The sequence below is a fragment of the Pteropus medius genome, unplaced genomic scaffold, assembly GCF_902729225.1.
Source record: "Pteropus medius unplaced genomic scaffold, Ma_sr-lr_union100, whole genome shotgun sequence".
In the NCBI taxonomy this organism is placed as follows: Eukaryota; Metazoa; Chordata; class Mammalia; order Chiroptera; family Pteropodidae; genus Pteropus; species Pteropus medius.
Window position 1 is genome coordinate 10,505,471 of NW_024344240.1, and position 72,089 is coordinate 10,577,559.

General features: G+C 31.7%; 1 pseudogene; it reads left to right on the forward strand.

The window, feature by feature from the left end:
- Window positions 1-37,361: 37,361 nt before the first annotated feature.
- Window positions 37,362-37,480, forward strand: LOC120607541 (uncharacterized; annotated as a pseudogene).
- Window positions 37,481-72,089: the final 34,609 nt, after the last annotated feature.

Below are 72,089 nucleotides of genomic sequence, written 5' to 3' on the forward strand. Positions count from 1 at the left end.
CTGTCTTTCATGAATATGTTGCAGTGGACAAACTACTTACATTTCTTTCCTTTCTGAAGGTTTCATTTAAATCTGAAGTTCCACCTCTTTGTCTCTCTAAAGATTTTTACCCAAGTAACCAAATCTCAATTCTTTTTTTCCTAACTCTCTGTCAACTAGGACACACTTTTCTTTCTCAGCCATCTTTGATATTCTCACTTCAATACAATAACATCAACCAAATTAAAAGCATTTTCTTTAAGATGGTAAAAGACTGCTTTAAATATTCTTGTTCAAAAATAAATTCAACTCTCTAAGTAATTTTTTCCAAATTTTACAATTTCTGTCAGAAACATTTTCCATTACTACAACCTCAACACATTGGAATTTATCAGACTTCCTTACTTCTTATTTTAAATGAGTTATCACATTTTGTCAATTTTTTTCTCTACCATGTATATAAGAATTATGCATATGCCTATAGAAATTATAATCTCAATTATGGATACTTATTTTAGCATTTATGTAAATATCATGTATATTATTTAAACATTTAAAATTCCCATATTATAGTTTCCAGTGTATGCTTGAGTAGTAATTGATAAGCAATTGAACTAAATAGTAATCGATGAGTATTGAAAAGCATGATTAAATTTAAAAAAATTTTTTGTATTTTTAGATTAGCAATGACTTTTAAATATTATAATTTTTACAATATCTTTTCAGAAGTGTCAGAGGAGAGAAATAACATTTATGGAGTATTTACTACATGCTTTCATCTATCTCACTTAATCTTCATTAATCCTGATGGTTAGATTTTAGTTTTGTCCTATTTCAGATGAGGACACCAGGCCAAATAAAGTGAAGTAACAGGCCCAGGGACCTAGAAACGTCTTAAAGAGCTAAGGCTTAAATAAGCTTTTTTTGATTTCAAAGTCCATGGCTTTTTCCATGTTGAAACAAAGTTTAAAATACAGGAATCTAATAAGTGTTTGGTTATTACATTACAGATAACCAAAAAAACTCACCCACTTCTCTAAAACAAAACTAAATAAAAACAAAACAAATAAAAAAAATAACTTCCTTGAAGCAGAAAGGATCTAATTTCTAAAATAAAGATATTATCAACATAAAAGTTTTTCTGGAGTCCGCATTTGAAAGTAAATTTTTGACAGTTCAAAAGTTCCAAAATATATCTCTTTAAAAATCAAATTATTTTTTTTCACATATATTACATAAAAGAGTAAAATGTTTTTTTTGCTCATGTTGGACATTTAGAGGGCTACTTGGACTTACAAGCCACCTCTATCTACATCAGGCAAGAGACCCCCAGGTCCCTAAGAAGTGTTCAGAATGCCACCGTCCTTCAGAGTGAAACCCCTTAAATTTTGTGGGGCACTTTAATATGAGAGTTGGTTGACTCTGGCTAATTGATATTTTGTTTGTATTTTTGTGTAAATGTCTACTGGAAAACCCAATCACTCGGTGATGATAGCAGAGTCAATCTTTACTTAAGCAGTATTATTTCTGACTTGACTCACTGATATAATCCTTATAGATTATCGATTACTTCCAGAGCAATGTGCCCTGTTGGCTTACTTTTTGGTCCAGCTCTGCTCCCATGGTAAGTGGCCTACTATTCCCAGGGTTAACAATATTTGCTAAGTAAAACAATAAAATACGATTAAAGATATTAGAATGTAGTAAAATAAACCATAACAGTGCTGGAAATATATTAATTTTTTATAATTAAAAATACTAATATGTGTTCACAATACAAAAATAAAGCATACATGAGAACATACAGTGCTATGTACTAGGTATTATAGATAATTTAAATCTTTCATATCTGAGTGCTTGAGACTTAACTGTTTTAAAATTTAAATTATAACACAGATCAGCTAATTTAGAAAAACTTATTAAATATATAAAAAATAAAAAGTATTCAAAATTTCCACTCTCTGAGAATAAAATACAAATGCTTTTCATGTTTCTAAGGTTTTCTCTTAGAATATAATAGTTTCACTCTTTTTAAACTAAATTAAGAGTACATTTCTAAAGCTGTGATATCATAAGAATATCTATGTAGTAAGACTTCGTATTGTGTATTTGTGTAGGTATTTGATAGTTTTTTATCCTCTATGCCCACCAGTTGAGAACTTCTACATTTTTTAAGTGGCTGATAAAATCAAAAGAAGAATGTTATTTCATGACACATGAAAATTATATGAAATCCAAATCTCAGTGACCACAAATAAAGTTTATTAGAACACAGCTGTGCTCATTTATATATTGTTAATGATTGCCTGTGCACTACAGCAACAGAGATAAGTTGTAACAGAAACTACACAGCCCACGAAACCTAAAATGTTTACTAACTGCTCCATTATAAAAAAAAAAAAAATGTTTGCCAATCCTTGTTCTTACCTCTTAGATTTGAGAAAAATTCTAAGAACTGTGATTCATGCTCTAATAACTCAACTGGCAATCTGACAAGGAAGACCCATTACATGTTAGTAACTTTAGACAGTATTCTTATTTTCAATAAAAAAAAAAAAAACTCACTCATGCACTGAATTTTTCAAACAAGAGCAGCCATCTATGACTACCATACTATTTCCTAGTGATTAAAACTTCTACAGCTGGAAGACAAGATGTTTACCTGTTTTCCAGTTCTTTGCAACCATTCATCTAGAATATTTCTAAACAGTGGAATAAAATATCCACCAGCTGCCATATCTCACCTTTTTTATTAAAATGTAATGGTATGGGTCCCAGGCCAGGCTGGTCACAGGTCTGGCTTTGATCCAGGCTCGCAGCTAGGAATAGGACCCTGGATTTAGAATGTTACATTAGTGTAGTAGGGCGACTGAGCCTAAAATATGTAATCATAATTCAGCTTATTATATCATGTACTTGTGGCTGAATGCCACTATTATACTCTGATGATATATATGGAGCCATGTAGTCCTCTGGAGAGCAGAAGGGGAGCACAAGAAGGGAAGCAAAAGAGCAGAAGCGTGCTCCTGGCGATGGAACTGCACTCCCTGCAATAGAACTGTGCTCCCCACAGTAAAGTTGGTGCCTGCCATTTCATTCTCATGTCAGCCTCTTGTGCATTCTTCCAATAAGGCTTCTCACCACCAAAACCTTCCCTTCTCCATCAGCTCGATACTGAAAAATGGAACACATGAAAAATGGCAGCCTTTAGTAAATAAAATTTTTGTGTTCAATACCTCTAATAGAATCTAGAAAGCTGAGATACAATATTTTTCCCAATCACTGTTATTTTCACAAGTGTTTATAATTAAAATGATGTTGAGAAGGAGTAGTTTGAGAAGATGCAGGACCACATCTCATCTGCCGCAGAACAGACATGTTTAGCTGTCTGCTAGGTATAAACTCTATACTGTCAACCAGAGAAAAAGAGAGTAAGGGATAAAACGTCTTCTCATAAAACTTTCAGTCATTTGTGTATTTTTAATACAGCAAAATATGTCTCAATATCAGGCAATTATATTTACCATGGTATTCACATATGTCTTTCAATTTGTAGAAATTTTGATATGTATTCTAATATTTTTTCTGGAAATTTTAGTTTTCATTCATATGAGATTTTTTAAATTATTATTTTTCAGATATATTTTTATAGGGAGCTGAGAGATCACTTGATACTTTAAAACAGGACAAACATTGATTTCTAATATAAATTAATTTAATAGGTTAGCCTCAGGGTATCCTTCAGACCTTGAATTAAAAAAAAAAATAGAATTAAGGATTTAAAATATAAGATGGGGAAAATAATATTTTTTTAAAGAGGCAAACAGAGCAAGATTGTCTACTTAATTGAAAGTACTGGCATGTTGCCTAGGAAAAATTCGTGGACACTTTGACCTGGGACTTGTTAAAGATGAGAGAAATGGCAGAGGGAGTGATGAGAAATGAGATGTATGAGAAAATGTTGCACAAAGAAGAAGTGCTTATTCACAAAATTCTTCAAAAGTATTTTTAAAATATTGATTCAATTCACATGTAAAAATCATAAAATTATCAAATTACATAGAATTCTCTACTTAAGCACATTCATGCACCACATAATGATATTTCTGTCAATGACGAACTCAGTAGACAATGGAGATATACTCTATAGTCTAGATATGTAATGTGCTGCATCATCTAGATTTGTGTAACCACATTCTATGATTTTGTTATTGTGAAATCATCTAATGATGCATTTTTTAGAATGTATCTACATCATTAAGAAGCATTTGACTATAACTATTTTTACTTTTGAATGGGTTCTAATTTTAGACTCTACTTCTCAATGCCCTTCAGTCATATACAACAGGAACATACTTATATTTGAACAAGTTGGGTTATATCCCACATTTCAGGAAAGGAAAGAAGAAAGCCAAAATTAACTTGAGGTTTGTGTCTTTTCACTTATCTTCTGCAACATAAAATTGGTTGAATTTCTAATTTTATTAGCCTGTATCACAGATTTTGGTTTGACCATCCTGTGTAAAACAGGAATCAAGTGGTTCAGACCCCAATTTCCAGCACATATAAAATACACAATGTTTAGAAAATTGGCGGTACTGGTGAAACTGCAACACACATTCCTTAATGGTTCCTATAGCAGAACAGATCATTAATTCCCTTGAGATCCTAAAGATATAGCTGCAGTTACCAAAACTGGCAAAGATTTGTCAAGTTGACAGACTTGTAATTCAAACTATGATAAGTAATTTGTATAAATTTAGTAGTTTTTTTCCTATCAAAACTATTTAATATTTATTATTAAACATTTTGTTAGGATTCTTCAATCATCTCAAAGTTCATTGATTCTCTAGAAGAGTTCACAGGACTCAGAACATAGCCATATTCATGGCTATGATTTGTTACAGCCAAAGGATACAAAGCAAAATCAGAAAAGGGAAAAGACACCAGAGGAAACCAGGCACAAGCTTCTATGAGTTCTTTCCCAACTGAGTCACACAAGATGTGCTTGATTCCTCCAGTAATGAGCTATGATAAAGATGTGAAATATTCTCTACCATGTAAGCTTATAGAAAAGCAGTGCCCAGGGATTTTCATGGGAGCTGACCGCATAGGCAAACTTTGCTTAGAATGTACCAAATTTCAGACTCTCTGAAGAAAAGCAGGAATTTGGCATAGATCACATTGTACAAACAATGTGGGCTCATTGAGCCAATCTTACTAATTCAGGGAATGGTGAGAACCCTCTCAAAATCTAACATCCTAGATGTCAAGCCAAGAGCCAAACTTGCAAGCAGGACTTTATAAGGGTTGCATTTGGGACTGCTATTTAAACTCTTTTTTGTACAACTATATATTAGGATAAACAAATATAGAAATATCTGTAAGAAAATAACCCAACCTCTGCCAAAGCTGGCTCAGATAGTGTAGTGCTAAGGTGTGAAGTTTGTGAATTGAGCCTCCCTTACCAGAATAGTAGTCACCCAAATCTAGAGATATAAAGTAGCAAATTGATATAAAGAAACATTTGAAAGAAAACAATGAGTTTAGCAAATCAGAGAAGGTGATCTGAAAAATGCCTGAAAATACTATTGTTTTGCATGTTGGAAAAGGGAACATTAGTATTCAAATTTCTCTTGAGAACTTTTTTTGGCTGTAAAGCTAGAGGTACTTTGAAGTCATTTTTAAATATACTAATGTCACATAGATACTCCCAGGGTATCCTCTATTGACATCTTACAGTTAAGTAGTTTTGCTTAAAAAATATTCTCAAGATTATACATACACATACATGCACACTCACACACACATATATCTGTAGAGAATTTAAAAAATGCTGAAGTATACATTTTAAAGCCTAGACCTTTTGGGGTTTTTATAAAACCTCTTAATTATCTTTGTCACAGAATCTACTCCACTATAGTGAAACTGGCTGTTTTTATGTCTGTCTCCCTCTGCTATTAGGGAGGAACCACATCTTTTTCAGTTTTATATCTAGTACCCAGAAAAAATAGGGCATAATATAAAAAATCATATAAAAATTCCAGACTAATATACCAGAGCAGTCAGTAAATTCAATTAATTTGTCTGACAGTATGGAATGGAATTGCTCACTAAAATCACGGAGCCATAATCCAGTCAGTGGTTACAGTTCGATTACCTGTTTTAAGGCTTACTTGGTTTGAGGAAAATTTCTTTATTGATTTCTACAAGAGAGTGATGGGAAAGATCATCTGATGATTATACAGTTCTTTGAAGGTTTTAGAACCATTAATGCCAAGAAAAATACTATTCCATTACTGGTTAAACAAAATCTATAATTACTGATTCATAGGAAATATGCAATGAATCTGGTTCCTCCCAAATAGAAAGAAACTGGTGAAAATGTTAAGCAAAACATTATATTGTCTGCAAATGAAACTGTACTACTTTCAAGTTTTCCGATTGTTTATTTCATCAATAAAATAATTTTAAACATGATTTCACTATTATATGTATGACTTCAATTCACCAGTAGAGAATCATTCAAGATATAGTATAAATTTATTTGTTAGCTTGTTCAACATTAACTGTGTAGAAAATACATTCACATTTTCAGATTTCCATTTCAATAGTTCTCTCATGTGTCAGATATAATTAGATCACCAATATTTTTGTTCCCATGAAATAGTCAAACAATAAAGCTCTTAGAAAACATTAAAATGCCTATAGTTACACTATACTTTATAGTTTAAGTTATGTATTATACTGCTTAATAAAACTTTATATTATACCACTTTATACTAGTGAATATTTTTCTGTAAAATCATAAATAAGCAGTGATGTCCATATTCACAATTTTGATTTAGCATTTTACTTGAGGAATAACCAATATAATAGAGAAAAAGAAATAAAAGTAATCAGAGTGAAAGAAAAAAATAAAATTGTGTCAATTAGAGGATAATCATTTCTGCAGAAAATTTTATGCAATCTACAAAAAAAACTTATTAAACTAATAGTTTACCAGAATAGCAGAATAAAAGTCAATATACAAGAAAACATATATTAGCAATAAACAATAAGATGTTTATATTTAAATATTCAGTTTACAATGCATTCATAACATCAAAATATAAAATACTTAAGTAAAATAAAAAATATACATTGGGCTTAATTAAGTTAACGATTTTTTATATTCAAAAGACAACTGAGAAAAATGGAGTGCTTTGTTTCTCTATGTATTTTGGTTTTCTTTTTATTTCACATTTGGTATATCTCTTCTTATTTTCTCATTCCCACAACTCAGCCATTTCCTTTTAAATACACCTCCCTCACTTTCATCACTTCGTTCCCTGCATTTCCACTAGATCAGAGATTGGCGGACATTTTCTTTAATGATCCACATAGTGAAAGCCTTTTAAGCTTTTGGGCCATAAAGCTTTTATCACTACTATTCAGTTCTGCTACTGTAGCACAAAAATATCCTTAGATAATAGCTAAATGAATTGACGTACTATTTTCCAATAAAACTTAATTTACCAAAGCAAGCAGCAGGTTGGATTTGACCCACAACCGTAGTTTGCTAATTCCTGCTGTAGACTAGTACTGTCCAGTAGAAATATCATGTGAGTCACAAATGTAATCTGCATATGTAATTTTAATTATCTTATTTGCCACAAAAACAGTTTAAAAAGTGAAGTTAATTTTAATATATTTTTATTTGACTTGTCTGCCAATTTTATAATTTTAATATATAATCAACACAAAATATTAAGATATTTTACATTCTTAGTTTCATTCTAAGGCTTTTAAATATCAGTGTATAATTTTCATCACAGCATATCTCAGTTCAACTAGCCACATTTCAAGTATTCAGTAACCACATTCAGCTAATGGCTACCTTATTGGACAGTACAGCTCTCAGTGTTTGAGTTTGATACCACTTAGAAAAGATTCATCTTGAAGGGCCCATAGACATTCCAAACAAGAGTTCTAAATAAAGTAATTATTTTACTTTTGACTCATGCTTTTCTTCTCTTAGATTATTTATTATGCCATATGTGAAGAAGAATGCCATTATTTTCTGGTATACATTTGGGTGACTATTTTATAAACATGTCAAATTCAGTATTAATTTTTCTCAACAGAAGACAGTATTTTTAAAATTAAAATATAGTAGACAATTAGTTGCTCATATGGACAGTGTACAATTCAATGCAGTTTTTTTTCAATTATAGTTGGTATGCAATAATATATTAGTTTCATTTGTTAGTATGGTAATTAGAGATCTATATAATTCACAAAGTGATCCCCCAGTAAGTCTTATACCCATCTGCCTCTTACATATTTATTATATTATCGATTACATTTCTTATACTATATGTTATATCTCTATGACTATTTTGTAACTATCCATTTGTATTTCTTAATCCCTTTGCCCTTTTTCATTGACCTCTCCAATTCTCCTTTCATCTAGTAATCCTGTATTTATGAGCTTGTTTTCATTTTTGTTATTGTTACTGTTTAGTTTGTTCTTTAGATTCCACATGTATGTAAAATCATATGGCATTTGACTTTATCTGACTTGCTCCATTCAGTACAATACCCTAAAGGTCAATCCTGTGATACCTTTTTTATTCCCTTACTTTTAAACTGTGTGTCTCTTAATCTGAAGTGAGTCTTTTATAGGCAGTATATGTAAGGGTCTTGTTTTCTTATCCATTCGGCCACTCTATTGATTGGAGCACTTAATTCTTTTTCATTTGAAGTGTTTGTTAATAGATATGTAGTTATTGCCATTCTTTAATCATATTTTCGATAAATAATTTTTCTTCTTATAAAAGTCTTTCCAACATTTCTTATAATACTGGCTTGGTGATGATGAATTCCTTTAGCTTTTTCTTTTCTAGAAAGCTCTTTATCTGTCTTCGACTCTAAATGATAGCTTTGCTGGTTAAAATAATTTTGGTTGTGGATCCTGAGTTTTCATCACTTTGAATATTTTGTGCCAATCTCTTCTGTTCTGCATAATTTTTTTTTGAGGAATTAACTTCCAGTCTTATGGGAGCTCCCTTGCAGGTAACTAATGGCTTTCTTCTTGTTGCTTTTAAGATTCTTTCATGGCCTTTAACCTTTGGCATTTTAATCATGATGTGTCTTAATGTGGGCCTCTTTGGATTCATCTTGTTTGGGACTCTCCAAGCTCCTGGGATTATATGTCTATTTCCTTCATCAGGTTAGGGAAGTTTTTCCTCATTATTTCCTCAAATAGGTTTTCAGCTTCTTGTTCTTTCTCTTCTCCTTCTGGTATTCTTATGATGTGAATGTTGTTATGTTTGATGTTGCCCCATAGATTCCTTAAATTATGTTCATTTTTTTGGATTCTTTTTTCTTGTTGCTGTTGTGATTGGGTGTCCTCTGCTACTCCCACTCTCTATATCCATGATTTGATCATCCACTTCATCTACTCTGTTGATTCCCTCCCTCTAATATACTCTTCATCTCAGATATTATATTCTTCTTTTCTGACTGGCTCCCTTTTATAATTTCCATTTCTATTTTGTGGGTTTTTTTTAAATCTCTTCATTAAAGTTCTCACTGAGTTCATCTCCTCTTCCTCTAAGTTTATTGAGCATCCTTAGAACCAGTATTTTAAACTCTGCATCTGGCAGACTGCTCAACTCCATTTTTTTCTGGAGCTCCGTTCTGTTTTTTTTCATGTGGGATAGGCTTCTTTGTCTCTCTATTTGGTTGCCTTTCTGTGCCTGTTTCTATGTATTAAGTAAAGCTCCTAAGTCTCCCAGTCTTATTAGTGTGGCTTTTTATAATACATTTCCAGTGGCATAATCCTGAGAGGGATACAGCACCAAGTTTAGCTCCAGCCTAAACTGGAGGGCCACCTGGTAAGATTCAGTAAGCAATTCACAGATGGCTGACACCCATGCCTTGCTTATAGTTGCCTCAAGAGGCCAAGCCAGAAACTGAGGCTGGGTGCCACCAGTGAGGGACTTGGAGCTGCTCAGCAAGGGGCACAGGGCATTCCGAGGACCTCATTGGATGTATCTTGAGTAGAGCCACAAGTTGGGATGGGTGGAGTTTCAGGGAGTCCTCTGGGTGGAAAGGCCTCTGTTATCCAGTTTGATGATGTCTAAGCTGTGGTGGTGCCTGTGTCTACATGCTGGCAGTGGGGAGGGCTCAATAGAGGAACTATGGATATCTCCAGCACTTCTTCCCAGGAGAAAGCCTCACTCCAGCCTTTGCCCAGAAAGCCCTAACTCAGTATTCTCTATACATTCCTGGCAACTCACCCTCCCCACCCCAGAGAAGCCAACTTTGTGCTGGAGCTCAGAGGGAGTGAGTTCATCCCTGTGAAAGTTTCGTTGCAGTCACAACCCTTTTAGGAGGAGTCTGCACCTGCTAGCTGCAGTTACCACAGCCTCTACCTTGCTCAGCTGCATGGGACCAGGCAGCCTTTGAACTCTGCCCCATCCTATCATTTCAGGGTGACTTCTTCTCTTCCTCATTGTAGTGCCTCTGTTCATCCAGATCCCAGGTGACTCAACTTACTGTTTGCTCTGGGTTTTGTTACATTTCTGGTGTGGTCTCAAGAGGAGATGTACAAAGCTTCTATGCTCTACTCCATCTTGCCCCTCCCCCTCATCATTAATCTTTTTACTAAGATCTCTTCTGTCATGGATTTAGAGCTGCAATTTTCTGCTAAAAGTTATTTCTATAGAGGGAAATCTTCTTTACAATTTTTAATGGGAGAAGTTGCACACATAGTCTATTACAATACTGTATTTTGGGAAAGTGCACAGAGGCTTCAGTACTAAAACTAAAAATGAGAAAATAATGGAGTGCTGATTTTTAAAATGCAGCTGTGATGATATATTTCAATAGAGTTATAAATAGATATACAGAGAGTAGCAATACAGAATTAAAATAATTTGAGGTTATGCTTTTTCTAATTAGCATATATGATATCTATTACTTGCAGTTTGGGACCCTTCAATTTCAGATTTTTAAGGGTGAGAAGAAGATGTAGGTAGCTTCTATGGATAAAGGTTAATGAAACAGTTTATATAGGATAGGTGAGACTGAAGGTAAATTAAATTGTGTTCAAGAGCATCATATTTGGTGAAAATTGTACTCTAAATTCACTTAAGGATAGAACTAAAGAAAATTAACTTTAACTGTAATAGAAGCAATATAGTCTAGATATTAAAATAAACTTTTTTCATCATGAAGGTTGCAAAGAAAATGTTGCCATGGAGTCCTTGGAATTTCATTTTCTGAAATATATGTGTTTTAAAGAAAGGAGTAAACAGATAATTTCAGAGTATTACTGGGATATAACTTTCCCCATAAGTACAAAAACATAATTGAGAAACAATAGTAGTTTGTTTAATTTCTTTAATCTTCTGTTCATTTAGAGACACAAACATTAGTCTCAAATGAAAGAAAAAGACTAAGAGATAAGGACATTATTCTGAAGTGTGTGGACCAAAGTGATTATTATCACTTTCAGGCTCTTGTATTTTATTTTAATAACAAATACCAAAACAAAACTTTATTCTTTATAATTTTACCTTGAAAGAATAAAAAGCTTTTTTTCAACTCTAAAGCGAATTTTACTTATCTATCTAGATATTGATTTCTAGTTGTTATTCAAAAATATGAGCCCCTCTATTGATTAATTTTTTTCTTCCTATATGTGATGTCTCATTTTTCTACAAATATATCAGTTTGATCCATTTTAAATAAATTAAACATTATTTCTTTTTTATGACATATAAGTGGTGAAAGCCACACTACAACCCTCAATGATGATTGCAATTGGGAGTAAGTTTGGGTAATATAATAAGACTACGGTGGTGGATTTAAGTTGAACATAGCTTATCACTCCTCTATTCTTGGTTAGTCTGCTCTCTCTTCAATTAACTACTCTTCCTAGCCCCAGAATTATTGTGTGAATGATGTGTTATGATACATTAATGAGATTATACTTCATAATATGTACCTTGTAAAAGTTTAAAAGTAGTGAGAGCCACTGCTCTATATTATCTTACTCTTATTCTTTCAGCATGTAATTTCAGCCAATGTGTTTCTGTCACTAAAAATCTTTTGACAGTGAATTTTTTTAGTCCACTGAAGGTTGTCGTCTCAGATTCAATGTGAACAGGAGTCCCTAATTTGAGGTGTGGTGAGAGGAGAATTTACTCAATGTAACTTGTTCTAATGTGAAACAGCTCCGCTGTGGAACAGCTTGGCTATGGAACAGCTCAATAGTAATACAGTTGAATTATAATACAGCACAGTGGTGGAAAAGTAGAACTGTAAGGTGGCTCAAGCAAGGAAGTCCTGATGTTAAGGCTCAGGTCCCATGAGACAGCTCTGCTCTGGTCTGGTAAGACAGATCTTCTGAGTTGCTGCAGCTCCATCTGATGTTACAGCTCTAGCTGGTGAAATACACTATTCCATGGAAATGGAAAGTGCACTCTACTGAGACAAGAGAGGCTGACTTATACTGATCTAGTCTCATGCAAATGAGAACTCCAAATTCTTACAGTTTCATTGGTCCAAAAAGCACTGTCCTGATGTCAGAATGGAGCTATCTGATTAGTTGATGAATACACAAATGAGTACATAGCTGGTCAGCTCCAATTGAATGGGGGAAATCTTAGTCTTATTGGTCAAATTTTGATCCTAGGAGCTCTCTTATAAGGGCAGCAGGAGCACAGTGCAGAAGGCTTGGCATCTTAGTCTGTGGCTTTTCCCTGAAAGACAGCATGTGCAAGGGACCTCTGTAAACAATGGCTGCTAGACTCTGGTTATGAATTTGAGTTCAATTTACCATGAGAAGTCTTTTTTCGGGCAGGTATATTCTCCTTGGGGTGAACACATTCTACCATTCATTGGTCCCATATCATTCCTTTAAGGTACCACCTGGCTTTACAATTTTAGGTACAATTTCTATATACATATACTACTTAACCCATTCCATTTTCAGTTTGTAACAATCCTCATATTGACTATCTGGCATCTTTTTGCAGGACTTACTCTTTTGGATCTCTAGAAGAATCATTTGCTTCTGGACTACATTATTTTTCTGATTATGCTATTTCATTTATTTTTACAAACCTTTGTCATGCGCATCAAATACTAAGGTCCAGAACACATTTTCTAATATTCTGAACACATTTTCTAGACAATCTTATACATGTCTGCATCTCTGATTACTGTACATTGTTGATGACTTTTATTACCCATTCATATATCTGCATCACACATTTATATATATATATACATTATATATATATGTATGTATATATATATGTGTATACATATATGCGTTATGTGTTTGTTTAAAAGTATATATATATATGTGTATACATATATGCATATACATATATGCGCTATGGGTGTGTGTGTGTGTATGTAAATGCATATATATGTATATATGTATGTATATGCACATATGTATGTATGTGTGTGTGTATATATATAAAACCCACTAATATATATATGTATATATATGGTTCTGACTTCTTAATCCAAATAAGCACTTACCTACAAAATAGCTTTATCTAAATAATCTATCGGCTCCTATAAAATAAATGAATAGAGTATTTTTTCATTAAAGCTTGTCTTCTATTTTTCTCTTTTGTTAAAAGATATACCAGCCAGTCTTTGCTTGCACCAAATATCTGAGACTTATGCTCTGATCTCATGCTCATCTGTCACATCCAAATGATACCAATCACCAAATATTATTCTAACTCCCTGACGTCTCTTAAAGCACCATAAAAATGTGTTTATTTGAAGAAGGATGATATTACTGGGGAAGAAGGGAGAAGTTATATTAGGGAATAGATTTATGTTCAGTTTAGACTAATCTTACTGCTCACAGTGGCTCATGTGTCCATCAAAAGAATAGACTTCTAAAAGAAAAAGTAGTAATCAAAATGTACATACTTTGTACTACTTGAAATGACTTAACTTGTCTTTCCCCATGGATACCACTACCCAATGTACACTTTATAACTTTATAACTTTTCAGTGTTTCCTTGGTTGGCATGTATAAAGAGATATGTTTATAATTATTTTTCTCATTATTCAATCCTCTGCTTGTTTTACCAGATTTCTTACATTAATGTCCATTATACATGGTTAAATGATAATAGAAACAGTTCTTATTCTTTTTCCTCCATATCTTTTTTAAAAATGTTAATGTAGTTTACTCTTTACAACACTTTTAGATTTGCAAAAAACAGGAGCAGTGAATACAGAGAGTTCCCATATTTCAACCTCCTCCCTACAACCCAGTATCCCCCCCTATCCCTGGCACACAGTTTCTCCCGTTGTTAACATTTTGCATTAGTGTGGTACTTTTGTTACAACTGGTAAACTATTGATGATTCATTATTATTAGCAAAAGTCCATAGTTTACAGTAGGGTTCACCCTTTGTGTTGTACAGTTCTATACTTTTTAACAAACACATACCATTATATATCTAACATTAAAGTATAACAGAATAGTTTCTCTGCCTTACAAATTCCCTGTGCCTCACTTATTCATCTCTTTCTCCTTTCTACCACCTCAAAGCCCTAGCCACTGCTAATGTGTTTGCTGCCTCTACAATTTTGCCTTTCCCAGATTTTCATTTAGTTGGAACAATACAGTATATATCCTTTTCCTTTTTAGGCTAGCTTCTTTCACTTAACATAAATGCCTTCTTTAACTTATGGGATTTAGGTTTTCTCTATATCTTTTATTATGACTTGAATACTCATTTTTATTTGTCATTGAATAATATTTCATTCATGGATGTACTAGAGTTTATTTATCTATTTACCTATTTAAGGGCATCTTGGTTGCTTCCACGTTTTGACAACTATAAATAAAGCTGCTATAAACATACATGTGTGAGTTTCTGAGAACATAAGTCTTCAGTTCCTTTGGGTAAATATCTAAGAGTGAAAATTTTAGATCTTATGGTAAGACTAGGTTTAGCATTATAAAACACATGCTAAACTGTTTCTTTAAGTAGCTGTACTATTTTGCACTTCTAACAGCGTTGAGTTCTAATTGTTCCACATCCTTGCCAGTATTGAGTGTTGTCAATGTTTTAAATTGTAGCTATTCTAATATATGTATAGAGCTGTTGAATTGTTGTTTCACTTTGCAATGCTTTAATGACATATGATGTTTAGAATCTTTTCAAATGATTATTTGCTAGCTATATATCTTCTTTCATGAAGTGACTGTTCAGATCTTTTGCTCATTTTTTAATCAAGTTGTCTGTCTTTTTATTGTTGAGTTGTAAGTTTGTTTTATAGCCCAGATACTAGACTCTTGAAAGTTATATGATTTGCATATATTTCTCCCATTTTCCAGGGTTTTTTTTTCAAGCTCTTGATAATGCCTTTTGAAACATTAAAGATTTAAATTTTGATGAGGTCTCATTCACCTATATTTTCTTTTGTTGTTCATGTTTTTGTTTTATTTTTGTCAAATGAAAGGTCTTGAGGATTTACCCACATGATTTCTTCTGAGAAGACTTCCATTTAAGTCTTTAATCCATTGTGATTTAAATTTTGTATATAGTATGAGGTAGGAGTCTGATTTCATTTTTTGAATTTGAATATTCAGTTTTGTAAATACTATTTGTTGAAGAGGCTATTTTGTCCACATAAAATGATCTTGACATGTTTGTCAAAAGTCAATTGGCCATAAATACACAAAAAATTATTTCTAGAATCTCAGTCCTACTCACCTGGTTTATATAGCTATACTTATATCAGTACCACACTATTTTGATTACTATAGCTTTGTAATTTGATTTGAAATTGGAAAGTGTTGGTATTACCAAACACAGGTTTGTCTGCTTGCCACTCATGAGCCAATAATAGAGAGAAAAGGTTTGTAGGGGGAAAATAGGTTATTCAGTAGCCAGCACCCTGAGAAGATGGTGAACTATTGTCACAAAGACCATCTTGCCATTTGAGTGCTGGCAAAGGTTATTACATGGAAAGGGCTGAGTAGGGGATGGGGAGAAATTCTAGAGCTGCATCCTGGAGGAGAGGAGAATGTCTCTAAACCAACTATTTTGTATTTCGCTTTGGCTTGTTAATCATGCCACCTGGAGGAGAGGTAAGTGGAACAAGGAAATTAAAAAGGAGGGGGTGAGAAGTTCCTCTTTTCGAGTGTGAGTCAGCATGATGGACTGTCCTTTGCAGAATGCTCTAATAAACATTGTGGAGCTGATCAATGGAGGTCTGGTGTGCTTCATCCAGGGAAGGATTTTGCCATCAGTTTTCTGGCACCAAAAACTTGGAAACAAAGTCAGTTTCTTCTGAAATCTGTTTCTAGGGTTCTCAAGCAAGCAAGTTGTTTATTTACAAATTGTACATTAGTTAACAAGATATTTTTATTTACATAAAAATAAAAATGAGATTGTAAGGACAAAAAAGGAAAAAACAAGTTACAATTATACAACTACAACAATCCAGTTACAATCCCCACTGTCATTTCCCTATTTCTATTTCTATGGAAGTTTTGTTGACTTACCTGTAGTGACAATAATTTGTCATGAAATGCTTGAACTTGCAATGAGACATGGTGTTCAGTTCCTCTACTTGGAGGAAGAAGCCCAAGGTGCATTTGCTTTCTCAATGTCAAGGCCTGTCTACATAATTTAGTTATACTTATTAAAATTATTTTGAACATTTTGTAAGAGATTATTGTTAACACTAATACAATTAAGCCTGATTTTACAATTCCTCTTAGGACAGATTTTATTCCTGATGGTATCCAAGAAAATAAATTGGAAAACCAATTTCTCATGTCTTGGAACAAGGGAGTAGACATACAAAGGTGGGAGGTAAGGGCGGAAAAAGCAAGTGGGACACAATGTTATTATATTAGGCAAATTCTGCTTGAATCAGAGGGAAAAAAAAACTACATCAAAGAAATAAAGCCTGTGTGCAGTTAGTGTGCAGTTACAAATTCTTCCCCCGCTCTTGTTCATTCCTCAGTCTTGAGGAATCGAGAATTTTGGGCCATTATCTTTTCAAATGTTCTTTCTACCAGTTTCTACTATTATTTCCGTCTTTTTCTGGAACTCTCATCATGTGGATGTTTATATGTTAAATGGTGTCATACAAATCTCTCAGACTGGGTAATTTCAATTGATTTGTCAAAGAGTTTGCTTATTCTTTTCTCTGCTTGCTCAACTCTGGTTTTGAACCCCTCTAGTAAAATTTTTATTTCAGTTATTTTACTTTACAGCTCCAGAATTTGTATTTAGTATCTTTAAATCAATTCTGTCTCATTATTCATATTCTCAGCTTGCAAAAACATCATTCTCTTGGTCTCCTTTTGCTAGGTAGTTAGACAGACTTGAGCATTGGGGGAACAAAGGAGTGAAGACGCAGCCCATAGACCTCCAAAGACCTCCAAAGACTTCCCAAAGAACACACATTTTATAGTTATAACTCACTCTTGCATTCTGAGAGACAAAAGAATAGAGGGCCATAAGCCTATAGCTGGTTTAATCCATCCATAGATGTTCGTGCAGTAAGGACTACCCTGACCCTCTCTTCACTTCGGCATTCTTGTACCATCATTTTAACATTGAGGTCTATGCTCAGAGGTTCAAGAATCTAATTATAACATACTGAATTCTGGGTAACCGCATGCATAGTAGGCAGGGAGTTATATAACAGCCAAATGTCAATCAAAATAACTTCACACGCCAATCACCTAGGAATGCCTTTGTAACACTCTCATCATGACCCGAGGATAACAGACCTCCCCACTTCCACAAGGTTACAGCTCTCTTAACTGTAACCCACCCCTCACTTGGAGCATACTTTAAGCATGAAAACCTTTTTTTTCATGCGGTTATAGCCTGTTTAGATGTGACCTGCTTCTATTTCAAAATGAGCCTTTAATAAATCTTACCTTTCCTAAATCTTGCTGAGCTGTAATTTTTTCTGCATTTAGAAAAGAACTGAGGACCCCTAATGTTACCTGGGCAATGTCGGAGTTCAGATCACCCCAAAAGGTAACACTTTGGTTCTTTGTCCATGATTTTCTATAACTTTTAAATGTAGATAAAGCATTTGTTTCAAAGTCTTTGTCTAGTAAGTCCATATTTATGCCTCCTAAGAGATAAATTTTGTTAACATATTTCCTCTAAATGGACTGTGATTTTACATTTCTTTGAATGTCTTACAATTTTTTTATTGAAGACTAGACATTTTGGATATCATGTGATCAACCTGAATAACAGAATATTTACCCTCTTTAACTTTTGTTGGTTTTGCTATACATTATAGTTTCTTGTTTGTTTAATACCTTTTCTAACATACTTTTAAAAAATTGTATTATTTTTTATGTGTGATCTTTGAAGTCTCTGTTTCTTTACTTCATGATAAGCTATTAGTGTAACAAAAAATTCTTAAATGTCAAGAGCTGTAAGAAGACAATAAAAGGAAAAAAAAATAGTCTCACAGTGTTTGCTAATTGGCTCTGTGTTGTACACAGAGCCAATTAGGCTAAGCCAGTTTTTTTGTTTTCTTCATTATCTTCTACTCTGTTTATACTGAGCCTAAAGATCAGCTATAAGTAAAAACTTAGAGCCTTCTCCATTACTTCCTGAACATGATTTTGGTCCTAGGTATATAGGTAGCTTTCTATATACCCTGTTATATGCAGGAGATTTTTGATGCCCTTAAACCCCCAATTGACTTACTCTCCAGCTTTTTTTCCCAAAGCTTTTTGCCCTGTCTCTTGTTAGTCTCAACTATAATCTTTTGTCCCAGGCAACAGCAGTTTGTTAATTTCAGTTTCAATGTTGTCAAGCAATGCCGTACATTTAAACACTTTTATACTCTGAGGGAATTTGAATTAGGCTAAACAAAAGCAAGTGCCTTGCATCAGTAAATCAGAGAACCCCAGACAGTTCCACTCTAGTCCTTCCATAACCAGATACACGCACTGGAAACAAGGGCTACCATCTCAACCACCACCATGTTAGGCAAGGTGAGTTAAAACAAAACTAAGTTAAAATGCCACAAAGCCCTTCTAATATGTTTAAGTCACCCTTTTCTTGATTAAGTATTCACTTAGTCAATATAAATTTTTGACTATTTTCTAGAGCTCTGACAAACTTGATTCTGACAGATTTTGTTTCCCTCCAACCCCCAATGTTTCTATGGAAGGACGATTCCTTTGTGCTCTCTACAATGCCATTATAATTAAAATGATCATTCTTGCCTAGTTCCTGATGTTAACAAAACATTAAAGAAGTATGATGCTGGCTTTTAGGCTGGGAATGTCATTTGCATATTAAAAAGATACATGTATGCCTATTTCATATAACTTTTTGTTGGTTGTTTAGAATTGCATTTTGTCGAATGTTTTCTGCATGAGTATAAAAATTATTACATTACTTTTCTCTTAAAAATTTTTAATACAAATATATTATTGCATATTTTAATTATGATCAAACTTTTATTCCTAGAATCAATCCCATTTGGTTATTATGCATTACTTTTTTAATATGTAGTTTAATTCTGTTTATTTCTATTTTGTTTGGGATTTGTGTATTGATATTTAAAGTGAGATTGGTTTAGAGTAGTCTATTTTGTGCAATTTTTATAAGGGTTGGTTATATTTCTGTTCTTTGTAAGAAATTTCCCTTTCCTTTTGATGATCCAGAAAAGCTTAAATCCCTGGCATTATGCGATATATGCTAATGTTTTTTAAACACTATTAAAGTTAATACCATGAGAAAAGTAACAAATTAGCTTAAGATGTTAAAAACATTTCTTTTGAGGTTTAAACTTTTCAGGCCACTGGAATAAAATAAAGCAGAGTAACTCGCACATATTAAGCAATATCTTAGTGTTAAAGAAGAATGGATCATCCACCAAGGTAAATTTTAAAATTATTTTAAGATTATTTGTATCTATCCTCATCTTAGTTTACAATGCTCCTTGAAAATTTTAAATGAAGAGATAGATAAGTTAACCTTCCCCCTCCAGGATAAAAATGAATCAAATGTGTCAGGTACATAATTTTACCATTTGAATAAGAACTCTCTTCAATTTAAATCTTCCATTTATGTTCAATAAAACTGTTAATTAAATAGATCACACCTTCTAGACTGCTTTAATCAAATCATCATAAGACAGAATTCCTGAAGCAATCTTCCAGAATAAGCAAATTATGAGGGAAAAAACTGTGTTTTCATCTCATTTGAGGAGGGAATGGGCTGAAAATACATAATTTGGAAATGAGATACATAACCTTAAAGGATGGATTTATAATAATATTATTCAGTGTGAGAAAAGATATGTGTAAATTGTGAATTATTTATAAAATAACAGACAACAAATTTGAAGAGAAAAATGGTATACACATTTTTTTAAAATAAATAATATATAGATTAAAATTAGTCTTTTTAACAAAACTAAATATTTTAATTATTACATTTTTTCAGAAACATTTTTGTCTACATAATGATGGACAAATATATTTTAATGACTAAAATTTATGCATTTCACATAGAAATAAACCTCTTCTTAGGAAAAGTCAGAAATTACTGATGTTTTCATATCCCTGCAAAATAATATATATATATATATATATATATATATATATATATATATATATATATTTTACTGAGAATGGTATCATATCTTTCAAAAAGCACATATTCAACTTCCTAAATTAACAGAGCAAACCACTATGACAAAATATAGAGAGACAAATTAATACAGAGAAATGAAAGTTTATTTAACTAGAGCAGAAGTCACAAGAGGAATAGTCCAGAAGAAAGATTAACACAAGAACACTAGAGAAAATGGAAGACTTTGGTACCTATAGCTAAAACAAACAGTAACCACGGTCCAATTCCTAGACAAATTAATGTAAATCCTCACATTAAGGGCCAGTTTACCTTAATTCTACTGCCTATAATAGAAAACAATAAGGAAGCAAAAAAGCAATAGATATCACAGTCTGAAGAAACAAAGAAATCATCAAAACCAGATTCAAATATATGTTAAGAGCTCTAATGGAAAAACAAACAAACAAACAAACAAAAACAGACAACATAAAATAATAGATAATGTAAGCTGAGATTGAAGTGCTAAGAAAGAATGAGATGATAGAAAGTACAGTATCACAAGGGGCTCATCTATAGACTGAAAAAGGCCAAAGAGAGAGTCAGTGTTCTTGAAGATATGTTAACAAAATCTCCTCAGACTAAAATGCAAAGAGGAAAAAGAATGTAAAATGAAAAGAAACTTTAGAATGCTGCAGTACACTATCAAAATGTATAACATTCAGGTTTATGAAATCACAAAATGAAAAAATGAGAACAGAGCAGAAGAAATATTTGAAATAATAGCTGAGTAATGTTCAACATGAATTCATATTTATGAATTAGGGAATTCAATATTTTTAAGATGTCAAATCTTGCCAATTAGATTTATAAATTTAAAGAAACACAGTAAAAATTCTAATAAGCTATAACGTAGGTGTTTACAGATTCCCAAATTTTATAGTATCATAAGACAAAAAACCTAGAACAGCTAATACAATTCTAAAATAACTAAATAAATAAATTTAGAAGACTCACATTCCCTGAAGTTCAAGATTATTATAAAACTACTAAAAGTAACTTGGTATTGGTGGAAAAATATACACAAATTAAAAGAAGAGAATGGAGAGTTCAAAAATGACTCACAAAAATATCTTTGACAATAATCTTTGACAGGGAAGCAAAGGCAGTGCAAGGGAGAAAGGATAATGTTTTCTAAGATTGAAGAGGAAAAACTGAATCCAAATGATAAAAGAAGAATCAGTAGAAATAATGAAAGGACAATGGACATTATCCAATTCGAAGATCATAAAGAAAAAAAAATGATGGATATATTTTAAGAGATTTGTAAAATATTCTGAGACTGAAACTAGTGCATATGCATTTATGTCCACAGCAAGACAATTCACAATAAGTCAAAAGGTAGAAATAGCCCAGATGTCCACCAATTGATGAATGGATAAACAAAATGAGACATATAAACACAATGAAATATTATTCGTACATAAGAAGAAATAAAGTATTGGACATATTCTGAGATTTGCAAATCAACATACACATTATGAGAGTCTTAAAAGAAAAGAGAAAGATGCAGAAAGACTATTGGAAGGAATAATGGCCAAAGAATTTGAAGAAATATATGAATCTACAAATCTGAGAAATTAAACAAATTCATTGGGATAAACTCAAAGAAATCTGTACTGAAGAAAGTATAATCAAAATGACAAGAAACAAATAGTTAATCTTAAATCTAGAAAGAGAGGCAATTTATTATGTACAAGAGATCTTCAGTAATATTAACATTTTATTATAAACCATGAAGACCAGAAAGAAATGGGATGACATATTAAAAAAAAAAAATCTTGTTAATCAAGAATTTTATACCTGGACTTGGAAAAATTGTTCTTTAAAAATGAAGGAGAAATTAATTCATTCTCAGATACACAAAGGCTGGGGGAGTTAATTACTAGTAGGGCTGCCCTATAAAGAACACTGCTAAAAGGAGTCCTACTTGTTGAAATGAAAGAATACTACATAGTAACTTGAAGCCATACAAAGAAACCAAAATTTCTGGTAAAGATAACTACATAGGTAAATATAAAAACAGTATTATTATTTTTTACTCCAATTTTTATTTTCCACAGTTTTTACAAATGCATAAAATAATTATAAAATAATTATAAATCTATATCATTGGATGCATAATTTATAAAAATGGAATTTGTGACAAAAACAATATAACTGCAGAGAAGGCAAAGCTGTATAAGAACAGAATTTCTCTATGCTATTATAATTAAGTTAGTACATATTCAAATTAGACTGTTATAAATTTACAAGGTTAATTGTAATTCTATGTTAACTTATAAGAAAATATATATTCACAAGGAGAATGAGAAGGGAATCAAAATGACTTTTTCATAACAAATCAACATAAAACAAAGGAGTAAAAAAGAAAATGAAGGACCAAAAAAAAAGTAATAAAACATTCAGACAACAGATAGCAAAATGATAGACCTAAGTCCTCTTTTATCAGTAATTATTTTAAAGGTAAACAGATTAAACTCTCAAGGAATCCAAGGTTAGTTTAGTTTCACAAACAGAAATAAGTTAAAAAGGAAGGATGAGAAAAGATATTTCTTGTAAATAACACAAAAAAGAACTAGGGTGACTATACTAATTTGATTCAGACATAAGTTAAAAATTATTACAAGATACAAAGAAGGGAATTCTACATAGATGAAAATTCATCCAAAAAATAAAAACAATTTTAAACATGAATGCACCAAACCATAAAATCTAAACTATATCGAAGCAAACATAGACAGACTTCAAGGGAGATATACATAACTCTACAATAATAAAAATGGATCAATAACCTGAATGTAAGAGAAAATACTCTTAAAAGGAAACACAGGGATAAATGTTCATAAACTTGAATTTGTCAGTGGATTCTTCCATATAACTCCAAAACACTAGCACAAAAGAAAAAAAAGTAGATAAATCTGACTTTATCAATATTTAAAACATTCTATGTCAGAGGAAAGTATCAATAAAATAAAAAAGATAACCTACAGAATGGGAGAAAATATTTTCCACTCATGCACCTGATAAGGACTAGTATCAAGATTATATAAAGAATTATCACAGCTAATAAAAAAAGACAAAAAACTTAATTTTGAAAATGCATATAAGACATAGAAATTTCTCCAAAGGATATGTGCAAATGGCCAACATGCACCAAAAAATGCTCAACATCATTATACCTTTGAGCAATGCAAATCAAAACCACATTGATATACCATTTCACACCCACCAGGTTGGCTATGATATTTTTTAACAGAAATTAACAATTTGGGGTACATTAGGGAGAAATTAGAATTTCCACAAATAGTATGTGTGTGTGTGTGGGGGTATAAAGCAAAATGTCCTAGATTACATGGAAATAGTTGTGTGACTACTCAAAAAATTAAACATAGAATTACTATATGATTCCTTAATTCCACTCTTAAATATATAATCAAAGAGTTGAAAACAAGTACTGAAACCAGTACAGATGCATTTATGTCTAGAGTAGGACTAATCACAATAGTCAAAAAGTAGAAATAGTCCAAATGTCCAATTGATGACTGGATAAACCAAATGCGGCATATGAACACAATGAAATATTATTCATATATAAAAAGAAATAAAGTACTGGAACAGACTACGGTGTGGATATATGCTATGACATTTTTAAAAAGCCTGATACAAAATTTCACATATTGCATTGATTCAATTACGTGAAATAATCAAAATAAATAAACTTGTAGAGACAGAATGCTTATTGTTGGTTGCCAAGGGCAGAGATTGAGGAAAGTTGTAAGTATTTGGAAAATTTACTTAATAGGTAGGGGTTTATTTGGGATTGGTAGAAACATTTTAGAACTAGCTAGAGGTAGTGAAAATAAACTCACTGTTGATTTCACCACTTTATTTTTCCCACAGGTGTTCTACGGGGAAGGGCTATATTTGCTTTTGGGGCAAAAATATTTTATCGACAATTCTTCAGCAGGTTATAAAACTGTTGAACACATTAAAATGCCTTTTATCTTTAATTTATAATTCAAATCTAAATGAATGACATTTACTGAGCCATTGACTATTCTGTCAAGTTTAAATTCAGGTTTAGAAATGCAGAATCATGTTGGTGCTTTACTAGACAATATAATGATTCAGGCTCATTATCTGAATCTAGGGGAAGAAGAACCAGTACTCTATTACAGAGGGACAAATGACAACTCCACCACTCACTAAAGAGGTAACATGAGATTTTTATTTATTAGCTCTGTCTTCTCATAGGTATTAAAAAAAGGATAAATCAATGACACTTGTTAAGGCAAAATTAGGAAGACATTATTCAAGGATGAGGCAGGGGAGGCTACTGTGATAAGTTTAGGGACCACTGCAATGGGATTTTTTCAGAGGAGAGAATGGGCTCAAAATTGAATATATAAAGGAAAGGTGAGAGTTCATAGCCAAGGTGCAGGGTAGGAGTCAGTGGATGGAAAATTATTAACCGAAAAAATGAGGGAGAAGGAAGATTCTGGTTAAAATAACCTAACAGGATTCTTGCTGACAATAGAACAGGATGATCAGACATCACTTGGGGAAGGGAAGTAGGTGAGAAGTAAAAGATGAGGAGCCCAGCCAGATATTGAGGGTAAAATTACTGGTTACACATAATTAACAAAGTTCTTGCTAAAACTAAATTTTACAAGGAAGAGCACAGATGAACCTATGAAAAGTTTCAGGAGCCTGACTAAAATTTGGTTAAGCAAAAAATCTTTGTTATAGAGTACAAGAGATACAAGAGATAATTCATATAAAGCATTCAATACAAGTAAATAGCAGGTCATTATCTATAGGTATTAATGATTAATATTATTATTGTTAATGATGATTTTGATACCTCAAATTATTTGGAGGATATTTTAATAAATCACAGATACATTTATTAAGCATGATTATATTTCTGCTTATTTTCCATGATCAAAGAGAAAAAAATTAATCTTGATAGTATTTTTATGGTAAAGGAATGGCTTAACATATTCTTTCATTTATGTAGGTTCTTTTTAACAAACATAATGTACAGAAAATAATAAAAATCGTAAATATACAGCTTAATGGTTTTTTTTATAAAGCAAACGGATGAGCAACAGCAGCACTTAAAGAAACAGCACATAGTGACCATCCCAGAAGCTCTCCTAGTGTCAAATACTCAAGAATACCTATGGTGATTTCCGATATTATTTGTGGCTTTGCTTATCTTTGTTCTTTACCTAAATTGAATCATACAGTATGTTCTCTTTTGAGTTTGACTTATTTTGACTACATCATATTTGTGAGATCTGTCCATATTATTGTATATAGCCAATAGTTGGTTCATTTTCTTTGTTGTACAATATTCCATTTTCTTAATATATAAAAGATCATTTTGCTCTAATTTATTTTTAGCTAATATGAAGAAAGCTATTACATTTATTTTAATTAACTTATATGTTCATTTCTATTGGATATATTATGTATTTGTCTATATTTGTCTGTATATCTCTCTGTCTATGTACCTATTTGGAATACAGTGTCATAAAGTATATATATGCTCAGTTTAACAGTTTGTCAAATGCTTATACCAATTAACGTTCCCACCAGCAGTGTTATGACAGATCGTTTGGTCCCACATCCTCTCTACTACTTAGTGTTTTTTATTTTCCTAAGTTTAGCAATTCTGGTTGAAGTGTTAACCATTGTCATATAAAATTTTGTTTCACTTATTATTAAAAAGATTTAGCACATTTTCATATATTTATTCAAAAGTTCTCTTTTCAATGTGCTCATTAACATATTTTGCTTATTTTTATGGGTTGTCTGCCTTTTTCTTATTCATTATTTTAAATTTCTTAATAAACAAAATGTTTTTATTAAAAATCAATTAATGATTTCTAATTATTGATCATCTATACTAAGATTTTAAAAATTTCATAGTTCTGATTTTAACCACATTTACAGTTTAGTATGAGATTATTTTTTGTTTCCAAATATTAAAATGAGAAATCTTTTCTAAGAATAGTTGATTCTACTGATAAGAATTTTAACATAAGAGACTTAGTGGCAGATATTTTCTAATTAATGTAAGAAAAAATATTTATATATTTGGAAAGTATAATCTTTGAAAAAATGTAGTCCCAATGTAATACCTGCTGCCATTTAGAATTAATTAATAAAAATAATAAGAAAACACAATTAAATTCAAATATGTTTCTATACACTTCGTATGTACAATTATGCATATATGAAGGGAAGGAAAGTATTTTTGGTTTAGAGTTTAGAAATTTATCTGTATTCTAGATTTCTAGTCCACATGAAGAAAAAATTAGGTTATAAGAGATTTTTCAAAGCATTTCATCACTGCTGCTTTACTGAATGTTCATCCTAGTTGCACTTAAAATAGTCTGTACACATTTGCCTTGAATCATAAGGCCTATATTATCTATCCTTGTCTCTCTTCTGGCTTCACCTCCCATTCTCAGTCTTTCTCACTATGTTCTAGCTATAATATATATTTTTATAGTTTCCTAAAGATTGCACACATCATCAAGATGGTTGTATAACTTACGCATTGCATAGCTATATGTGTCATCACTTTTCAAATTTTCTTTGGGAAAATTCTCCTTTCTTACCCAATCTGGTTCTGAAAAGACTTTCAATAATCATATCTCATTAGTTTGTTTAGTTATTTATCCATATGTGTGCTTGCCATTCAAAGAGAATAAAACCAAGAGAACAAAGCCATTTTTGATTGATCACTAATTAATGATGATATAATCCTGGAGGGGTCTTTTGCAATTTCCTCCCTTCTAGACCTCCTATCCTCTGTTTGGAGAAAATATATATGCAGTAGGAGAAAATGAGATTGACAAAGAAAAAAAGAGAAAGTAATTTAACCAATAGTTTAGATGAAGGGAGAGAGATTAAGAGTTACTTGATATCCTTCAAATCTGGATTCTCTAACATAGTCCCAGGTTTTCCAGTTATAGGAACCAATAAATTTTATGGTCTGCCTATTGTGTACAATTTAAAGTGTACTGGAATCATTATGTCTATATTTATATATCAGCTTTATCACTTACCAGCGTTTTTAACCATGAAAATGTTAGTTGCTTCACTACTAATAAGAGCAACTACATTTTAAATAGTTTTGAGGATTAAAAGACATAATGCATGCCTGAAGTGAGCACTCAATAGACATTAAATGCAGTTATAAAATCATATCATGGAATTCAAACAAAAGAGTCTTCTCGGTATTATCACTGTTATAAAAAAAAAAAAACAATATGTGGAGAGATGAAAGTAAATACCACTCCTATTTCCCTCTTACCTTGTCCTACTTTTTTTTTTCATAAGTAGTACTTATCACATTCTATCCTACTATGCAATTTATTCAATTATTATTTTTACTTCATTTTGTGGCTCTCACATGAAATGCAAAATTCCATAGAAGCAAGAACTTTCTCTGTTTTGTTTACTCATGCATCAAAGCACTTAGAAGAATGCTTGATAGGTTTTAAGTAACTGAGAATAGATGTTCAATAAATATTTGTTGAGTAAAATCATAAATTTAAAAATGTTTTCTCTGTTCTTAGGAGATCATATGGTTTTCATTTGGTGCTGGTAGAAAGAATAGAAAAAAATTTCCCTAAGAAGTTGTAATCAAAATCCAGGCTTCATGTGAGTTTGGAGCCTTAATTCAAACTATCTGTGTCTTTGAAAACCTCAGCAGGACTTATCTAAAAGCAGCCTCTGGTCAATAGTGCCACTAGATACCTGGCAGAAACAAATGCTAATTTTGTCCCAAAGAACAGATATTCAGTCCAGGACTCAATAATTCCAAAGAGTCCAAAAATACGAGCTGAAAGTGATTGAAATAAAACAAAAACATTACGCGCGCGCGCACACACACACACACACACACACACACACACTATTAAAGCCAGAAGAAACAATAGACATTGGAATCACAAATGCAAAGCTTTTTGGTAAAATAAATTTCCAACTGGAAAATAAATCAAAAGAAATGCTAGAAAGGAGAGGGAGAGATTAACCTCTATACAGAAGTTACCTAAATAAGAAGATAGAAATAAATACAAATATATTACTAATCATTATGAATGTAAGGATCACAAAAGCACGAAGATCATCAAATAATAAAATATCAAAATTATCAGAAAGATTTGAAGATCTCTTTCATTTATCTATCATCTATCTATCATTTATCATCTATTTATCATCCTCTACCCTTACCTCCTTTTCTTCATTCATTATAACTAGAAGAAATTTATTTTTCAATTGCATATCTAATTATGTCACTCATTCAATTATATCACCACTACCTACTACCATTTAAATATATATATATATATATATATATATATATATATATATATATATGCAAGATATATATAGTATATATATATAGTATATATATATATATATATATATATATATATATATATATATATATATATTTCAAATATATATATATTTGAAATCTGGGATAAAATCTAAACAGTGTGGGTGGTGCTAGATTTTGCCTTACACAAAATTATGTTCTCTCTTCCATCAGCCACATGTATTGGCCATTTTCTGTCCTTTCCAATTATTTTGTTTTGCTTCCCTTGATTTTCTGTTATCTCTTCCCCCCATTTCTCCAGATAACCCTTCTATTCTTTCCTATGTGAGCTTATCACCAACTATATCCTAAAAGAATTTGTACTTTCCTCACTGGGATTTTCCCATTCTAATATAAAATTATAGCACTTTATATTTCTGCCCGACAGTACTTTTAAAGAGTGTAACTGTATTTAATTGAGTGACACTATTATTATTGTCTGTGTCTCTTACCAACTGTAGACTCCATGACAGAAGGGAACAAAAATATTTGGGCTCATTGTGAGCACTTAACGTAATGCCTGTCATATTGTGGGTTTAAAATATATGTTTACCCAGGAAAATAATTGAACTATTAGCATTTATGTAATCAAAACATAATTGGCCTAAGGAAATGCTACTGCAGTTACTGCTGTATGAATATTAGCTTGTTAAATAAAGAAGATCAATATTGTATGCCATAAACATAAAAATAAACAAAATGTAACAGTAAATGAATTCTAAATTCATTAATTTTATTTTTTTCTAATACAAGAAGCATCATTTATCATTGAAAATTAAATGGGTATTAAATAAACTGATTTGCATTTTTAAATAAGTACATTTAATTCCCATATATAGCTGTAAGAGAGAGGAAGAATACTCAATATTTTTGACAATAATTCAATTCTGAGATATTTATCCTAAGGAAATGATATCAACCTTCCTTAAGATAACTTTGACTTTGTCTATCTGTCTGTACTCATCTGTTGCATGTTGCTTTTGGGTTTCTAGCCACCTGCTGGTGGAGAAATACCAGCTCAGCATTTACGCTACTTCTTTATTTTCATTTACTGGTGTCAGCCACATTTTAATTTTAGTTTCTGTTTTCATATTGCTTAAAAAAAAAAAAACTTTACTTTTTAAGAGAAGTTTTAGTTTTATAATAAAATTAAGAAGAAGGTAGAGAGATTTCCCATATAACCCCTGCCCCTATTCATTTATAACCTCCTCCATTATCAACATCTCTATCTAGGATGGTACATTTTTTACCAAGGTTAAACCTACACTGACATATCATAATCACCCAAAATCCACACCTAAAGTACATTAAGTTTCACTCTTGCCATTATATATTCTATGGGTTTGGACAAATGTATAAGCACAAGTGTCCATTATTATAATATTACACAAAGTATTTTCACTTCCCTAAAGTCCTCTTTTCTCTGCTTACTCGTCTCTCTCCACCGCCACTCTCTCTTGAAAACACTGATCTTTGTATTGTTGCCATTGTTATGCCTTTTCCAGATGTTATATTCCAGAAATCATACAGTATGTAGCCTTTTCAGATTAACCTCTTTCAGTATATGCATTTAAAGTTCTTCCATGTCTTTCTTGGCTTGATAGCTCATTTATTTTTAGTGTGAAATAATAGCTGTGTTTTCAGCTGCTTAAAATATTACTGTTTTCTTTCTCCACCTTCTTTCTCTTCTTAACATAACAACTCATTCTTCGATTAACTATATTTTTCTCTATTTTAAATTATCTGTCCCTATCCTGTAAACTGTAAATTCCATGAGGGGACTTATGATGTCTGTCCTTCCACTATATTAGAACCCACCCAGTGCTTATCACAGGACTTGATAAATGGTGAAAAAACTAATAAATATGTGAAAACAAAAGACACTTCTTTTTTAATAGTTACAAACTATGAAGATGTGGTCAATACATAAATGGTGGTACATATATTCAGAAGTATAATATTAAAATATTAATAATAAAGGATAATAAAATAATGATATTTAAAATATATCATAGATCTCAAATAATAATGAAGTGGTATAATCGTGCATAAGTAGTTTGAAAACAACTATGTATAAAAAGGTATTTATAAATCATATGAAACTAATATATTTGAACTTATAATATACTTTGCAAAAATTTTGGGTAAATTTGGGTCACTTTTAAAGTCTCTTTATACCAATTTATGAAATAGGCATATGCTACTTAATGTTAATAAATAGAGCAAAAATGATTAATAAAAAGCCTTCCAATATATTTCTTAGATTTTTTAAATAAAGATAAATTGTTTTCCTGTATGTACACAGTATCAAAACACGTATTAATTTAATTAAAATGCCATTCAGAATACAAATAAATTCATTTGGCTTTTGGTTTCAGTGACAAGTATTTAATTCAGTAAATTTTTCTCTTTTAAGTGATCGTGTCTGCATGATATATAACTTAAGTGGATTTTTTTCCTGACATATGTATACTTATATTTAATATTTACCTATGTAACAGTATGCTACAATGACAATCTATAGATTGTAGACTATAGGTATAATTATAGATATGGTTTATATTGTTATATGTAGTTATATGAGGACCTACATACACACAAATATATGTGGACACTAATACGCTAATATAAATAGAAATGTAAGTAATGTATATTTGATATATATTAATATATTTTCAGACATCAGTCAACATGACAGAAAAACCACACCTCCACCTCAAACTCTTTTTTAAAAAAAAGTGTGTTTATTTGAAGAAAATTCATCTATAATATTAAGAGTACTAAGTAAATAGAGAAAGTTCAAACTAAAGAAAAGGTTTTTAACAACTATTGTTGTATGATTAAAACAATAACAACAACAACAATAACAAGAAAAATCAGTGCATTATCTGAGAAAAGTCACACCCAAAAGCTCATATAGTCAAAGAAATACTGTGGAGATGTAGCTCTAGGGTGAGAAATTGTTCTAGGATGAGGTTTAGGAGGCAGCAATCTCAGGAAAAGTGGGCCTGAGACAGTATGAAGATGATTGGAAAAGTTCATTTTTAACTGTATTTTTTGCATCTACTGTACAAAAGAGATAGCAACAGAGGCATTTATTCAGACTGTAAGGTATAAAAAAGAGTTCTTAGTCATCCAGTAAGAGCAGAGCTCTAGACAGCTTACAAGCACTCAGAGGAAGAGAGTCCTACACTTGTAATAAATGCAGCATGTACTGACAATCTTTTGATAAGTCTTTTGAATAACTGCTTTCAAAGAACAGGTAAACAGAAATTTTTAAACAGAAAGGTGAGTTGATAAATAAGCATTGCTAAATATTAGCAAAAGAAAAATACAAAATTTGGCAAACTACTCCAACACCTAAGAAAATCAAGAGCAAAGGGAAGATATATTTAAATTAAATATAACATAAATATTTAAAAAGCCAGTGATTTACTATAAAATATTAAGACCTGGAATTCTGCTTCTGGTTAAGATATAGAGAGCCACAGCCCTAAATCTACTCTGAGATACAACTAAAAAACAAGTAACTTTAAAAAAGTAACTATGTACATATACAGGTATACATGGTTTTATTGCACTTCACTTTATTGTACTTCATAGATAATGAATTTTTTTACAAATTAACTGTTTATTGTAAGCCTGTGTCTATCAGCACCATGTTTCCAGCAGCATTTGTTTACTTTTTGTCTCTGTGTCACATTTAGGTAATACTTACAATATTTCAAATGTTTTCATGATTAGTATATTTGTTATGATGATCTGAGATCAATGATCTTTGAGATTATTATAATTGTTTTGTGGCACCACAAACCATGACCATACAAGATGGCAAACTTAAACCATAAATGTGTGTGTTCTGACTACTCCACTAACAAGACATTCCCCAATCTCTCTCCTTCTCCTTGGGGCTCTCTATTCCCTGAGACACAACAATACTGAAATTAGGCCAATTAATAGCTCTACGATGGCCTCTCAGTAATCAAGTGAAAGGAAGAGCCACACATCTTTAACTTTAAGTCAAAAGCTAAAAATGATTAAGCTTAGTGAGAAAGGCATTTTAAGCTGAAAAGCTGAAATCTAGGCTTCCTTCACCAAAAAGTTAGCTAAGTTTCAAATGCAAAGGAAAAGTTTGTTGTTGTTGTTGTTGTTTTTTAATAAATTAAAAAGTGCTACTTCAGCTAACACATGAATGATAAAAAAAATGAAACAGCTTTATTGCTGATATGGAGAAAGTTATAGTGAGTGGTCTGGATAGAAGACCAAACTAGCCACAAAATTTCCTTAAGCTAAAGTTTAATCAAGAGCAAAGCCCTAACTCTCTTCAATTTTATGTTGTCTAAGAGAGATGAGAAAGCTGCAGAAGAAAAGTTTGAAGCTACCAGAGGTTGGTTCATCAGGTTTAAGAAAAGAAGTCATCTCAATAACATATAAGTGCAAAGTGAAGCAGCAAATGCTGATGTAGAAGCTACAGCAAGTTATCCAGAAGATCTAGCTAAGATAATTAATAAAAGTGGTTTTAGTAATACCATATTTTCATTTAGATGAAACAGTCATATTAGAAGAAGATGGCATCTAGAATTATCATAGCCAAAAAAGAGAAATCAATGCCTGGCTTCAAAATTTCACAGGACAGGCTGACTCTCTTATTAGGAGTTGATGCAAGTGGTGACTTGAAGATGAAGCCAATGCTCATTAACCATTCTAAAACTCCTAGTGCCCTTAAGAATTCCTAAATCTACTCTTCCTATGCTTTATACATGGAGCAACAGCCTAGATGAGAGCAGATCTGTTTACAACACGGCTTAACAAATATGTATAGCTCACTGTTGAGATCTATCACTCAGAAAAAAAAAATATTTTGATTGAAATCAATGACAATGTACCTGGTCACTAAAAGTTTCTGATAGAGATACGTAATGAGATTCATGTTGTTTTCACGACTACTGACTGAACTTCTATTCTGCAGCACATGGATCAAGGAGTAACTATGACTTTTAAGTTTTTTCATTTAATAAATACATTTCATACCAGCAAGAAAAGAGTGGAAACAAATATTCAAACTATCAAATGAAAGGAACTATCAGCCAAGAAGAATGTCTCCAAGAAAGCTGTTCTTTAGGTATGAAGGAGAAATAAAAACCTTTCCAGACATACAAAAGTTGAGAGAATTTTCTGTTATGAGGCCTGTATCACAGGAAATACTGAAAGAGGTCAGCCCACCTGAAACGAAATGACAAAAAATACATAACTATGAGTAAGGCGACTAGCAGGTGAAATGAAGCAGAGCAGTGCAACCGTTATTAAAACAGAATTAAACAATAAGAGAATTGCTACTGCAAGATAGAAATGAATGTTCAGCATGCATAGGGACTATTTTGGACAATAACAGAAAAGGGGAGGAATCAAAGAACCAAATTCGTAAAGAGGAATAGAGATAAAGCATGGGCGGAAGAAAATTGACTACTGTATATATATATATATATATATATATATATATATATATATATATATATATATATATATATATACACACACACCCATTTTTACATATTCTTAATGGTAACCACATGCCAAAGATCCAGAACTGAAGGACATAACATAAAACAAGAAGGACCAGAGAGAAAATCCACAAAACTCGACCATATTAAAAAAAAACAAATTCAGAAATGCAAGAACAAGGTATTAATGGACAGACCAGGCTACCAGAAAGCTAAAGGTAAAATGGCTATAGGAAAATCTCACATTTTAATAATACATACATACAGAGGCATCACTCTGCCTGATTTCAAATTATACTACAAAGTAATAATAATTAAAATGGCATGGTATTGGCAGAAAGACAGATACACAGACCAATGGAACAGAATTGAGAGCCTAGAAGTAAGCCTATGTTTTATTGGACAAATAATTTTCAACAAAAGAGCCAAAAATATACAGTGGAGAAAGGAAAGCCTCTTTAATAAATGATGCTGGGAATATTGGAAAGCCACCTGCAAAAGAATGAAACTAGACTGTTATTATCTCCACACACCAAAATTAACTCCAAATGGATTAAGGACCTAAATATAAAACCTGAAACAATAAATTTCATAGAAGAAAACATAGGAACTAAACTCATGAACCTTGGACTTAAAGAGGAATTTATGACCTCAAACAAAGGCAAGGGAAATAAAAGCAAAAATAAATAAATGAGACTACATCAAACTAAGAAACTTCTGCACAGTAAAAGAAAATATGATCAAAGTAAAGAGACAACCATCTGAATGGGAAAATATATTTGTAAGCAACAGCTCAGATAAGGGACTAATATTTAAAATATACAAAGAATTCATGTAACAGAAGAACAACAAAACAACTACCAATTCAATTAAAAAATAAACAGAGTACTTTTCCTACAAAGACAAACAAATGGCCACCAAATATATGAAAGGATGCTCAACATCGCACCTTTTAGGGAAATGAAAATTAAAACCACAATGAGATACCTTCTTGCACCTGTTAGAATAGCTTTTTTCAAAAGAACAAGTGATATCAAGTGTTGTAGAGAATGTGGAGACAAAGGAACTCTCATACATTGCCAGTGGGACTGCAAATTGGTATAGTCACTATGGAAAACAGTATGGAGGTTCCTCAAAAAGTTAAGAATTGATCTACCATATGATCCAGAAATCCCTGTACTGGGTATTTATCCCAAAGACTTGAAAACATATATCCGGAAAGATATTTGCATACCAATGTTCATAGCAGAATTATTCACGGTGTCTAGGACATGGAAGTACCCAAAGTGTCCTTTCAATAGATGATTGGATAAAGAAGCTGTGGTACATATATACAATGGAAAATTACTCAGCCATAAGAAGAGATGAAATACTGCAATTTGTGACAACATGGATGGACCTTGAGATAATCATGAAAAGCAAAATAAATCAGATAGAAAAAGTTGAAAACCACATGATATCACTCATATGTGTGATATTAACCTAAAAGCAACAAAGAAAGCAGACAAACAAAAACACATAGACAATAGATTAGTAGTTACCAGAGGGTAAGAGGGGAGAAAAGGCGGGGGAGGTACGTAGGGTAAAAGGGGTCAAATATGTGGTGACAGGAAGAAATCTAACTATGGGCAGTGCACATACAATTCTTTCTCTCTCTCATATATATATATGTATACACACACACACACATAATGTATATACATATATATACATACACACACACACACACACACACATATATATATATATATATATATATATATATATATATACACTCACTGTTGAATTGTACAGTTGAAACTTATTGGATTTTGTTAACCAATGTCACCATAAAAAATAAATAAATAAATCGAAATACATTTTGTAAGGCTATAGTTGTCATAGATAGTGACTCAGGACAAGTAAATTGAAAACCTCAAAGAAAGGATTCACATTCTAAATGTCACTAAGAACATTCAACATTAATAGGAGTTTGTAAGAAGTTGATTCCACCTCTCATAGATGGCTTTAAAGGGTTCAAAATTTCAGTTGCAGAAGTAGCTGTAGATGTGGTGACATGGCAAAACAACTAAAATTGAAATGGAGCCTGAAAACTTGACTGAATTGCTTCAATCCCTTGATGAAACTTTAATAGATGAGGAGTTGCTTCTTATGGATAAGCAAAGAAAGTGGTCTCTTGAGATAAAATCTACTCCCGGTGAAGATACTATGGATATTCTTGAAATGATAACAAAGATTTAGAATATTATACAAACTAGTTGATAAAGCAGCAACAAGTTTTGAGAGGATTGACTCCAATTTGAAGGAAGTTCCACTGAGGACAAAATGTTAAACAGCATCGCATGCTACAAAGAAATTATTCGAGAAAGAGTCAATCCTTGTGGCAAACTTTACTGTTTTCTTATTTTGAGAAATTGCCATAGTGGCTGTGGCAACCATGACCCTGAACAGTAAAAAGTCATCAACATTGAGGCAAGACCCTTCAACAACAAAAACATTATGACTGCCTGAAGACACAGGTGATGGTTAGCTTTTTTTTTTTTTAGCAATACAGTATTTTTCAATCAAGGTATGTACACTTTTTACACATAATGCGATTGCACACTTCATAGACTACAGTATAATGTAAACATAACTTTCATATGTACTAGGAAACCGAGAAAATGTTGCAATTCACTTTATTGCAATGGTCTGAAAGTAAAACCCACAATGTCTCTAGGGATTCCTGTGTATTTTCAAAGACTTCAAAGATCTGGAGATTCAAGAGAATCTAAAAAAAATAAATTTAAGAAGTACAATGCGGTCTACAGCCATGCTATCCTGAACAAGCCCTATCCCATCTGATCTCAGAATCTAAGCAAGGTCAGGCCTGGTTAGTACTTGGATGGGAGACCACCAAGAAAGACCAGGTGCTATAGATGCAAATAAATAAATAAATAAATAATCGAATAAATGAATACATAAATAAATAAATAAGGGATTGTAAGCTGACAAGATCCTCGCAATCTGTGAGGTCAACCAAGGGTTGCCTCAGCACCACCCCTCCACCACCCCCAAAAAGTGAAATGCTGTTTTTACCTGAGTAGACATCAATACCTATTTTCCTTTCTGAGGTATGTCCTGAGTATGAGAACAGACAAGAAAACACTGGGCTAGTTGTGGACAAATTGAACCTTCATGGAGATGAAAAAATCTAATTGAAACTTTAAGAGCCTTGTAAGCTGTTATGACAAACTGGAATTTTTAAGAAGCTCTAAGCATTCAGTTGTTTTTTACCTGCCAAATTACTCTAAAAGACTTTTACTAAGTAATGGGTAGTGCAAGAAATGAGTATCTTGAATGAAAAGGTAAAGAGTTTCTCTACTCACATTTCTTCAGTACATGAGTAAAAATTTCTAGTATGAAGGACAAGCTTACAATTGACACAATTTAGTTCTTATAATCCTGAATGCAACCTAGCCCAGATCAATTTGATCAAATGATCACCTTCTCACTCTAGCTGATTTTGATATGTAGTATTATTACTGTACACAATGACCAGTACACTTTTAAGAGAACAAAAGAATAGAGCAGCTAATAGAAGCAAACTTCAAAGGACATAAATATTAAAAAACAAACAAACAAACAAACAAACAAAAAACAGAGAATAAAGACATCCTACATTTAATAGACTAAAAGAAAGAATGACAGCTGGTTACTTATATGAAGCTGTGAAAGTCAGAAGACAATGAAATGCACAAGGTCTGAATTTATCCCTACACTTTAATATAGAAAAAAGATAAATATATGAAACATTTTCAAGACAATGAACATTATCAGACTATGAAGGATGATGATTCCTGAGAAATGGAAAACAGGTGAAATGAGTGCAACTGTGGCCGAAGAATACTGACTGCATGTTTCCACACCATGATGAAGACAAAGGGGAATGAATATACAGTTGAAAATACTTTCTGGGTTGATGAAATGAAGCTGAGTAAACCAAAGCAGTATTTATTTAGAGGACATATTGACAAATAGAAAGATGCGCAGAGAGAATTTAAGAAATATGCAGTTAGCTTTGAGTTTCAGCAAACCACTGATCAATGAATGTGTGTGAGGAATATTCTGGATGCCACTGAATGACATAACAGGACTGGAGATTGGAGGGAACAGTACTGAGTACTCAGAGAACCTGGGGCAACCACTCTTCCCACCAGGCAGCTGCCAAAACTTCATGATTCTTTGGGCATCAGATCCAGTACACAAAAGAATTCTGCTATAGTAGTAGGAAAAATTAGAGCTGAGCTTAAACAAAGGTCTGGTCTCAACTAAAAATATTTTAGATCAAGATATAAATCCAAAAAATGTCTTAAAATTAGGACATAAAAATATCAACCTGTCTTTCGGCTCTGGATCACTACACACTCTATGACTTTCAATAGCAACCTCAAGAAGAAAAGAGAGAGAGAGAAGAGAGAGAAATGGGGGTCAGGGTGGGGGTAGAGAGGAGAGGGAGAGACATATTAAAAAATATTTAAAGGCTAAAATAAAAAAAGAAATATTAAAAAGAAAAAGAGAAAGAAAAAATTAATCCTTCTCTGAGAACTAACAAGAGGGGAAGTCACTTTTGTACTTTGCTCGCTTGGGCTTACCCAGAGTCTGCTTTGGTGTCAGTTGGTCCAATTGTGAGCCAGCAGCAGCCCAAGCTCACTCACCTCTGCTCAGGCCCACCCAGGGCCCTGGCCAGGTGTTTCAGGTGTACCACGTGTCCAAGCAGCCCTGCCACCAAGTATGGGGGGAGGGGAGCTGCAAGCCCCATCTTCTGGGGCTTAAATAATCAGCATCAAAAAGCATTTTTCCCCCATTTCCCCTGACTGCTATAATCTTAAATTGCCAGGAGCCTGCTGCCTATATTTATAGAGAAATGCATGCCCCAGAGGCCACTGTACATAGCATTTGCCAGTCTCTTGAAAAATTTTTACAATTTGGAGGGATTCCCAATTGTTATTTATTTATTTATTATTTATTTTTTAAAAAACTGGAGCTTCAGGAAAAGACAGTTGAAAATCATAAACTTTCAAGGAGGGCCATATTGTTTTTGAGACCCTATTGTCTGCTGTGTTGCTCTCTCACACAAGCTGTTCTTGAAATCCTCTTTCTGGTCCTCCATCTCTATGAGCCTACTACAGCTTCTGTTGGTTTCACTCTGTGCCACCTGTGGGCCCCCACCTAAGCCACAGCTCCAAGAAGAGTCCCTTTTGACCTGCATGATCCCTACAAGAAGTCTTTCTGGTGGGGCTTAGCTGTCCTGTTGTCACTTATTGTTTTATCAGTTTTGTCAGCTGCTTTAAAAAACAAAAATCTTTTTCATGAATTCGTAAGTCATCTTCAGCCCATAATTTATAGGAGCCTTGTCCTCCAGATACAGTAGAGGACAGCCCTTCCCCGGTGGTGGCATTGTTAGAGATGCTGGTCATTTTCCCTCCTAAATTCACTTAGAATGATAACCACTTCAGTTCAAGATAGTGCATTTGAGGTGCTTTTTTATTTTTTAAGTTCTGTTTTAGAAATATATCTTATGCTCTAAAGATTTTATGCAATTTCTAAAAATATGCATAGAAGCTGGGTCTGTAATGTTAGGCCATAGATCAAGTTTCAGTAAATTTAAGAAGATAGAAATCCTATCAAGAATCTTCTCTAAAGATATAGTCTGAATCTAAAAATCAATTACAAGAAAAAAAAAACCTGAAAAACATACAAACATGTCTAAGGTAAACAACATAATACTAAACCATAAATGGATTGACAATGAGCAAGAAGGAAATCAAAGGATATCTTGAGACAAATAAAGAAAAAAAAAACACAATGACCCAAAATCTAGAGTACACAGCCTAAGCGGTTCTTAGAAGAAAATTAATAGCAATACAGGCCCACCTCAAGAGAAAAAAAATACTCAAATAAGAAATCTAACTTTACACCTAAAGGAACTTGAAAAAGAGAACAAACAAGTCCAAAGTGAGTAGAAGTGAGGAAATAATAAAGATCTGAGCAAAAATAAATGTAATTGAGATTGAAAAAATAGAAAAGATTAATGAAAATAAGAGCCGGTACTTTGAAATAATAAACAAAATTCATAAACCTTTATTAGACTTTTCAAGAGAAAAAGAGAGAGGGCCCAATAAATAAAATCAGAAAGAAGTTACAACTGATACCACAGAAATACAAAGGATTATAAGACAATACTATGAATAATTGTATTCCAATAAACTGGACACCTTGAAAGAAATGAATAAATTCCTAAAAGCAAACAATCATCAAAGACTAAATTAAGAAGACACAGAAAATCTGAACAGACTGATTACTAGTAACAGAATTTAATCAGTAATAATAATAATAATAGTAATAATAATAATAAAACTATCAACAAACAAAAGCCCTGTACAAATTGGATCAGTGGTAAATTCTACCAAACTTTCAAATAAGAATTAATACTTATCCTTTTTAAACAATTTCGAAAAATTGAATAAGAGAGAAAGCTCCCAAACTCATTTTATAAGGCCAGCATTACTGTGATAAGTAAACACGCACACACACACACACACACACACATACACACACACACACAATGATAATTACAGGGCAATATCTTTGATGAATATAGGCATAAAAATGTTCAAAACAAAGGATAAATGTTGTATAATCATATAGACAGATGCAAAAAAATGTATGACAAAATCTCAATATTTATTTATAATAAAACTCTCAGCAAAGTGGAGATAGATGAAACATACTTCAACATAATAAAGGCCATATATGACATACACTAACTAGAGCTAGCATCATACTAAATGCTGAAAAGCTAAAAGCTTTTTCTTTAAGAACTGTAAAAAGCAAGTATGTCCACTCTCACCATTTTTATTTGGCACAGTATTGGAAGTCCTAGCCAAAGCAATCAGACAAGAAAAATAAATGAATGGCTTCTAAATTAGAAAGGAGAAAGTAAAACTGTCATTATTTGTACATTGTGATACTATAGAGAAAGAATGCTAAAGACTCCAGCCCCCAAAAACATTACAACAAATAAATAAATTCATGAAAATAGCAGGATACAAAATTAACATTCAAGTATTTTCAATACAATTTTATAGAGATTTCAATGACTTTGCAAGTAGAAAAATAATGCTAAATGTTATGAATACAAAATTTTGAATATTAAAATAATATTGAAAAAAAGAACAAAAGTTGGTGTTATTGCTATGATATCAAGTATACTATAAGGTTTTAACAGTTTATACAGCGTGGTAGTGACATAAAACAAAAGTCATCCACATCGAGTGAAACACAATAGAAACCACAGATAAACAATATATATAGATCAATTATATTAAAAGAAAGCAAAGCATATATAATGTATGGATAAATTATCTCTTCAATAGACAGGTGTTGAAAAACTAGTTTCAGACCACAGTAAAATAAAACTAGACACCACTTTTCTTACACCAACAACATAAATAAACTCTAAAGTGATAAGGCACTTTCCATCTCATCTCAACCATAAAACTCTAAGGAAAGAATTATCAGTAATGTTCTTAATTCCCTGGATATTTTCTCTGGTGAAATAAAATAAATAAAAAAAAAGGCAGGAGAAAAAGAAAAGAACAAGGCGGTGGAAGGAAGGAAGGAAGGAAGGAAGGAGGAAGGAAGGAGGAGGAAAAAGAGGAAGAAGAAGGAAGGAAGGAAGGAAGGAAGGAAGGAAGGAAGAAAACTGATGTTTTGCAGTGATGGAAAACATCAACAAAATGAAGAGACAACCTACTAAATGGAAGAATATATTTACCAATGATACACCCAATTACAAGTTAATATCCAAAATATATAAGGAACTTATACAATTTAACACCAAAACAAAACAAAACAAAAAAATCCAATTATAAAATGAGCAGAGAACTTGAATAGATATTTCCCAGAAGAGAACATATAGATGACAAACAGGCGTATGAAAATAGATTTTTGCATCACTAATCAACAGGGAAATACAAAATAAAACCACAATGAAATGTCACTTCACACTTTTCACAATGGCTATCATCAGTAAATCAAAACACAAGTGTTAGTGATAATTTATAGAAAAGGGACCCCTTGTGAGACTGAAAATTAGTATAGCCACTATGGAAGTTTTCCCAAAAATTAAAAATAGAGCTACCATCTGACCCAGCAATTTCATTTCTGGGTATTTATCCAAAGAAAACCAAAATATTAATTTATAAAAGTATATACACCCTCATGTTCATCACAACCTTATTTACAATAGCCAAGATATGAAAGGAACTTCTATCTCTTGATAGAAGAATAGGTAAAGAATATGTTATATATATTATGGAATATTATGCATCCATAAAAATGAATGAAGCTATCTGAGAAACCATGGGTGGATCTAGAGTTTATTATGCTAAATGTAATAAGTCAGATAGAGAAAGACAAATACCATATGATTTCACTTATATGTAGAATCTGAAACAAAATAAATACATAAAGAAAAATGGAAACAAAATTCACTTTATGAAGAAGTGGGACTTGCTCGATGACTGGAGTTAGGCTCTATTTAAAAAACACCATCGTAATTCATAACATTAACAAATTAGTAAAGAGAAATTGAATAATGTCAATAGAAGCAGAAATTTCAGTTGACAAAACTCAGTATACATTGTTGATAAAAAGTTTTAGCATACTAGGTATAGAAGAAATTTTTCAACCTGACAGATGGGGAGGACACATAGGAAACAAGAGATAACATCATGATGGTGAAAGATTGAGGACTTGTCCTTTTGGATCATGAACAAGATAAAAATAACTTTGCTCACTATTTGGAAACATCATTATATTGGTGCTTCTAACTTGTATGATAAAGTAAAGGGGGAAATGTTTCTAGATTGGAAAGAAATTAAAATTGTCTTCATTACTTGGATGGCGTGATTGACACTGAAAAATCGTATGGACTCTACGAAGATTCTATTAGAACTAATAAATAAGTTTAGCAAAGTTGCAGAATTTTATATCAGTAGGAAAATCAATTGTGTTTATATATAGTAGTGACAACTGAGCATTTAAATTAAAGAAAAAATAGTTTTAAAATAACATGAAATAGTTAAAAATAATAAATAAGGATACAGCTAATAAAATATATACGGGACCTAATTAAAACTACAAAATATTTCTGAGATAAATTAAAACCTAAATAAATAAAAATAAACCAATTTTATGGATTGGAAAACTAAATATTTTTAAGATTTCAGTTCTTTACCAATTGATCTGCAGATTCAATATAATACCAATAAAAATCTTGGTAGACTTTTTGTAGATTTCAACAGGCAGATTCTGTCAATCGTATGGAAATAAAAATAACTTTTAATAATATAATAAAAAGAAGAAATTTTGAGGACTAGCAATGTCTATCCTATCTCAAGGCCTATTCTAAAAATTAAAAAAAAAAGTAGCATTGGCATTATGATAAAAAATATAGCAATCGAATACTATAGAATGTTTTTTTGCATCCATAAGTATATGGTTAACATGAATTTTCAAGAAAAGTTAAAGGCAAATCAATGCAATAAAATAATTTTTCCAAAAAATAATACACATACATACACATAAATACATACATATATAAACTTACATGTGTATATACATCACTGGAGCAACTACATATCCATATGCAAAAGCAAAGCAAAAAACAAAAACAAAAACAAAAAAAATGATTCATAGCCTATCTGTAAAACAAATATTACTTACTTTTGGAAAAATAAAGCAGGAGAAAATGTTTTTGACTACAAATTAGACAAAGATTTCTCAGACATGACATTGACAAATTAAAAAAATATATATAAACTGTTCATCATTTTTAAAGTTCTGCTTTTTGAAAGACAATTTTATGATGATGAAAAGGAAAACCATATTTTCAGTTTATCTGGTTTTATATGTAAGGCACTTACATATAAAACCAGATAACATCAAATAAAAAGCCAAACAGACTGAAAAATTCACAACTTTTCTTGGGTCCTTAAAAGAGGAGAGTGCACAGGGCAAAACTCTACCCTGTGAAATTAGAGTGACAGAAGAGGATACATGGAGTTGGAGCTTCCCAGAACAGATAGGAGCTAATGAAAACCATCAGAGGAACCAGTTCTGGGATAGCAAAATGTGAATAGTAATTGATGAATTGCTGGAATTTCAGTGTGGGCAACATAGAGTTAAAGATTCTAGGGGGACCTAATCCTGGGGGGAAGGAGTAACTCCCACAATACTGTAAGATTTACTTTCAGGAGTAAATTTTACCAGGTTCTCAGAGTAAATTTCAAAGAAAAAATCCCCTCAGATTTCTGGTATGGGAAGGGAATAAGGAATCATTTTGAAAGATGCCAGAGCACTCTTGTTATCTTTAAAAAAGCCTGCTCCCAAGGGAAACTAGTTAACTAGAGCATAAGCTGCAGAAATATTGTCAGAGCCTAAGAGACCTGAGGAAGGGAAATAACCAGTTTTAGTTTATTTGAAGCCATCTTATTTCACCTAAAAGGGAGGAAAAAAACTGAGAAACACTTGTGAGGTTCACAATCCAGAAGCATAGACCCACTAAAAGACTGAAACCTGATCATAATACTATAAGACAATTCTTTGTCCCCCAAACACCACCAACAAAAACCTCTTTATAATTGTTTCTTATTTGCAGAACATTACATATGGCTATCAAGAAAAAATTAAAGGGCATACCAAAAGGTAGAAACACAATTTGAAGAGACAAAACAAGCATCAAAACCAGACATGACAAGAATGTTAAAATTTTCAGATAGAAAATTTAAACAATTGTAATTAATACGCAAAGAAAATGGACAGAGTAGACAGTATGCAAGAACAGGTGAGTAATGTAAGCAGAAAGATGGAAGTCCTAAGAAAGAATAAAAAAAAAAAACTGTAACAGAGATGAAGAATACCTTCAATGGGCTTATTAGTCTACCAGTCATGGCTAAGAAAAGAATCTCTGAGGTACAGGATGTATCAGTAGAATGCTTTGAAAGCAAAACACAAGGAGAACAAGGACTGAAACAAAACAAAACAAAACAAAAAACAGAACCAAATATCCAAGCACTGTAAGACCACTAAAAGGTATAATATATGCATAATGGGAAAACCTGAAAGAGAGAATTGAATAGAAGAAATGTTTAAAAAATAATGACTGGATATTTCCTCAAATTAATGTTAAGCTCAGAGAATACCAATCAGGATAAATACCAAAAAATAGCTCAATAAATTGTTTCAAATTATAGAAATTTAAAGATAAAGAAAATCTTTAAATAAGCCAAAGGGGGAAAAAGCACTCATAGCGAAACAAAGATTATATCTGACTTCTCCTAAGAAACAGTACAAACAAGAAGAGCGTGGAGAGCAATATTTGAAGTGTTAACAGAAAAAAATTCACCAGTCTAATGTATTGTACCCTGAAAAATTATTTTTCAAAATTGAAGAAAGTATACTTTCTCAAACAAAAATTGAAGGAATTTGTTGTCAGTAGACTTATATTGCTAGAAATATTAGCAGAAGTTCTTTAGTAAGAAAACTTTATTCAGATCATTTTTAGTCTTTATTGTAGTTATGATAGTCTTAATTATGATACTCTTTCTGACTAGAGGCAAGATATTGGTTTTACTTTTCTAATATGCATTTTTTAAAGAGATGCAAATGGACCTTGACAACATAATACAGTATTTCAGTCCTCATGCTTCTGAGTCATAAACACTAAGAAATATGAGCAAGTCAAAGTTAACCCCATTAATAGAAACAACTGTGCAATAAGAATCATTGGTGACATCATATAATTAATTGATGAACAATCAGTAAACTTGTATTGAGATATAATGAATTTTTAAAATGTCTTCTTTCAAAAAAATATTTTCTTTGAGTTAGAAAACACTGAAAATTTAGGTATCATTGTCCACAATTGAATATTTCAAAACTGAAGCTTAGATATTTGAAATGACTTGCCTACGATGAACTCGTAAATTTCCTGACACAAAATTTCAATGTAGACCTTACTCCAAGTGAATAGCTCAATTATATCTCAGTTACTTTTTTCTATCTAGTAGAATGGTTTTGAAAATTATGAAGTTAATTGTCTAACATGGCATAAATTAAATCCTAGAAAAATTTAGTTGGCTAAATAATCAAAGCAAATTTGTATCGGGATGAAGAAGGAAGCCCTTGTCTCCTGATTTCATGCTGTTTTTCTATACAAAACAGCCTTTCTTGTTGAACTGCATACAGACGTATATATTCATTTAACACAACACCAGGAGTTTTGGCCTGTAGCATTTCAAAGAAAGATTTTAATCCTTTAGAAAATGGTATTTCAGCGCCCATTGTATTTAATTTTTTAACACTTTCTTTGGTTTTATTCTTGTAATTGCAGAGATCTCATTGACAAACTGATAATTTTATGTTTGTTGGTGACCTAAAAATAACTAATAGAAATATTCTTTCACATTCGAGTTTATGATTTTTGAAAAGAAAATAAGATATCCATTTCTGTGTTTGGCGAAGTTTACACCTACTTTTCTATAATTCTAAATTAAGAGGTATACACATATGTAGTCTATCAAAGCATCCTCTCTCAATTTCAAGTTAAGAAAAATCTTGGGCAATCTAGTGTTTTACAATCTTTACTGATAACCGTCTGCTCTGGTTACCCTTGGTTTTTTTTTTCACCATGGTCACATTTGCAAGAAAATATAGCTCATAACAACTCTTTATAGACAAGTGGGAAAATGGTCAAGTAGAGTTTTCACATTAGAACAAATTCCCAAAACTAAATTGCACTATAATGGTTTATGGTTGTTAGAAGTTCTGCATTCAAGCTGTCAGATATAGTAAAACAAAACACAAATTTTTAAAATCCCAGGAATATATGTCCTGTACTCTTTAGAAGCAGCTGTTGAGGTTTTATTTGGCTGAAGAAATATATTTATGTGTTCAGATATTCTAAAATTTAAGCAACCAGATGTATATATTATTTAGTAAAATCAATCTTTTTCAGTACTTTCATCTTACTTTGAATATAAATTTCATGTTTGTCTTCACACTGACTTGTGTCTATTTTTTCATCCACTAGATAGAAACCTCCTAGAGATTAGAGTACTTTCATTATTCCTTTATTTTTAAGACAACAAATATTTGTGAAATAAATGAATTGAGATATTTATTTAGTGTCAATAGAGAATTAATTATCAGAATCAAATGTTTCCATTCAATTTTTGACTACATCATCAGAAAAATGGGAACAAAGATCAGTGGTGAGGTGCTGAGAAAGGCATAGACTATATTTCATACTGTATCAGATGTCAAAATAGAGTAAAGGAAGAGAAGTTTTGAAGCCTTGTGTTGGTGCAGCTCTGAGCTGACCAGTTGGCCTAACTGGCTGCTTAGATTTTTTTGCCTTATGTTTCGATGTAATTTTCTACAAAATAAGGACAGTACTTATTGGTCCTGCATTACAGGCTTGTTTTAAGAAACTCGATACAATTCTTTATTTATTTTAACTGTGTCTTGCTCTAAAAAATTGTCTCTTCATGATAGTATAAGTGTGAAAGTTCTTTAAAGTAGTTAATGCATTATATATCTAATAAAAATTAATGGCATAATTTTGTCATCAAGTTTCTTCAGCAGTATTTCATTAATAGAACCAAATCAAACACATTTTTATGTATGAGGAAAACAAAGTTACATCAGAAATTCTTTGGGGCTATAGGTAAGAGAAAAGCCAAATGAGAGTGTTCAGAAGGTAGTTGAATAATGAAAAATGGTGCTGAATTTCTCTTCTCAGTATTTATCACAGGAATATAAGAAGTTTGCAGACTCTTTGAGATACATAATGGGGAAATATCTTAGGAGAGAAATATTGATTATATAACTTGGGAAGGATCTTTAGGACAGCAAGAGTGAGATAAATCTAGGTTTTTAAATAATTACTCTCAATTTCATGTGTTTCTTCTTTCTTCATTTGTTTTCTTGCTAGCATCAGTGATTCTATTGATTTTTTAATATATTTGTCTGGATTTTAGTCATTTTGTAGGTTATTTTGCTGCATGGGAAGTGTTCTCATATTCTATTTATGTTTTATTTATTATGAAGAACAATGAATTTAACAATGGTTTCAATCCATCTACTGTGCACTCAGATTATAATAATATAAGGTAAATTGGAGTGCTGGTTAAAAGCTCAAACTCTAGATTCAGATATACTTTGGAGGACTTCCAGTTTTGCATAAAGTAGCTCTGTGAATTTAGGTTAAGATTTCAGTTCCCTATATCTGTATAACAAACCCCCTTAAGCTTAGTGGATTAAAATAATAACAACTTTTTAATTATTTTTTTATACTTTTGTAGGTCAGGAATTTAAGCAGGGTTCATGTGAGCAATTCTTGTAGCCATGAGTCATTGGACTGGTCATTTATACAACTGTTTAGCTGGTGATTGTACTAGCTTAGAAAAGCCAAAAGTTCTTCACTTATATTTTCACTCGCATGTTAGGTGCATCAGTGTTCCCCTGCAACTCTCTCTCTCTCTCAAGCTCTTTTTGTTCTCTTTCTCTTTCTCTGTTTTTGTCCTTCTCTTTCTCTATCACATGGTGTCTCTCCATTCAACATTTCAGCCTGAACTTATTTAGAGCCTGGTGGTCAGCTACCCTGTAAAACTTCCAGAACCCTTAAAGTCTAAGACTGGATCTGGCACAGCATCACTTCTGCCAAAGTCTGTTGGTCAAAGTAAGGCTCGAGGCCAAGTTATAAACTAAAAATTAAAGTCACCTCTTAACACGTCTGCAAAGAGGTTGGGAGAGGAATGAATGGTGGCTATCTTTGGAGACTCTGTAAAACAATCACACTAAACATTTCTAAGCATTCACCTCATTGCTTATAAATGAAGGTGATAACTTCACAGAACTGTTATGTGGACTAAGTGAGATAAACTATAAATTATACAGTAAAGGACTTGTTATAGGTAAGAACTCACTATATGTGAGTCATTTTTATGCATCTAATAAATATTAATTTCATGTTATTATTATTTTCATTATATTACATAAATCCAAATTAAAAAAAAAATGAGGTAGTAACTACCAAAAGCTCATTTGAAAATTATAAAGAAGAAATGATACATTTATAATTCCATACCCACAGAATAAAACTGAGGTGTAATAGAGAATTCTGAGAATGACTTTCTGGTAGATGAAAATCAAATGAAAAAACATGTTGTCTGCTGAGTTGGTGGGGAAGGAAGGTGTTATAATAGAAGGGTGGCCAAATTTCCTGCCATTAGATTTGCTTTTTGGAAACTATAAGTATGATAAAGGGCAGGGATGAGAAATGGGTAGAAAAGAGAAAAAATTATTAAAACTCAGTACTTGGAATCCCCAGTTATCAACAAATTGTCCACACTCATATTTAAATGTGCAACAACCAGGGGCATACTATTTGGGACAAAAAAGAAAAAAATTACCTAAGACAATTGATTAAATTATTTGGCAAGAACTAGGAAAACTAGCAAGGATATTGTCATTCTGGAGAAAATTAGAACATATTTAGGGACTTTTGGATAAGGGGAAACTCTTTATTCTATTATTCAAGAACAAAGCTTGCTCCTTGACAAGCCCTCCAGCATTTATAGAGTATGTGCTTCATGTCATCTTCAAATCAGTGGATAACAAAGGAATATCAGAAACTTGAAGAAATAGGTAAACTGAGAGAGCAAAACCCAGATGAGAATAGAAAGCTATCAGATGATACTAGCATAAAAAGGGAAAAAAGATCAATAGAACAGAATCAAAGGCTCAGAAATAAATCCAAACATACACAATAATTAACCTATGACAAAAGAGGCTAGAATATACAATAAGAACAGTCTCTACAATACATATTGTTAGGAAAACAAGACAGCCATATGCAAAAGAATGAAAGTAGAATACTCTCTTACCCCAGACACAAAAATTAACTCAAAATGGAATAGACTCGAATATAAATTCTTATTACTTGCAAACTTTAAAGGCTAATTTATATGACAGAAATTTTTCTGGAGATTCTGCTTTGTTACAATATATAGATGGCTTGCTTTTTGGCTTCCTTTCACAAGCCTCTTCACAGGAAGGGAGCATCACCTTCTAAAGCTTTTATCCTCAAAGAGGCATAACATTTCTAGGGAGAAACTGCAGTTTGTTTAATCTCGTTTGTCATTTAGGGCATCTGATTGCAAAACAAGCACTGCACCTAAATTCGGATAGGCTTCATGGCATCTTGTAGTTCCCAAAACTCAAAATTAAGCACCAATTTTAAGTTTTGGGAGGCTAGTTAGTTATTGTCACAGTAGATTTCAAACTTCTCTCTTATGGCCAAACCCCCATATTTTTTAATAAAAAATAAATAAAAAAAATAGCAAACCCAACCTTATTATTTGGAAAGATTAGGATGGCCTAGCTTTTATATTAAAATAAAGCTTGATAAACCTCATGCCCTTGGACACCTAATTATCAACTTCCTTTTTTTTTTTTTTTTTTGAAGAAGGAAAATGCTCTTGGAGAGATCATCATACCGCATGGAGTACTACAGTCAGTAGCTGGATCCTGTGGCACGAGGATACCTGCCTTGCCTCAGAGCCATTCCTTCCATTGTCCATTTAGTTAAGATTCCCAAAGAAATAGTCATGGAATCCCTTCTAACCATCTTTGTACCCCCATTCAGTAGAAGCCCTCCTGAATTCTCACCACACTCAACACCTTCCAGCGAACCATCTTACCTACCATGAAATCCTCTTCCTAACCACTCCTCACATAACTCTTTCTAACTGTAATGATCTTAACTCTGACACCCTTCTTCCATACCCTATGGACAATATTCCTCATCACTGACTCTAATAAGTTACCTTTTGATCCCTCAGGATAATTTATAGAAAACAACGTTGGGTTTTCAGGTTTTGCTGATGCTTCTTATTTAAAAGGTGAAAATGGTAAATATTATGTTTGGTATGCTATTGCTCTACTTATATCATTGAGCCAGCACATTTGTCCTTGGCCACTTTGGCCCAAAAGGCTGAATTATACATTCTTACTTGGCCTGCATTTTAGCCAAGGGCAAAACTACTAATATCCATATGGACAGTGGGTATCATGACTTTGGAATGCTATGGAAACAGCAAGGCTTTCTTACTTCCAGCAGGAATAAAATTTAAAATGGCTTTTATGTTAAAAAAAATTGTTAGATGTCATAGTAATAATTGCCAGCCACTTTGGCATTCTAAATTTGATCTCTGGAAACTGAGGGGAATCACGTTGCTGACATTTCCACCAAAACACTGGTAAAGGGGGATAAACCCCAAACCTCTGTCATGGTTCAAAGTAACTCACCCCCATATGTTGAATTAGAGAAACTGACTAGACATACTCAACAATCAGCACCAGAAAAAAGCAATATCAGCAATCTAATGGCTGCTGGTTTGATAAAAACGCAAACAAACAACTTTGTTTGGACCAAATAAAAACCTGGTTTAAAAGAAGCCATATAGTACCTATTATTGACTACTGTACATGTATTAAACCATTGGTCTACTGATAAAATGATAATACTCATAAATCAGTATTTGTGGGGAAGTATTAATGAGGCCTCAAAAAGCATCTACTTTGCTTGTCCCACCTGTCCAAAATATAATCCAGAGAAAATTTTTCACACTGCCCCCAGGACACTTTAAATTGCCTAATGGATCATTGGAGGATTGGTAAATTAATTTAAATAGTACACTTCTCATGAATATAAATATGTCTTGTAATGTTTTCTCACTGGACTGAAGTTTTCCCTGTGGACATACTACTGCCTCTTCTGTGGCTAAAATATGATTAGAAAACATTACCCTTACCTGAAGAAGCCCTCTCAATGTTTATAATGACTAGAGAACTCACTTTATAGTCAAAACAATATCTATTGTCACTTATTTTCAGCCCAAAGGCTTTATTTTGGTATTTCTTTTGAGGTAGGTTTACAGCAGCAAATTCTGTTTTTGTGTTTTCTGACAAAAAATTTACTTCACCTTTATTTTTGCAGTATAGATTTACTGAACATAATATTCATGGTTTTTTCTTAAATGCTTTAAATGTATCATCAGAGTATATTTTTGTCCCCATTAGTTCTGTTAAGAACTGAAAAGTTAATCATATTTGATTTCTATTGTATGTGATGAATCATTTTGCTCTTGTTTCAATTTGTTTTTTTGATCTTTGTTTTTCAACATTATGGCTATAATATATCTCGGTATGAATATCTGTGTTTATCTTATTTGTAGTTAATTAAGCTTCATGTATGTGTAAAGTTTTTATTTTAAATTTGAAAAACTGTCAGACATTATATCTTTGAATGTTTTTCTTTTAATTTATCTCTGCTGTCTATCTGGTTTTCTGAGTCTCTTTTATTTTATTTTTATTCTTCTCTCTGTCATCAAATTGAATAATATCTATTAATCTTTATTAAAATTTATTAATTCTTATTTCAGTTAGCTCAAATCTATTGTTGAGCTTTACAAATTTTTTACTTTGATTATTGTACTTTTTAACTCCAGAATTTCCATTTGGTGTTTTTTAAGAAAAATAATTTGTATTTCTTCATTGCTTTTTTCATTTAATAAGAAATTATTCATTTCTATAATTCTTTGAACAGTTTTAATTAGTTATTTGAACATATTTTTAATGACTGCTTTGAAATTTTTGTCTAGACCCTTTTAAAAGAAGTTTCTGTTGCCTTCCTCCCCCGTCAACCCAGACATACACCTCCACGATATGAATCATGTTTCATTTTTTAATTTGCATGTCACATAATATTTTTGTTGTTGAAAATATATTTTAGCAACTATGGATACCAACACTCCTACACACACACACACACACAAACACACACACACACAAACACACTCTTAGTTGAGGACCTGTTTTTGCTTTTGTTTGTTTGTTTATGTTTTAATACCTGGTTGGTTTATTTTAGTAAAGTCTATTTTATCCCAAATTGTGTTGCTTCTGATGTCACGATATAAAAGTTTCAACCCAGTTTATATAAATTTAAAGATTATCGCACATCAATATATTCCAAATTCTTGTACCAAATATGATTGTATCATGCTTCCCCTTTGATATAGTATTTAAATTGTTCCTATCTGTTTCTATTCCCAGGCAAGAATGGCCAACTTTTCTATTACCATACCTTATAAAGATGATTTATAGCACTATGGACTCTCTATTATTTGTTTTCCACTCCGTGTCCCCAACTAGACTATGAACTTCATCAGAACAAAAATTAGTCATATTTTAATCTTTAGAGCTTGAAATATAAGTGGCACTTAAATATATATGTATGTGTACGGAACAAATCACTGAATCAATTGGGCTTTCATAACTGTTAGCTATATGATGGGAAGCTGTGTCTGGTTTTAGTCTTTTATTAATTTCAGATGCTTAACAATTCCCACCACTTGATGATACATTCCTTGATAATACAAGATGCTCTGCTACATAGGCTTTGACTGATACCATTCATTGAAGGATTGTGGGAGAAACTCTTATTTTAATGTGCAGTAGAAACTTACTGTTTCAAAGTTTCCTTCATCTTTTCTTTATTTCTTTTTTAGCAGCATTTTGATTAAAATTTGCATTTTAATGCACCCACTAGAATTCTATAACTAATGCTAGGGAGCCTCAGCAGAATGCTGATATTAGGAGCCATATTCATAGCCTATGATAAGACATTACTTAAAGTATATATAATTTTGAGAAATAAAAAATTCTGAATCCATGACCTAGAGAACTATGATATAATAAGGAATAATTGTATTTTAAATTCAATTGCAGTGATTTTCTTGGTCCTTATTTGAACACGTTGTGAAGATTCCATTTCACCATTACCATATAATATTATTTTTCTTTGCTCAAAAAAACCTTAAAATAAAATCAGCAAATGGGAGATTATTTAGTGCCTAGGACATATGGAAGTCAGCTGTATGTTAGGTACTGAAAATTTATATAATAGAAAAAAGCTACCATTTACAATGACATGGATGGTCCTAGAGGTTATTATGCTGAGTGAAATAAGTCAGACAGAGAAAGATAAATACCATACGATTTCACTTATATGCGGTATCTAAGGAACAAAAAGAACAAACTAATCAAAAACAGACTCACAAATATAGTGGACAATTTGGTGACAGACAGAGGGGAGGGGTTTTGGGGGGTTGGGAGAATGGGGTGAGGGGTTAAAGAAGTACAAATTAGTAGTTGATAGTTGGGCATGGGGATGGGGAGCACGGCAGAGGGAATGCAGTTAGCATTAATGTGATGGTTAAGTGGAGGGCCAGAGAAGGGAGGAAGCAATTGCGGGGATCGTTTTATGAATAAAATAGATGTCTAACCAATGTACTGTATACTTGAAACTAATTTAAGTAAATAAATTTATTTAAAAAAAATACACGGTGACTTTTAAAAGTGAACTTAATATTTTCCTCATATTTTTAATATAAAGTATAAGGGATTATAAAAATCAAAACTATACATGACACTCTAATGAGAGAAGCAATATGCTATTGTAAAGAAAGTAAGAATAAAAATCAGTTTTGTCTTATTTCAAATCTTGTCCTATCCACTATTTCCCACATTCTTCTATTATATTTTCAGTTTAAAATAATGACTTTTTAAAAAAGGAGTTATAAAAAGGAAAACATACTAACTGACTTAAATCAACATGTAAAACATGAAACAAATATTTCTTGACCAAGAATTAAAGTGTATGAAAAATATTGGTAACTGGAAATAAAAGGAAAAAATAACCCAAGAGAATGAACTGTAACATCAGCTTATTACTTTATTGAATTCTCCATAAAAATCTAGTTCATAAACTTTTGAATAGCACAAACACGTCCTAAGAGGTTATGCAGTGTATTTTATAGGAATTTTTAATCAGAAAATTAAAAAAAATACTATCATATAATTCATAATCAATACATGAGAGATAATAATAGTAGATATTTGTGACTATATAAATATACTGATTTAAATAAAAGGTAACTGAAAAAGTGATGAAATAAAATGAAGATATGAAAATGTAATATAATGATTTGAAAATTAATGATGATAATTTTGAAAATTAAACTTTGTATTTTTGATAAAAGCCATATTGTGGGAAAAATATCAACATTTATGTAAATAAGATTCAATTCCAATTGATAATGCTTTCTTTGTTGCAATAATATGTGCCTTAGCACCATGTTAGAACAATTTGTGGTAATTATTAGAAAGAAATGGAGTTAGACACTTTCCAAGGCTTTTTGACATTGCATGAAAATGTGAAATGTGCATTACAAGCAATATGCAGTTGAAAACTGTGCCAGCACACTGCCTTGAGTTTTCAAATTTTATTATGGAAAATCTGTAAAAAGCACTAAGTAGAGACTCCATATTTTATTTAGTTTAAAAATATTTTAATTAAATTTATATCCGAGTTATTTATTTACCCTATTAAAGTATAGAAATAAAACTCATTTTCACTCCAGTTCATACTTTCTTTCAGCAAATTTGTATTGTGCGCATACTATGCTTCAGGCCCTGTTCTAGGTGCCCTGGATATAGTCGAAACCTATTTCTCAAAGGAAACACAAAGTGTGCTTCAAAGTCATTAAAGTATGTGTTCTGATTCACCTCTAAGGTCCATAAAATATTCCATACAACATGCCATCTGCCCATAGATATTTCAAACACCCCAGGCTACAAAGCAACATGAAGAGCAGTTGGGAACATCACAGGGCCTTCTCTTCCCAAGTTACATGCAAATGAACAGACTTTAGACTAAATAGATTAGAATATCATTCTCAAAGTACACGTTGTTTCCAAAATCCAAAGAGGCCCACTAAGAGTTATACTTTTTTCTTAGTGAAAAGAGGGAGCAAATATTCTTCTGATGACAAAATATATCTTGACACATCTTATAACACTGTGCTTTAAAATGTCATAGAGGAGACGTATGATTTTTGTTCTGACACACATGTGTCTTACCAAAATCTATAGTGTAGTTACTACTTCTATCGTCATAATAGCAGTAATTTAGTGGATGAGACTGAGATAGAACAGTGACAAAATTCTCTTTATCATCTGCCCTCTAAGAGTCACTATGCTGACTATTGAATCATGGTGTTGTTTTGGATCTCAAGGAATTAGTGACAGCTCAGAGTCAATGTCCAGTAGTATTTAAAACTGTAGTTATTTCCTCTTTTTCAGTGCATAGTTGTCATGATAAAGGGCTTCAGGTCCTCTGGATGAAGACCAGTAGTGTGATTTACAGCATGGATTGGCAAACTATTGCTCATAGGCCAAATTTGGCCCAGCAACTTTTTTGTTGTTATTGTAAATAAAGTTTTACTTGGAGATAGCCATGCCCATTCATTTGTATTGTCTACAACTGCTTGCATACTCTGTAATTGAAGACTTGGGGCAAAGTCTCAGATATGACTATCTTGCCCTGTAGAGAAAAACATTGCCGATATTTGATTTATAGTACACATTTTTGGAAATGTACAGGGTTCTTCTAAGTCCTGCTCTCTCATTTTGGAGGACCTATGGGTTTGTGAATTGGCTCAAATCTGGTAATTGATTGGGGGATTATGAAGTCTGGTAATTGGTTGGGGGATCATGACTTTCTTGTGATGATTCAAGTGAGACTTCCTTTCTCCAGACTTCAGTTTTTCTGTTTGTCAAATCAAGATAGGCTTTACTAGACTTCCCATGGATTTCAGTTCTAGAAACACAATGGTAAGTTTGCAAATACCAAAGAATTTTGTGATTTGATCTATTTGATCATCACTTGATAAGAGCTACCACACCTACCTGTCTCTGGTGTTTAAGAGGTGCCATCTGGCTACTGTCTCTCCAAGACCTGTCTTACCCATTGAATTCAGAGGGCCCTATGCAATGGCAGAATGTTTCACTGTCATTCCTCACCCGCAGTAGATTTTATTGAGCTCTTTAAAAATGTAAGTGAAGCTCTACCAGTTCTGTCAAGAGAGATTTGCCCCATTCCTGCCATTTACAACTAAAATAATATTCTGAACGTAGCACTGAAAAGAAAAAGAGAGGAAAAAAAAAAGAAAAGAAAAAAAAAGAAAAGGAAAGAAAGAGAAAGAAAAGAAAGAGAAAGAGAAAAATAGAATAAAAAAGCCTGGCTGCTTTATGATCTTGGAGCTTGAGTTCCCTAGTTTTCTTCGATGCTTCCTATAGATCTTGAATAGAATACTACAGAAGCCTCCAACCTATAACATTAAAAAGCAGAGACAAAAAAAGCTGCAAGCAAATCCTGTTAGCTTTGGCCAAAGGTCCAGTACCTAACAACAGAAAATATTTTTGGCAATATTTGTACTACTTCAGCCAAACACCAAACAGAAAAACTGTGCCCCCACTCGTGTTTCATCATAATGAAGTGGGAAGCTGATTTTTTATCTCTACTTTGCTGCACTGTAGAAGGAAGGGCATTCAACCCTACAGAATGGCCATGAAGGATTTAAACTTCTGGCCTGCTTGACAGAAGCAGGGGCCCTTCAATTTCTGCACAGATGGTATTGAAGGGCCAAGTTGGGGGCTGACGTTACATCCCCTTCCCAGAGAAGCCAGTGGGAGTTAGTGTCAGCTGATTCTTCATCCCCATCAAGCAGCAGTTAGACTTAGAGAGGTGTGCCAGGAGAGGCCCTAGACAACTACACTCATCCCCACCTACTGCAACCCAACTGCCCTGATCACATCAGCAGGATCCTATGGTGAGTTGAGCCTCTAACCCCATCCATCATCAACAAGACTAAGTAAAACAATGATTTTTGGTTGCTATTTATTCTATTTTCATCTTCTTTTGGATTAATTAGGATTTTTTTATGACTATTAATTGTATCATCTCCTTAGATCACCGGTGTGCTCTTTAGTTGCCTTCAAGTTTATAGTGGACATTGTTAACATATCATAATCTACCTTGGAGTGAAGATACCACTTCACTCTATATCACTTCCCACTATAATAGTGTACTTCTATTTCTCCTTTACTGGCCTTAATACTATTTTTTCATATGTTAAAGTGATTTACTAATAAGAAAGGGTAAAAAGTCTGTATTTATTCACATAGTTACCATTTCTGGTGTACTTCATTTCTTGGTGTAGATCTACATTTCCATCTGGAGTCACTTCATTCTATCTAAAAGATTTACTGTAATATTCTTCTAATGCCATTCTGCTAATGATAAATTCTTTTAGCTTTCTTGTGTCTGAAGTGTTTTTTTTTCTCCTTTGCTTTTGAAATATAGCTTCTCTGGGAATAGAATTCCAGGTTGTCAGTTTTATTCTTTTAGAGCAATAAAGATGTTGCTAAACTGTCTTCTGGTTTCTACTGTTTCAGAGTTTAAAAACAAAGGTTCACTTTTAGCACTGTTTTTCTGTACATGATGTTCATTTTTTTTCCTGTGGTTGCTTTTAAGATAGTCTCTTTACTGCTGTATTTAAGCACGTTAATTATGATGCGACTTTTTGTATTTTTCTTAATGTATCTTGTGCATGTGAGGTTTTTAGACCTATGTTTATATTTTCATCAAATTTGAAAGTTTTTTTAACTTTAATACTTCAAATTATCTATCTGCCCTTCATTTCCTCTTTGGATACTCCAATTACATATATATTAGCCCACTTATAGTTGTTCTACTTCTTAGTGGTGTTCTATTCAGAGTTTTTAAATTATTTTCTTTATCTAGGTTTCACTTAGTTTTTATTGTGATAATTAAAGCAATTAATTATTGTGATGTTGAGTTAAATAATTTTTTTCTGAAGTATCTAATTTTCCATTAATCCTGTACAACATAATTTTTTATATTAGACATGTAGTTTTCATTACTAGAAAACTGATTATTTTTTGTCTTTCATGTTTCTAACTTTACATGTTCAATTGTTTCTCTACCTTCTGAGTATGTAGAATACATTGATAATAACTGTTGTTCTTATACACTAATCTAGCTCTCTTCTCATTTTTGAGTCAGTTTCATTTAACTGATTTTTCTTGTTATTTATATTTTCTCCTGGTTTTCTTGCCTATAATTGTTTAATTATTATCAAATGTCATATATTGTAAATGTAAGTTGTTTGGAAGCTAAATAGTTTTGCACTTTTATAAATATTTTTGAGTTTTGTTATGGTCACATTTATGTCACTTGGAATAATTATGATTCTTTCAGGATTTGCTTTTAGGTTTTGTTAGACTAAGCCAGAACAGCATTTAGTTTATGGTTATTTTGGTTCCACTGATCGATATTACACTTCTGAATATTCTACCTGATGCCACATGTATATTGAAATTTTCTTCTCTGGAAAGTGGAAACAGGAATTATTCTAAATTTAGTCCGACCTCTGGGTTTTTGAGGCTCCTTTTAGGGAGCTAACACTGAAGACTTGTATAATTTCTCATGTGCATTCACTGCTCAGTACTCAGCTCAGACCTCAAAGGTGACACTGTGAAAATCTCCAGAGTTCTATCTCTGAAGTTCTCTTGTTTTCATTATTTCCTCACATACTTTGTCCCCCCTGACTTGTCTGCAGTCCCAGCTCTTTCTATTCAATTCTGGCACTCTGAAGCTCCACCCGAGGTCTCCCATTCAGTTCACAACCTAGAAAATCTCTTCAGATAGTAGGCTGGAATAACAATAAATATCACTGGCTTTGTCTAACATTAATTTCTTGAAATTGTTTTATATATTTTGTCTAGATTTTAGTTCTTTCAAGTTGGAAGATAAACTCAGTCACTGTCAATCCAACTTTGAAGTAAGCAGAAATATTCTGACACACCATATTTTTTGCTTATATATTTGTGTGCCTATTTCTAGCTTTTGTTCACTTTCAATTCTCATCTAAAACTTTATTTAACAATTATTTATTAAAGAATTAATAAATGCAGTATGCTCTTATAGGATTTATAATTTCTTTTGAGAGATAAGCTAATTGCCAGTAAAATTTTCACTCTTTTGAAATTTGCCTCTTCTTCTATATCGGCTGTTTTTAAGATTTAAAAAAATAAAAAATGTACTGATATATCATTTTACTAAAATTTCTTTCATTTATTTTTTAATTTTTTATTAAGCATGTCAAGTCTATTCAATGACATATTTCATCAATTTGAAAGTATCTTTTACCTTAGTTCTTCAAATATTACCTAGCTGCAATCACTTACCACTCTTTTCTTGAATTTTAACTAAATGTGCACTAAAAAATGTCTTGCTCTCTTCAGAGTGTTTTATCTTCTTTTATATTTTCTATGTCTTTGGATTTATGAGATTTGTGATATCATTCTCCATGTTCCCTTCTAGGAAATCTTTCATTTTTAAAATTCTCTCAGCTGTTAACAGCTAATCTGCTATAAAATAACTTATTCAGTTCTGATATTCACTTGGCATATATTTTTTATTTCTAAAAGTTTAACTTATTTATACTTAAATCAGCTTTTCTTTTTTTAATGTTACTGTTAAAGTAATTAAACAAGAAGGCCGTTGGACTGAGACGGCTGTAATGCCTTAGCAGCTTTTATAAGCAAAACAAAACCTAAGCCAATGTCAATGCACTCAAATCTGAGGAAATAAAACTTAAGAAAATCAATCACAAATAGCCAATTGAACTTTCCCTGGTAAGGCAAACATTTATCAATAGCCAATCAAGTAATTTTCTTGCTTTGCTTCTGCATCTTCTCTGTAAGTCTTTCCCTGGCTTCTTTCAGTCAGTGCAGCAGCTCCTAACTGCTTTTGATTTGATGCTGCCCAGTTCAAATCAATGTATGCTCAAATAAACTTGAAATTTGTATCACGTCTCAGTTTATCTTTTAAGAGTTCTCTTGCTCTTTATTTACAAACACCAATACTTTATAATCAGTCTGAAAATACTAGTATCTAAAATATTTCTAGATCTTTTTCTGTTATATTTATTTATTTGTTTGTTTGTTTGTTTGTTTGTTTTTACTGCTAGTTCCTGCTACTGCCGCTTTATCTCTTTATTGTTTAATGCTTTTTGACCATAAACGTGTTTCTTGAAATTATGTGAAACTATTTTTCAATCTGCTATAAAGATGGGTTTGTCAAAAGGAGGTTTATAATTCTCTCATTCCTAGAAGAACTCCCTCCTCTGGCTACATGCTCTATAGTAAATATTGTATTTGAACTATATTGAGCAAAGTAGCATAACGTTGGACTAAAATCTATGTGAGAGTCAAAACATATTTTTGAATTTATGGTTAAGATTTCTGTGTGTAGAATTAAAATTGTGAAGTCACTAGCTCTTGGCATTTTTACACTTTTCACTCTTTTTTAACTTCCATTTTCAATGACAAAAATAAAATGTTCTTTTCTTTTGCAAGTAATTCATTCCTTTTTTCTCTTTCATGGCATGAATTTTTCTTTTATCTTAATTATTGATATTTTGCAGTTTTTCCTAGGGCATTTGAAGTGTAGAGTTACTTTGATTTATCCTGTTCAGAAATTTTGTCTACATTTTTTAGCATAAGCTATCATATCTTTACTTCCGAAAAAATGTTCCATCTTTATTTCTTTATTTACCTAGTGTTTCCTTTATACTTTTGTCAAAATTCTTTTAGAAATAGCTTGAAGTCTCTGTATTTATATTTATTTATCTTTTAACTGACAGTTTATATATCTTTTTATCTTTTTATATTTATGGGTCCATGTTCTGAGTGGATTCTACAATACTTTCTTCTCATTAACTAACTCTCAGGTCTAAAGTTGAAGTCCGCTTTAGTCAGTTTTTTGTTTGTTTGCTTTAATTCAGTGACTATTCAGTGATCATTCCTTTATCTTCCTAAGCATCTTAAGTTTAGTTATTTAGTATAATCTGTAGATCATTCTTCTATTTTTTATTTTATATGGTCTATTATTTCTATTTGTTGATAGTATCAGATTTTTATTTCGGGGTGAGTACATTTAAGCTTACTCTCTTAGATGACTTCAATTCTACCAGAAAATTTTATCTCTTATAGTCATCATGTTTTATATTCATATTTATCTTATAGCTGAAAATTTGTACACCCTTATCCTCTTACTGTTTCCCCCACCCCAAACCCCTGGCAATCACTTTTCTACTCTCTATTTCTATAAGTTTGTATTTTATCTATCTATCTATCTATCTATCTATTTATTTATCTATCTATCTATCTATCTATCTATCTATCTATCTATCTATCTATCAGTCTATCTATCTATTTATTTGGATTTCACATGAAAGTGATACCATGAAATTTTTAGGTTTTTTGGTCTGGCTTATTTCACTTAGTATAATGCTCTCAAGTTCCAACAATGTTGATGGCAGGACTTCCTCCTTTATCATGGATGAATAATATTACATTATATATAGATATTACATCTTCTTTATCTATTTATCCATTGACAGGGACTTAGATTGTTTCCATATCTTGGCTATTATGAATAATGCTGTATATCAGCTATTTTTTATTAACTTAGCTTTCAGTGTGTGTTTTAGAAATTTAGTCTCCCAGTTTTATTTTGAATTAGCTTTATTTTGCTCAATATCTTTCCCTTTTTCTGACTTCCTTCTGTTTAGCAGTTTTGACTTACTATTTTGTTCTCTATAATGTTATTCATATACACCTATTTCTTTTATTATCACCTGTTAGAAATTTAAAGCTTAATTCCATAAAATTGTGAGGCTTTACCAATTGCCATGTTTATTTCTTGTTCTTAAAACTTTATTATTGCTGATGTCAAATTAATCTTCCAAACACCACTTATACTATATATATATAAAATATATATGTATATAAAATATATATATACTTATACTATACTTATACTATATATATATATATATATATATATATATATATATATATATATATATATATATAGTATAAGTGGTGTTTGGAAGATTAATTAAGTGAGAATAGGATTGTCTTAGTACTTTTAAACATATTGATAAAATTTAAATGAAGTATAATGTATGTACTCCACAGGTGGGTTACTAATAATGAATCATAAATTTTCTAACAAATATCTTCTTACATTTATTCTCTCAATATTTCATCACATTGTTTTATTTCATTGTGTTTTTGTGTTTTTATATATTGTTCTCACAATATTTTAACAATGAATAATTTTTGGTAGCTATAAATAATTAATTAGTTACACAAAAATTCAACATTAAAGTTCTTTCATTTGATAGAGATTAAAACGGAAATCTTTTTGGACTAAAACAGTAATAATACAAATATACTAGTGAAAATGCAACACTATTATGAAAATGTGTTTAGGAAACCTAATTCACAATGGAGTCAAGAAGCTGGGAAGAGAGAGCTCTTATGTATTTACCATACACTGCAACTTGCATAACTCAGAGGCAAGAAGGAAGATTTTTGATGTGGCAACAGCAATCTGCCCTCACCAATAATCAATGAGAAGCTGTCATCACCTTGAATTTTTGTTTTTCTCCAATGAACTGTTCAAAATAACTCCTCCAAACTGTCTTTCCTCAAAAAAAGAGCACTCTTCTTTTTTTTTCTCCTGACTTATCTATAGTTTGAAAGTTTACATGTCCTGAATTGCAATTCCTTTGTCATTCTTGAATATATTTGATTTTGCTGGCTGAATCACTTGCCTTTTTTAAATTTTATTTTAAAAGTTAATACTATCTACATTTAATAAAATGGAATTACATATATTTCTGTTTAAATGGACTAAGTTAAAAAAAATCTTATTTTTTGCCATACCTTTTCATAGCTTAAACCAGGTAACTTTCTGGAGTCTTAATTGTATTTATATGTGACTGTACCAGCAGGAAAGGCAATCATTTAAGACTAGAAGGCATATCGAAAAATATTCTTAAAAAACTAGTTTTTAGTGTGTGAATATGAAAAAAATTAAAAATGAAATACATTTCAATTCACCTTCTACTATTCTGTTAAGCAACAAAGTAGTAGTCACTGGGCTCAGATCATTTAACTTTGCTTTGGTATGATGGAATGCAGTGAAAAATGTATTGTTTTCAGCAAAATATTAACTATGCAAACCTGAAATGACTTCCTTTTAATAGTGCTCACATAAAAAAAAAATCCATTTTATATATAATACCTAAAAAATAAAAGCTTACATAAAATTATTTTATGTATCTTGCATCGCTATTTCTACTTACAAATATTACCTAATGTTTATTCTCTTGGTCTACAGGAAATGCACATGTACATGTATACAAAAAAGCCTTATTATTTTCATTAGAGTAAACGTTTACTTCCAGATGGATTGCAACAGAGTTCTTTTAAATCATGGTACTGACAGTTCCTTTATAATATGACTTTATTAACTAAATATCAAATTATAAACATTTTACTAGTATTCTTATTGTCTCAGTTTTCATTATCTAAGTATAAAAAAGATTGCATTCATATTTAGCAGTCTCGAAAAGAAAAAGAAAAACTATCTGAATTACACTTTCATTTTCTTTTTAAAGGGCCTTTTAAATTTCTACATTTTAGAATTTTACAAAATCTGTTTATTTATTTTTTGGCTATTTTTCTGAATTTTGGACCAAGATTATAATACATATATTTTATACAGAATGAATAATTTCTCAGATTTAAACATATATTTATTTCTTGGATTTCTGGAAATTAGTATTATGACCATTATAAAATACAATGCAGAAATAATTTATTTAGGAATGTCAACTTAATCAAAATTTTTGAGAATTCACATTATGATTGCACTATTTTTTTTTTCCTGGAAGCAGTCTATTTGGAGACTTTATTTCATTTATTTCTTATTTTCCTTGATCTAACTTATCCAAATTTAATAGTGATGCTTAAGAGATATCATTGATGGCAATCTAATCACTAACAGAATGAAAATTTAAAGTCCAATTGACAAGTACGGGGGCACTAGTTCAGTATGCTTCATTATTCTAATATTACTATCCCCTTAATCCATTGATTCTTCAATGCATTGTAAGATGAATTTCACCAAAACTCTTCTCAATAGTGATGTTATTACCAATCTGAAGATTACATTTAATTTGACTTCATGTCCTTTGGTTTACTGATTAGTTAGAAAGGATTGAAAGGAAAGTAACTATGAATTGACCAGTCTTTTCCTTTCCTTCCATATCATCATATACAGCCTAAGTATTTGGTTAATACATGGAAACAAAAATATTAAAAAGGATATGACAGGAATCCTTCGGCTATTCCTTCTTTTTAAGTTCTAAGCTTTAATTTGAATAAAAGAAATGGCTTCGGGGGTCATCTTAGTTATAAAGTGATATCCTCATCTTGCACTCACTTTTTCACTGAACTCCCATGCGTCATGTGTGAGTTAGCCAGAATTCTGTGCCTATGGAACATCACAAAAGCTATGTGTCAATGAGACAACAAGGAACAGCAGAGTATCTCATATGCTTACATGCATACTGTATTTTTAATTGAACTTCAATTACAAAACACAAAATCAAAGATGAAAGCATTAAGAATGTCAATATTGATACAAGCAGAAGATTAAACCAAGAATGGGGCTCTTCTGAGTTTAGGTCCTGTACAGTTGCACAGACCACAGGCTACAAAGTTGGTTCTGCCTCTAGTTCTAATAGTCTTGAATGCTGCATACAAATCTCTGCTTCCCTTTCTTGGCTGCAGTGTGACATTATCCCCAGGCAAAGAGCTGTGGATTGTATGGTGTTCCTTGTGAATTTCTCTTCTCTCGGAGATAGCAACTCTCTAATGACTATATATCTAATACCTGAAAAAATTTGAGTCATAATTATGAAGTTTTATTGCTGTTTAAGGAAATACTATGGATGAAAACAAAAGTTTAATTAATTTTGGCATAATTATGTCTGCAAATTCTTCTTAACTGTGTTTTCTATAAAGCATATTTTAATTATTATTAAAAGAACTCATTAAGTCATAGTGAATTACTATATTAAGCAAAAAGCGGCATCTTTGTGTTAATCACATTAGATACATCTGTTTCCAAGAGTAATTATTTAAATGTATTTTCTTAAATTACAAACCAGTATTATGTAAGAATCTGTAATTTCAACCCCAAATGAGAGCAGTTGAATTGTGTATCTCATATAATATTTCTATGTTCATGCTGATGATAAATATTCTATAAGATATAGACAGTTGATAGAGAAAAAATGTACTATAGATAATAAATCACTAGACTTGAACCTTTTATTCAGTGTAGGATATTTTAACTTCCTTACCAAATAACCGATCTACCATCTATATTTTTACATTTTTAACCTATGAATCATGATATTTGATAAGTGGTCTTTATGCTTTTACCTAATCTTTATATTCTCTATGTGTAACATATAACAGGACTATATTTGAACATATATTTAAATGTAAAATATTTTAACATTTTAATTATTTTTTATTCCTCAATTTTTATTTTTTTTTGCAATAAATTTGGATTAGTCTTACCATAGTTATGTTAGTTTAAAACTGTAGTAAGTTAAGAAAGTGAACTATGTTTAAGTACTCAAATTTTATATAACTCCAATGAGGGTAATTTAAGTAGTCAGTTATATTAAAATAGCTAAATTATGTCCTGCTGCTAAGTGAATTACTAATAATGGGAAATTTAAAAATGAGAAAATATATGGATAATAAGATGTAATTAAAACAACTCTATTCAATATATAGTCTCATAACTCAAATTTTATGTTAAAATAAATTTACTCTGTTTCAACATTTCTTGAAAAGCACATTACATGACATATAATAATTTCCTCTGCCATTATTAGAATTACATAGAAAAAATAATTTTCTTCTCTTTGATTAAATGCTATATTCTCTTCTATTGTTGCTAGGATACAACTTTTCAGACTTTCCAATGTATTATATAAAATAGCTAAAATGTATTTGTCTCAGTAGTAGTGTATAGGTGATAGCCTTTCAAATCAGTTTCCATGCTTCCTTCATAACAGTAGACTCTTTTACTTTAATATGCATAATGGTTAATATAACTCTACCTAGAAGACAGGGAGCTTAAGAATTGGAATATGCATGCTCTTTTTAAATATTCATGAATTTAAATATTTTTAAATAAAATTACAAAAAGCACATTTGTTTAATATGTTTCTTCTGGAAAAAAGTATCTAAACAGAATGTTTTTCTATATAGGTTCTAGGACACAAATGTTCATTTGTGCCTGAGTGACTGATGACTACAGTAATAAGGTCTTTTCAATAAGAAAAAATAATTTGATTTTTTAAAAATATCACCTCCTTCAATGATTATATATATTATAATGCCAAAAAATGTTTGACAGTTTTTCTATTGTCATTTTCTTTTCAACCATTGTGCAAAGATGATGTTACTATGGTAATCATTATTACTCCTAGATATACTTGCTGCGGTAACAATATCCCGTGCAGATTTCTGGCAATCAAGTTAGAATTGGCTCTATATGATTAGTGCATATATATGAGAGAAGCAGGTGTTTAGAATCTCTTAATGTTGCTTTAAAAAATCAAATGTATTCAAAGTAGTGAGAGGTCTAACTTGATCTCAGATTCCACTTGCAAACATATACCTCCTTCCCATATATGCTAAGATGAGCCATACCATATGTTCCTTTTTAAATTAAATGGCTGTCAAATGTGCTCTTATACAGCTGCCACCTGACAATGACTTGTTATAAAAACTGTTACAAACAAGATGATGTATGATCCTGAATAATTACTACATTAGTCAGTTTCAGTCTGTTAAATGGTCACTAGTGTTGCCTTATATTTCCTTTCTTCCTTCTTTTCTTCTCCTTCTTTTCTTTCCTTCTTTTCTTTCTTTCTTTCTTTTTTTCTTTCTTTCTTTCTTTCTTTCTTTCTTTCTTTCTTTCTTTCTTTTCTTTCTTTCTTTTCTTTCTTCTCTCTCTCTCTCTCTCTCTCTCTTTCTCTCTCTCTCTCTCTCTCTCTCCTTTCATTTTTTAAATCACGTACAGGAGAGAAGAAAACCAGCCAAATAATTACAACATGAGGCAGAACATGAGCAGCACACTAGGCAGGGTACTGAGTTGTAAGGAAATTCAGAGCCCTGAGAGCTATATGTGTAGAAGAGTTTTGAAGGGCTTTTTGGAGATTATGGCCTTAGAATTAGGCCAAAATATATGGGTAGGTCTTTGCTAGGGAAAGAAGAGATAGTAGGACATTTCAAACAGAGAATATAACGTGAGCTACTTGTGGAAAAAGATACTTCATGTGATAATATGTGTAGCGTAGGATATATATAAGAGACACATAGGAGAGAACCAAGAGAGACATGTGAAAATGTAGGTTAGTCCCTGATCATGAAGAAAATTTACAAAATGGTTAAGGATTTGCAATTTGTTCTGAGGATGTAATCACTAGAAGCGTTTGCACAGAGTGTCAGGACAAGCCATGCTACAGAAAGATTCCTCTGGTAGTATGTGCAGGTCTCCTCCCACTGATGATGGGATTAAAATCTCAAATCCTTAGCACAGCCTATAAACCCCTGTGTTACCTAGCGCATACAGCCTAACCAATCTACTCTTTCACAGTAACCACTCTTGCTCTCCAGGACCTTTTTTCTTTTTTTTTTTTTGCCTGGTGTGTCGGGGGGTGGGGGAGAGGGTGCCAAGCTGCTTTATGCTTCTGTCACATCCCCTACTTCCACAGCCAGTTAATACCAATTTATTCTGTCACAATTTAGCTAAACATAAAATTGAGAAAGTATGTAATAACTGGATTTCAGGAGATTAATTCTCAAAAATAAGAATTACATTTTTAAAATGTAGAAAATTCCATCTCTTGAAAGTAGAAGTTCTACCAATTTGCATTTATTAATATTAGGAAAGAAATGCGATTTTGCAAAATTTTCTAGAGAATAGAAAAGAAGAATACTACCACTATTTGCATGAGACCCATATAATATTTTATACCAAAACATGACAAGAACATTGCAAGAAAGCTAATCTCATTCAAACAATTTATAAACAAAATATTATGAAACTAAAAGCTACCAATATATAAACAGTATTGTATATCACAACCAAGGTGTAATTTATAAGAATAGATGTTTATATTGGCATTTTAATATTATTCAATATAATTTATATATTAAAAGAGTAAAGGAAACAAATTACACTTAATCTCAATAGATGGTATGAAACACTTGATGATATTCAATATCTATTCATTAGAAAATTAATCCCTTTAGTAAATTAGGAAAAAAATATAATGTCTTTAAACTAAAAAGGACATACACTAAAAGACAAGCAAAAAAGTCACATCTAACTATCATTTGGCAATTAATTTATTGTGTATGTTTTAAAAATAAATATATTGTTAAATTATTTAAAATAAAAAATAATTTAACAAGATTGCTAAATTAAGATCGATGTTCAAAAGTTATTTTGATATGAAGGATTCTCACATTTCTTGATTTCAAAATTTACTATGAAGCTACAGTAATCACATACACATGCACACAAACACATAGACGCATGCACACACATGTACTTTGTTGATGGCTGTTGGTGACTGATATATACAATTACATTTGGTCTCAACTTTCTACAGGCTATAGATCCTCAAAATGTATAGGAAATTTACATTGCATCTCAATGCAAATATGTAATTTTCTCATGAACACTCAAGCCAAGAGCTCCTTTAATTTTTTTATTATTTCTTGTTAAAACATGTAGATTCAATATCATTGTGTTACATGAATGTATTTTTACTAAAATGAAATTGAAAGGGACTTTCAATCCTACATTTTTAAAATTCTATAGATGTGCTCACAAAATTTTCTAGTTGTGATACATATTTTCATGATTCTTCTGTGGGTTCCGGTTATTCCAGAAATGACTAAATAAATCTACATTATTCTAAAGCTCATGTTAAGTAATATCATTTTTGAAAAATGGAGAACGACATGGTGATTTATGTTAGTATATAAGCTGATACGTAAAGCATCCTATTTTAAACATGAAGAGAGAAGTAAAAAAAATGCATTAGATTTTTTTCCTTTTGGAAAAACTACATCTTTGCCCTTCGAAAAGATACTTTTAATATTATCTGTTATCTACACATTGCTTTGAGTTGAAGCAACAATAAAATTTGGTAGTATTGGCTCACTTTATTAAGACAGTGATATACTGTAAAGACCGTTTTTATTTTACTATCATGTTTCTCTCCTACTTTAATACTACAGTTTTGATAGCAACTCTTTTGAGGAATTTGCTCATCCACAGTAACCTGCTTCCAATTCTCTAATGGAGCTATGGAACCAAGTGAGGAAGGTCAGTTTTACTTTACAAAGAACTTGCATGTTGAAAAGAAAAGAGGTGGGAGAGGGGTGAAGAAAGGGATGTGGAATACAGTCAATAATATGGTGATGTTTGCATGGTGACTGATGATTAGTAGAATTAGTGAGGGTGATCACATTGTAAGGTATAGAAATGTCGAATCACTATATTGTATACCTAAAACTAATATAATGAACATAATATTGTATAACAACTACACATAAATAATAATAATAATAAAAACTTTAAAAGAGAATAATTAGAACAAAAGAAATATGTGATATCTCTTCTGAGGCTTGAACACTAGAATTTGTTTACAATTTCAGACTTGTCGGATCTCTTTCATTGCTAAAGCATGATTTTGAAATTATTTATTTGATTCTTTGAGATATTCAAATGTCTACCCAATCAACGTTTCTTGCATTAATAAGAGTTCATTTTATTACTTGCAGCTCAAAAATATATTCTAACATAAAGTACTGTGACAGCAGTGCCCATACATCTTGGCAGGCCCATACATCTTTGAGTGCCACTTTTGTGGCTGTACCGAGTAGTAGAAAGCATATTGAATCAGAAATCAATTTTGTTCTAAAACAGCTATACAAATTCAGACTTTTATTAGCAATTACCTCAAATATTGCAATAGTCTCTTAATTTATCCTCTCTAGTCTATCCTGTATATTATTGCCAGAGTGGCATTTTATAATCAAGACTGTTAATATAACTCTTTTATTCAATAACGTCTAAGACTTCACTGTGATCTATTAAATGTTCTTTGTATTCCTGAGACCAGCATCAAATGCCCTATGCAACATGATTTGAGCTTTACTTTTTAGATATAAATTCTAAGTTTACCTCTCTCTGTACTTCTATAAAACTGAAAAACTGAATAGTGGTTACTGGACAAACATATCCCCATATATTATGATCCTCATGCCTTTGCTTATGCTATTTTTGATTTCTAGTATGTGTATCCTTTCTTAATCCAACTATATCTGCCAAATTTTACTCAGACATTAAAATCACATACAAATTCTGCTTAGTTATAAAAATATCTTGATCTTAAGACAGGTGTTCTAGCATGTATTACATTTTAAATTAATAATAAATGCTCTGATTTGTGTACTAAAATAAAATCT